The sequence below is a fragment of the Pinus tabuliformis genome, chromosome Q, assembly GCF_031772625.1.
Source record: "Pinus tabuliformis cultivar Carrire ecotype Pingquan chromosome Q, CPIR1, whole genome shotgun sequence".
Lineage (NCBI taxonomy): Eukaryota > Viridiplantae > Streptophyta > Pinopsida > Pinales > Pinaceae > Pinus > Pinus tabuliformis.
In genome coordinates, this window is record NC_142296.1 from 1,345,272,204 (window position 1) to 1,345,344,292 (window position 72,089).

Sequence of the window (72,089 nt, forward strand, 5' to 3'; positions counted from 1 at the left end):
ATTCATATCTCCATAAATACTTATTGGAATTGGATGATGTTTAGATCAATCCTACACCTCTCGACGAGAGGAATCTAATAAAAATATTATCAGCCATGAATAAGATGACCCACATGGAGTTTGTCCCTAGTTGCCAATTTTAATATAAACCCTAGCTCGTCTTCTTCACACAAGTGAGAGAATTAGCCCAAAAAATTATTCCTTCGTCCTTCGTCCTTTGTCCTTCTTCGCTAGCCTTCTTGCTCTTTTCCTTTGCTTAGATGATGAGAAGTGAATGTGTGTCTAAGGGAGGTCGAGTTCCTTCCTTTATAGAGGCTTCTAAGGTGGACAAGTCTCCTCAAAATAGGCTGACTTCTTAGTTGACAGGCCGACTTGGTCTTGGAGGGTATTCAAACATTTTTAAATAAAAAAAGTAATTATTTTTACAAGTTACAAGCCCGATGGGGTCTTCAACATATGACAATGAATCTTTTGACTTTTTGACCTAGGACAACCCCTAGAAGCACTCAATGGGTGCTTGACCTAAAAAATAAAAGACCTTGAGCATTAAACCCATGCTTCAAAATAGAAATAATAATTTTTCTTTCATTTTACAATATACAAGAATCAAAAGTACATTTAATATGTATGAAGACCGAACCTACACATTTTTCAACACACCCTCTTAACTAGCGAGGTATTCATAAATTGGTACATGGACATTCTCAATCCAAAGAGATCTCATAAGAAAAGCTGGATTGGTAACCCATTTGTTCAGCATCATATCGACTAGCATTGTCACATAGCAAGGCCTTGACTAACAACTCTATCTCTCCACAAGATCATAGCACAATCCTAGCTAGACCAGTGATTTACAGACACCATCATTGTCTCTCAAGGTACATACCCCATCCAGGTGTTCATAGGCCCTATGACCTTCCAGGACTATTCTTATCTTGGATTCCCAGTCCTCAAAGAATATCGTTCCTCTATGACTACTCTTATCTTGGGGTCCCTTCCTCATCCTCAAAGAGTATCATATGTCAGATGCCTAACCAATCCTCCATTCTTTCTTCCCAAATGAAGACAAGAATGATGCATCTACCTCTCCCTCTCAACTAGGGAGAATATATCAACTAATCCAAGCGTGTCTCTCAAATACACAAGCTTCTTATTAGGAAGAAATTTTGTCAAGATGTTAGCTACTTGCTCATCAGTGGAGATATATTGTAGATGCAACACACCATCCTGCACTAGATTTCGAATTTGGTGATACTTGTTGTTTATATGCTTTGTCTTTCCATGAAACAATGGGTCTTTAGACAACCTTATACAATTGGTGTTGTCACAATGTATCACTGTAGGGTCCATTGGTCCTTCAAACAAGTCAGACAACAACTTCCTCAACCGAACAACTTCTCTGCTTAATTCACAGGTTGTAATATATTCAGCCTTGGCACTCCTCAAAGCAATCGATCCTCTCTTTCTACTCATCCATGAGATCATGGAGGATCCCAAATGAAACATCCTCTAGTAGTGCTTCTTCCATATTGCTCATTGCCTCCCCAATTAGAATTTGTATATCCAAACAAGTGGACATCATTCCTCTTATCATACTTTAGGCAGTAGTGAATTTCTCCTTGCATATATCTCAGTATATGCTTGGTTACTATCCAATGATCATGCTTCGGCTAAACCTGGAACTGACTGAGAACATTTACTGCAAAACATATGTCTAGTCGAGTATTCACCAAGTACATTAGTGGGCCAATTAATTGTTTATACTTGGTCGGATCCACAGGGCTTGATTCAAAACTTCTTAGCCTCTTCAGGTTTGTGATCATGGGGGTTGTCATAGGTTTGCAATCCATCATGTCAAACCTCTTCAACTTCTCGATCAAATACTTTCCTTGACCTAGATAAATCTCATCAGGTCCCTGCCAAACTTCCAATCCCAAATAGTAGATGTTGAATTTTGCTGCTAGTTTCTTCTTGCACTCTTGGATTTGACCTTCCACACCTGTCAGAGAAGATCATCCACATATATAATAATCATAATCAGCTCATTATTCACAACCTTGATATAGAGATTCAGATCAACGTAACTCTTTGTGAAGCCCAATCTTTGTAGGTATGCATACCATGCCCTTGGTGCTTGCTTAAGGCCATATAATGCCTTCTTCAACTCGCAAACACAAGCCTCTCCATCTTTGACTTCAAATCCCAAGGGTTGCTCTATATAGACTTCTTCATCGATGGTGCCATTCATAAATGTAGTCTTGACATCCATTTGGTGGATTTTCCATCCCATTGATGCTTCCAAAGAGACCAATGAACGTATAGTTGTATGCCTTATTGTAGATGCAAATGTATCTTTATTGGTGATACCTCCATGAGAGAAGCCCCTAGCCACAAATATTGCCTTATATTTATCAATACCTCCATCCACTATATGTTTAATCTTGTAGATCCATTTGGAAGTTACCACAGATTTGTCTTCAGGCTTGGGCACGATCTCACAAAATCCATTTTTCATTATCGATTGATACTCTTCATTCATGGCATCCTTCCATTCTTGGTGTGTGATAGCCTCTTCAAAGGTGGATGGTTCTGCTTCTATCACTTTCCTCATATAGGTTGCATATCCAAGATATCTTTTGGGCTTCTTACTTTCCCTGAATGTGCCTTTGACTGCTCCATGACCTTATGCATCTATTAGTGTAGACTTTAACTAGTTTGGTCTCTTTCTAGTTTCGGGAATGACCATTGGTTGCACTGGTTCACTCGGACCTTCATCTTCATGATTTTATTCTTCTTCCTCCCTTATACCTTCCTCTTGAAATATAGGAAGTTTTTCATCATCAGAGTCCAACAGGAGTTCCTTTGATTTCTTGAATGCAATACTTTCATCAAATATCACATCTTGACTCACTTCTATTCAGTGTCATTCTTTTCTGTAGATGTTATATGCCTTGGAAGTATTACTGTAGCCAACAAATGTTCCTTTCAAGCCTGAAGGATCCAATTTCTTTCTCTTGTCTTTCAATATATGAATATAGACAGGACAACCAAAGATTTGGATATGGTCCACGCTTGGTTTATTCCCAATGAATGCTTCTTCATGCTATCTAGTGATATGTGGGGAATTTGATTTTGTATGTATACAATTGTCTTAGTAGCTTCACCTCACAGAAAATTTCGACAAATCTTGATCATGTAACATGGCTTTTACACTTTCTTTAGTGGATCGATTCTTTCATTCTGCAACTCCATTTTGTTCGGGATTATATGGGACTATCAGCTTCCTCTTAATCCCATATTCCTTACAAAAGGCTATAATTTCTTTTGATATGTATTCTCATCCATTACCTTAAAATCTTGATTCTCCTTGCTATAAGGTTCTCTACTTCAACTTTTTAATTCTTGAAATTTGTTGAATACTTCATCCTTGGATTTCATTAAATACACCAAATTTTCCTTGAATGGTCATCAATGAATGTTACATAGTATATATGACCTCCAAGAGATTTTGGAGTCATAGGACCACAAAAATCAATATTAATGACATCCAAAATTTCTTTTGACTTTGAAGCATTGCTTCCAAATGGTCTCTTGGTGTTTTTACCCAATGCACATCCCTTGCATACTCTTTCATGGTCTTCTTTTAATTCAGGGATGCCATTCATCATTTAATTTAGGGTTGTTAAGTTTTTGTAGTGAATATGACCAAATTTTATTTGCCAAAGTTCACATGGGCTAACTTCAATGTCAACCAAGGCTTGAGCAAGGGGAGTTAACAATCTGTTAAGTCTTCCTTCACCGATCCCAATCATCCTTGCATATTCTATGCTTGTTTTTTTATCCCATACTGCAACCTTTCCATATATGAAAGCAATTCTATCACCCTTATCTTCTGGACATGAAATGGAAAGTAAATTCTTGTGCAAAGCTAGAACAAACAGGATATTGTTGAGATAAATATTTCCTCCATTCTCAAACACTAGCGAGGTTGATCCAATTCCTTTCATAGGGTAGTTGTTATTGTCACCAAGCTCTACGGAGTAAGAGGACTTTCATTTTGAAAACATTTTTAGTTTCTTGTGTTGATCAATAATATATCTCGATGCTTCACTATCGATTACCTAAATATTATTATCTTGAAATGTGTCAATGAGTGTTGAGAATAATTCTTCGTCCTTTGTAGATGTCATGGTTACTTCCTTCTTAAAAGAAAATAAGGATCCCATACTTATTTGATGCCCTTCTTGAGATGACTTTCCAACATTGTACACTTGTTTAGGAACTCTTTTAATGTAGAAGAGATCTTCATGATGCCCTTAGCCAAACATAGCTTTGATACCATGTTGAGAAATTTATAGGGAAATAATTAGGATGATTTCCCTATTCTTGATAATTTCTTGTGATGTCTTCTTACGTTTTATTTCTTATTAGCTTCTTCTCTTATTATAATGTTTCTTCTTATCATCAAACAACTACCAAAACAGGAAGAACGATAGTACACAAGAACACAGGTTATAGGCTACAAACCAGGTCCAAAACCTCTCCACTTGAGAGGAAATCCCATAGATCTCTTTTCTTCTTATAGATTCTTCAATTGAAGAATTCCAAGACCAAGTCCGACCTTCTCGATGATGTGATTCCTTTTGCTTAATTCAAACCCAGTCAAATCTCTTCCAGCAGTACAACTTTGACCACCAGCTTCAGATTTTCGGCCTCTACTGCAGGTCTAAAATTTTTGGCCCCAATAACTGCTACTGCATCCACACGTGTAAGTGAAAATTAGCCTTCCAAGGCCTCCCAACAACTTTGATTGACTTGCTTCCTTGTCTAGGGCTAGATATTGACCTAGTAGGCTCTTCTTCTAGCAACTTCTACCTTCTTCTAGCAACTTTAGAATTTCGACCTTGAAGCAATAAACCCTAGCTCTTCTTCTTCACACAAGTGAGAGAATTAGCCCAAAAAATTCTTCCTTCATCCTTCTCCTTCTTCATTAGCCTTCTTGCTCTTCTCCTTTGCTTAGATGATGAGAAGTGAATGTGTGTCTAAGGGAGGTCGAGTTCCTTCCTTTATAGAGGCTTCTAAGGTGGACGAGTCTCCTCAAAATAGGCTGACTTGGTCTTGGAGGGTATTCAAACATTTTTAAATAAAAAAAATAATTATTTTTACAAGTTACAATGTGCCCGATGGGGTCTTCAACATATGACAATGATTATTTTGACTTCTTTACCTAGGACAAGCCCTAGAAGCACTTAATGGGTGCTTGACCTCTAAAATAAAAGGCCTTGAGCATGAAACCCGTGCTTCAAAATAACAATAATAATTTTTCTTTCATTTTAGAATATACAATAATCAAAAATACATTTCATTTTTATGAAGGTCAAACCTAGTTACACATTTTTCAACACGCCCTCTTAAGTAGGGAGGTGTGGACATTCTCAATCTGAAGAGATCTCATAAGAAGAGTCAGATTGGTAACCCATCTATTTAGAATCATATCAACCAACATTGTCACATAGCAAGGCCTTGACTAACAACTCTATGTCTCCACAATATCATAGCACAATGTTGGCAAGACCAATGATTTATAGACACCTTCATCATTGTCTCTCAAGGTACATACCCCATCCGGGTGTTCACAGGGTATGACCTTCCATGACTATTCTTCTATTAGATTCCCAATCCTCAAAGAATATCGGTCCTCTACGACTACTCTTATCTTGGATGCCTTACCTCATCCTCAAAGAGTATCAGATCCCAGATGCTTACCCAATCCTCCATTATTTCTTCCCAAGTGAAGAGAATAATGATGTGTCTATCTCTCCCTCTCAAGTATGAGGATATATCAACTAATCCAAGCTTGTCTCTCAAATACACAAGTTTCTTATTAGGAAGAATTTTTGTCAATATGTCAGCTACATGTTCATCAGTGGAGATATATCGTAGCTACAACACACCATCTTGCACTAGATTTCGAATGTAGTGATACTTGTTGTCTATATGATTTTTCTTTCCATGAAACATTGGGTCTTCAGACAACCTTATACAACTGATGTTGTCATAATGTACCATTGCAGAGTCCATTGGTCCTTAAATCAAGTTGAACAACAACTTCCTCAACCAAACAACTTCTCTACTTACTTCATAGGTTATAATATATTCAACGTCAATACTACTCAAAGCAACTGATTCTTTATTTCTGCTCATCCATGAGATCATGGAGGATCCCAAACTAAAAAATCATCCAATAATCCTTCTTCCATCATTCTCACTACCTCCCCAATCAGAATCTATATATCCAATCAAGTGGACATCATTCCTCTTATCATAATTCAAGGAGTAGCAGATTGTTCCTTGCAGATATCTCAGTATATGCTTGGCTGTTATCCAATGATCATGCTCCCGCTCAACTTGGAACTAATTGAGAACATTTACTTCAAAACATTTATGGTCGAGCATTCACCAAGTACATCATTGATCCAATTAATTGTCTATACCTGGTCAAATCCACAGGGATTAATTTAGAACTTCTTAGCCTCTTCAAGTTTGCGATCATGGAGGTTGTCATAGGTTTGCAATCCATCATGTCAAACCTCTTCAACATCTCGATCTCATACTTTCCTTGACCTAGATAAATCTCATCAGGTCCCTGCCAAACTTCCAGTCCCAAATAGTAGTGCATCAACCCTAGATCCTTCATGTCAATTTTTTTTGTTAGTTGCTTCTCACACTCTTGGATTCGACCTTCCACACCTATCAAGAGACGATCATCCACATATAGAAGAATTATAACATGCTCATTCTTCACAACCTTGATATAGAGATTTAGATGAACAAAACTCTTTGGGAAGCCCAATCTTTGTAGGTATGCATACCATGCACTTGGTGTTTGCTTAAGGACATATAATTCCTTCTTCAACCTGCAAACATAAGCCTCTCTATCTTTGACTTCAAATCCCAAGGGTTTCTCTATATAGACTTCTTCATCGATGGTGCCATTCAAAAATGCAGTCTTGACATCAATTTGGTGGATGTTCCATCCCATTGATGTTGCCAAAGAGACCAAAAAATATATAGTTGTATACCTTGTTGCAGGTGAAAATGTCTCTTCGTATTCAGTGCCTTTCTGTTGAGAGAAGCCCTTAGCCACAAATCTTGCCTTATATTTATCAATACTTCCATCCACTGCATGTTTAATCTTGTAGATCCATTTGGAAGTTACTATATATTTTTCTTCAGGCCTAGGCACGATCTCCAAAATTCCATTTTTCATTATCGATTGATACTCTTCATTCATGGCATCCTTCCATTCTTAGTGTGTGGCAACTTCTTCAAAGGTGGATGGCTTTGGTTCTATCAGTTTCATCATATAGGCTGCATATCTAGAATATCTTTTGGGCTTCTTACTTTCCCTCAATGTGCCTTTCACTGCTCCATGACCTTCTGCATCTAGTAGAGTAGATTTCACCTAGTTAGGTCTCTTTCTAGTTTTAGGGATGACCATTGGTTGCACTGACTCACTCGGACCTCTGTCTTCATGATTTGGTTCTTCTTCCTCCCTTGTACCTTCCTCTTCAAATATAGGAAGTTCTTCATCATCAGAGTCCATCGGGAGTTCCTTTGATTTATTGAATGCAATACTTTCATTAAATATCACATCTCAACTAACTTCTATTCAATGTCCTTCTTTTATGTAGATCCTATATGCCTTTGAAGTATTATTGTAGCCAACAAATGTTCCTTTCATGCTTGAAGGATTCAATTTCTTTCTCTTGTCTTTTGATATATGAATATAGACAAGACAACCAAAAATTCAAAGATGGTCCACACTTGGTTTCTTCCAATGAATGCTTCTTCATGTTATCTAGTGATCTGTGGGGACTTCGATTTTGTATGTATATAGTTTCCTTAGTAGATTCACAAAATTTTGGCAAATCTTGATCATGTAACATGTCTTTTACACTCTCTTCAATGGATCAATTCTTTCATTCTAGAACTCCATTTTGTTCGGGATTATATGGGACTATCAATTCCCTATTAATCATAAACTCCTTACAAAATGCTATTATTTCCTTTGATGTGTATTCTCCTCCATTATCGGACATTAAAATCTTGATTCTCCGTTTTGTAAGGTTCTCTACTTTAGCTTTGAATTCTTGAAATTTGACGAATACTTCATCCTTGGATTTCATTAAATAAACCCAAGTTTTCCTTGAATGGTCATAAATGAATGTTACATAGTATAATGACCTCCAAGAGATTTTAAAGTCATAGGACCACAAACATTGGAATGAATGAGATCCAAAATTTCTTTTGACCTTGAAGCACTGCTTCCAAATGGTTTGTTGGTGTTTTTACCCAATGCACATACCTTGCATAATCTTTAATGGTCTTCTTTTATTCGGGGATGCCATTCACCATCGAGTTGAGGGTTGGTAAGATTTTGTAGTGAAGATGACCAAATATTCTATGACAAATTTCACATGGGCTAACTTCAATGTGAACCAAGGCTTGAGCGAGAAGAGTTAACAATCTTTCAAGTCTTTCTTCATGGATCCCAATCATCCTTGCATCTTCTATGCTTGAGTTTTTATCCCATACTACAACCTTTCCATCTATGAAATCAATTTTATCACCATTATCTTCTAGACATTAAATGGAAAGTAAATTCTTGTGAAAAACTTGAACAAACAGGATATTTTTGAGATGAATATTTCCTCCATTCTCCAGCTCTAGCGAGGTTGATCCAATTCCTCTCATAGGGTAGCTCTTATTGCCCCCAAACTCTACGGAGTAAAATGACTTTCCTTTTGACAATTGTTTTAGTTACTTGTGTTGACCAGTGATATGTCTCAATGTTGCACTATTGATTACCCAAATATTCTCATCTTGAAATGTGCAAGTGAGTTCTGAGAATAATCCTTTGTCCTTTGTAGATGTCTTGGTCACTTCCTTCTTAAGATAAAATAATAGATCCCATACTTATTTGATGCCATTCTTGAGATGACTTACCACCATTGTAAACTTTTTTAGGAACTTCCTTAATGTAGATGAGATCTTCATTATGCCCTTACCAACCTTAGCTCTGATACTATGCTGAGAAATCTATATGGCAATAGTTAGGATGATTTCTCTATTCTTGATAACTGCTTGTGATGTATTTTTACTTTTTATTTCTTATTAGCTTATTCATTTATTATTATTATTTTTGTTCTTATCATAAAACAACTACTAAAATAAGAGGAACAATAGTACACAAGAAAACTGGATATAGGCTGCAAGTCAAGGCCAAAACCTCTCCACTTGAGAGGAAACCTTGTAAATCTCTTCTATTTTTATAAATTCTTCAATTGACAAATTCGAAGACCTCTAGACCAATACCAATACCCTTCCAAGACCAAGTTTGACCTTCTTGATGACGTGCTTCCTTTGTCTAAGTCAAATCCAGTCAAATCTCTTCCAGCAGGACAACTTCGACCCCCAGCTTCATATTTTCGGCCTCTACTGCAACTCTGAAATTTTCGGCCCCAACAACTGTTATTGCATCTACAAATGTGAGCCAAAACTTGCTTCTTTTTCTACAGCTAGAGTGTGACCTAGTAGGCTCCTCTTCTAGCAACTTCGATCTTCTTCTAGAAACTTTAGAATTTCGACTTTGAAGCAACAAACCCGAGCTCTTCTTCTTCACATGTGTAGGAGGGAATTAGCCCAAAACATTCTTCCTTCGTCCTTCTCCTTCTTCACTAGCCTTATTGCTCTTCTCCTTCGCTTAGATGATGAGAATTGAATGTGTGTCCAAGGGAGGTCGAGTTCCTTCCTTTATATACACTTCTAAGGTGGAAAAGGATCCTAAAAAATGACATACTTCTTAGCTAGCAGGATGACTTGGTCTTGGATGGTGTTCTAATACTTTTAAATGCAAAAATAATTCTTTTTACAAGTTACAATGTGCCTAATGGGGTCTTCAACATATGCCAATGACTCTTTTGACTTCTTGACCTAGGAAAAACCCTAGAAACACTCAATGGGTGCTTGACCTCTAAAATAAAGGATCTTGAGCATGAAACCCATGCTTCAAAATAGCAATAATATTTTTTCTTTCATTTTAAAATATACGAGAATCAAAAGTACATTTCATATTTATGAAGACCGAACCTAGTTACACATTTTTTAACAAAGTGGCAAGGTCATTAGATGGATGTAAAAGTTGCTTCCCCTTTTAATTAGATATTAGGAAGTTTATATGGAATAACCTCATGGCTACAAAGGCAACATAAAGGAAACCTCGTAACCTTGTGTTTGTGTGTTGAATTAGGTAGTGTATGGAACGAAACAATTTTGGTACACGAAAAATAAATTGAAGGTGGATTTAACAATCCATCATATTCCAAAATGAATGAGAAATGTGAAGACAAATTGATGTTGTCACTATACTTGTATTTGGATGACTTAGAAGGGGAGGTGAATGTTAGATAAGATAATAAGCATTTACAAGACAAAGGAATGTTGTCAGTATGCTTGTATTTGGATGACTTAGAAGAGGTGGTGAAGGTTAGATAAGATAATAAGCATTTACATAATGTTCACTATTGTAGGTATATGCCTCATGCACTATGTCTTGGGCCTAAAGGTTTGACAATGAAAGACATCCCTTGTTGCAAGGGTTACATAATGTTCACTACTATAGATATATGACTCATGCACTCACTCTATTGTGGGCCTAGAGGTTTGACAATGAAAAATCTCTTGTAGCAAGGGAGTTATTGTATAGTTTTCAAATGCGTCTTGGGGTTTGTTCAACACCCATGGAAATAGATTTCAAGTTACTAATAAAGGGTACTCTATGTGATTAATATCAAACCTCAATGTGAGGTGATAGCCTTGAAATTATTGATTGAGGATATTTTAAACTAATAAATAAAACAATGTATAAATAACTAGTTATATTTTATGCTTTACTGAATTTCTAGTAATATTGCGAGGAACACACAATCAAAAAGAAATGCAAGAAAACTTATACTTCTCATCAAAATGGAGGCTTAAAGGAAAACATAGTTGTAGTAAATATGCCATGCAGTGTGCTCAATGGAAGAGACACTTCATATTTCCTTTTCCTTTAAGCATATCATATAACGATGTACTTGTTAAGTAGTTTCCTACCAAGAGAGTGTGGAACATGAATTTTGACAATGTTGATAGTATTTGATAGTAGTAATAAACGAAGGAACAAACATCCAAGGAAACATTTAAAGGATCTTTGGAAGTATTCCATGTTTCCAATTAAGGAAATGTATTTGCATACGAAGTGATGGGAAATAAAAAGTATATGGGTTATAATTTAGAGGACAAGAATATTGTGATTAGCAAGGATGTTGTATTTGATGAATATCCCTTGGTCAATGTAACCAATTCTTATACCCAATAACAAGATTGAGGGTGATGAAGAGGAAGAGTACAATGATTCTAGTGATGACAAAGAAAGTAGTGTAAATCTACTAAAGGTGAAGCTAACAAATTTGGTTAAGGAGCACCACTTGTGAACCAAAATTAGATGAACTTCCTAATGATAATGGAGTGATAACGAGTGCCATGAAGTTTAAGGTGAACATGCCTTAGTGATAATGGAGTGATCACTAGTACCATGAAGTTTAAGGTGAACATTACCTTAATGGCATCTATTCAAACTTGCATTGAACTGAACTCATTTGATTAGGCTTTGAAATGAAAGTGATGACATGTTTACTGAATGAAGAATAAGATTAAGGTACTATTTTTTTTTTTGTTCACAAGGAAGATATTGGATAAATAAAGAACCAAATAGAATTAGCCCTAGTAACAAAGTAGGTGCATTTCCCTTTTCTATAAGATATTGGGGAGGGAGGTTACATGGAATAATATCATGGTTACAAGATATTGGGAAGGGAGGTTACATGGAATAATATCATGGTTACAAATGTGAAGGAAAAGAAACTTTGTGTTTACATGTTGAATTAGGAAATGTATGGAATGAAACAAGCTTCGTACACGAAAATAAATTGAAGGTGGATTAACAATCCATCATGTTCCAAACTAATGTGACGACACATGAATGTTGGGATTATAAATTGAAGATTTATTTAACAATCCATAGTATTCCAAATTAAATTTGACCACATGGGAATGTTGTGAATATACTTTTATATGTGGATGACTTAGAAGGGTAGGTGAAAGTTAAATAAGGCAATAATCATTTACATGATGTTCAGTATTATAGATATAAGACCCAAGCATGGTATCTAGGGCTTAAAGGGTTGACAATGAAGGATAACATCTTTGCTTGCAACGGAGTTATTGTATAGGTTTCAAATGTGCCTTGGGTTTTGTTTAACACCTATGGAAATAGTTTTGAAGTTACTAATGCAGGATACTCTAAGTTGGTGAATGAAACATAATCTACCTGACTAATATTAAATCTTAACTTAAGTAATAGCTTTGAAGTTATTAATTGAGGATATTTTAAACTAATGAATAAAATAATATACAAATAATAAGTTACAAGTGTGATCAATCTCACCAATATCAAAACTAATTTGATATATTTAATGTTTATCGGTACCACTTCAAACAACATGTTGGAATGTTGTGAAAATAAAATTATGAGATCAATCTCACCAATATCAAAACTAGGTGACATATTTATTGTCTATTGGTACCACCTCAAATGACATATTGGAATGTTGTGTAAAGAATTTTAATTTGTAAAGGGAATTATAGATTATGGGGCCACAAACGACATATTGGAATGTTGTGAAAATAATTATGATGTGTAAAGGGAATTATAGATTATGGGGTCAAGAATAAGTAAAGGTGTGGGCAATTTAAAATCATATATTAAAATAGTTTAAAATGAATTACGATGCTAGTAATAATTATGATATCAAATATATGAATTCAAATTTTAGTATTATTAATCTTTTAAATTCATATTGATATCTTTCTTAGGAGTTAGATGAAATATATTTCAAGATCTAAAAAAACTAGGGAGGTGTTTTTTTTATATTATCTTCTTTTGAAAAACAAAAATGGAGGTTTTCAAGTAACCTCCCTATCTATGAAAAAATATAGTACACAATTAACAAACATATAAATTCAAATTTTAGTATTATTAATCTCTTAAATCTAGTACATGAGACATCAGTTAGGAGAAGTATATCTCAAGACCTAAAAATAATTATGGAGAGTTTTTATATATTATTTTCCTTCATAAAAGAAAAAAAAAAGAGGTTTCCACGAAACATCCTCTCTATGAATAAAAAATGATTATACAAATATCAAATATATGAATTCAAATTTTAATATTATTGATTCCTTCAATCTAATCTAAGACATGTGATATCCTTATCAAGAATGGGAAAAGTATGTTTCAAAACCTAAAAATAACTATATAAAATTTTTGAATTCAAATTTTAACTCTTCAATCTAATCTAATATATGTGATATCTTTCTTAAAAATAGAAAAAGAATGTCTAAAGAAAAATAGGAAAATAATGTCTAAAGACCTAAAATTAAATATGTATATTATTTATTTAAAAATAAAAATAAGAAAAGTTTTCAAAAAACTTCAATTAAAAAAAAAAACATAATCTTAAGACCACATATTCCAAAATTGTAAATATCATAATATCATGAAAAAATAGAATACAACTTTCAACACTAAAATCAAACATTAGAAATTTACTCAACAAAACACCAATAATATTTTATTGGAATACATACAAAATAAATAAATAAAACACCATGATGAAACATATGGAAAACATAGTTTGAAAAAAAATCGTATACATCTAACATAGTACTATCACATGGAAGCATTGATATTAATACATCTCAAAAAGTCATAAATACAAACAATTAAAAAACATAAATTAAAATGGTAAATATCATAATATCAATAAAAAATAGAATACAACATTCAAACACTAAAATCAAAATAATATTACATACTCTTACAGCTAACATAGTACTATCACATGGAAACATTGATATTAATACATTTCAAAAAGTCATAAATATAAACAACTATTAAAAAACATAAATTAAAAATATATAGATGCTTAAAAAGAGACTATTTTTAAAAAAAATATTTAAAAGTATTTTACAAAATGTTATATTATATCAATAAATATAATTATAGAAATAAATTATTAACAATAATCCAGAATAATCAGGTTTTATTTAAATTTAAAATAAATAAATAATTATAATCAATAATTCTATATAATAGATATATAAATTATTATTATTATTATTATCTAATTTTAAGATTACTATCAAGCTAGACACCATATTGGTGTATGAGACCTCCTTACATTGGTGTGACAAAGGATAATACATCTAAAAAGTCATAAATACAAACCATTATTAAACAAAATAAATTAAAAATATATAGATGCTTAAAAAGAGACTATTTTTAAAAGTATTTTACAAAATACTATGTTACATCAATAAATATAACTATTAGAAATAAATTATTAGGAATAATCAAGAATAATCAAGTTTTATTTAAATTTAAAATAAATAAGTAATTATAATCAATAATTCTACATAATAGATATATAAATTATTATTATTTAATTTTATTAAGCTAGACACCACATTGGTGTATGAGACCTCCTTACATTGGTGTGACAAGGTACTCACCTCCGCAGTGATTTGACTGCTAAGTCTACTAAGGCATACATACTCTACCCCTCCTGGTTTTGAACCTGTGGCCTCTTAGGAGGAAAGACATGCTGATGCAGGAGCATCCAGCTAGGGCGCCATGACCGGGTGATGTCTCTGCCAGGTTGGAAAGTTGATTTAGCATTTGGATTGTCTTTCATGTTTAGTTTATCAGGGTAGGAGGTAGGATTTCATTTTCTTTCTTAATTGTTGTATTAGTCAAAAGTTAGTTGGTCGGTTAGGGTTGTTACGTATCTAACCTTAATAAGCAACAGATTAGTAATTGTTCTATCATCTTAAGAAAAAAAAAAAAAGGAAAAGACAAAAATGTCTGAATGTAAATCTTGTCATGTAAACAAAACCGAGTATTTAGTAGTTATGCAACTATACTGCTTATAACCGAAAGTAACTACAATTTCATTAACTGTAAACGAACATGTATAAATGTAACAATGGAAAACATGTAAAGGGTTCAGCATTTCCAAATACGAGAAATAAGAAAGAGACATAACACAAAATTTTCCTATTGTCCATCTATGTCATTGCCTACGTGCTGTACCATTATGTATCCATTGAACAATTGAACTTAGTGATAGCAGACAAAGTACGGGCCTACTACTATAGGTCGTGTTTTTTTTTCTTCCTCTCTTAACAGAAAGCAACATTGAACACGCATATAAATCCACGACCAGAGCGAACGGATAATCAAATTGAATTCACAACCAAAAGAGTGATGTACAGCGAATCGACCGAAAGGAGAACACAGAAATCAAAGCACCGGGGAAACGAATTGCAACAGAGGTAATTTTGGACAAACTTTCACACCTTTTCGTAAATAAACAGAGACAGATAACTTATATTTACATTTCTGATGTTCCATGCAAATTAGGTATTACATTGTCCAAAAAAATCAAGTGCACATCGTCCAATAGAACGGACAAACCCTAGTCCAGGGTTTGATGTCAATGAAACCCTCAACCTCAACCAAAGAGCCAGACCAGGACCATAACTAAACCGGAACTCAGAACCAGACTCAAGCCTAAGTCATGAGAACGACCTAACTTGTACACAGCAACCGGATAGCGAGAAGCAAATACCACAGAAACAAAAAGAAACCCTAACTGTAAGTTGAAAAACTGTGGAAGACAGATCCTACCAGCGGAGGGATGTATAGCTTGGAGACCAAATTGTGTTAAGTTTGTGTGCCCCAGGTCAAACCCTTGACCTGTACAAATCAAACGAGCCACAGTTAGCATATATTGCCCAACGTTACCTGAACCGAGACATAACAAAGCAGAGGGAAAGAGTAACATATCTGGGCACGACTGGACCAAGAATCGCACCGAATAGAACCGTAGACAACTAAAAGAGACATGAGATAAGAGGAGCAAGCATTGGTCAGCTACTACAACAGAAGAGGGTGAATATAAAGCACGGAGGGACAAGTTACCTGAGTTGTAGCCGAGAGAATCATTGTGTCGTCACCTATGCACATCGAAACCAGAATTTAAAACGACTTTCGCACCATAGCAGAAGTAAAGAGTATCATCAACAACATCAAAGGATAACTGGTGACTCGAGAGACCACATTCTGAACCCACCAACATCATAAATCCCGGACAGGTGGATAACCAAGATTACGTTGAGGTGTGGGCTGGGTCCCATCACATCCTCTTAACCATTAGGCCCACTCAAGTTGTATTAAATGGTTGGTAAACATTGATAGACATCAATCCATAATAAACATCAAAACACTTACCATGGAGATATCTGTAAATAGGGTTTGTACAATACCATGGCTTATCAATACCACATGACCAAAAACCCGTAACTCTATATGAAACTTGTTTATATGAGATATTTTTTAATTAATAAAATTAAATAAAAGAGGGAAAGGAAATAACTACTTTGAAGATAAATTTTAATCTTTGATTTGTGTATTATTATAAATATTCTAAAATATTTATTGGAAGTTAAATCTTTACCATCCACCTACCAAATATTGATAATTAAATTAGCCCAAGGTTTAGTTCAATTAGAGTCTCTATTTTAAAGCATTTATGCTCTTGAGAAATCACACTTATTGAGCCTAACCATTTTTTTAGTGAAAATAAATATTAATCCAAAAGAAAAACAATACCTCTAATTTTGTCAGCGTATATCCTATTTCTCATTAAAACCGCTCAAAGATCCCATTGTAGGTCAGCAAAAATTGTCAGAGAGAAAAAATGGCAAGATGGCAACACTGAGAGAGGTTAAGAAACCAGAGACGAGTGAGCATGCCGATTTCTAAAAAAATAGTCCCTGTCAACTGATTTAACTAGCATTTGCACCAGATGTTGCAAAAGAAACGTCATAAGGCATAAATTGAAGAACACAAATACAACAAAAGAATGCTTTGATAAAGAATAAAAATATATTGAACGCTCAAATCAATGCCCCATTAACTGGAACCACTTAGTAGACATATCTATCAATATTAGGATTATATACAATGATCAAGAAATTTCCCATATACAAACAGCACCTTCCACAACAACCTTTTGTCACATCCACATTTTAAAAAATGCCTTGGAACGTGATTGGAATCTCCCATATTGCCTTTTTCATTATGCAAATAAATCTTCCACGGACAAAAATTTACAGCTTGTTATAATCAGGATTATGTTTTATTTATTTCCTTTACAATCTATCACTTTTAAATTTTAAACATGGTTATCTAGTTTTAGGTCGCAAATTATGTGATAAAAATGTGCTCATCATTTTCATTATACCTATATTTTTTCCATTGAATTTGCAACAAAAACGATCAAGAATAGCGGTTTTGTGAAAATTATTTATTATTTTTATTAGATTATTTTACAGAAAGTATGGCCAACAATTAGGTTACAGAAAGTATTCCCAACAATTATCTTCTCTCTCATAAAGTGAAATTTAATGCAATCATCATCTCCATCAAATGAATTGTCCAAAGGTGGAATTTGGCCCTAGTTGCCAATTTCAACACTTTTGATCTTTCAATGGTCTTAAGTTCCAAATTTCACTCCACTAAAACCTAAACCCTTAGTAATGATGAGAAAGTCTTAAATGGGGGAGAAAGCATAGTATGAATTCTATAGAAACTTTGGAATGATCCCTCATTACATTTTAATTGGCATGGAAAGAACATTAAACTAAGGAGATAACTCCCTATACTTTCATACAAAGGAGATAACTCCCTGTACTTTCATGGAATTTTTTTCAAAGTTTCAATTTTAATTTGAGAGCCACTCTTATAATCAATCACGTGCATTCTAAACTTTTCATTTAAACAAGACACAACTTTTCATTTAAACAAGACAATTTATACTTTTCATTTAAACAAGACACTTTATTGTTTTCAAAGTTTTTTTTAATTTGAGAGCCACTCTTATAATCAATCACGTGCATTCTAAACTTTTCATTTAAACAAGACAATTTATACTTCTCATTTAAAAAAGACACTTTATACTTTTTTCAGTGAGTGTTGAACTTTTATCAGAGTGAATGTGTTGAACTTTTATCATAGTGAATTTAAAACATTTAATGGAGTATGAAACTTTTTAAAAGAACATATTTAATTTTTGTGCCAAAAAAAATGTGTGCAAGTTCCTCCCATAGCTAAAGTGAAGTTTTAAGTCTCATAAAAATGAAAATTTACCTCAACTAGGTGAATTAGAAGATTTTTTGAAGTTGATGTAGAATATCTTTTTTTATATTGAAAATTTTAATTAAAAAAAAAAAAACAAAAAAGAAAAACAAAACAAAACAAAACTTGTTAAACTGAATATTAATTAAAACAACCACTCAAACCAATATTTTCATCATTATTCAAAAGAAAAGATTACACAAAAAAAAATATTGAAAAAATAATTAAATAAAAAAAAAATTGCTTTTAAAGAACAAAAAGCCTATGTCTATTTTGTACATCTCTCATTGTTTCTTATATTTTTTTCCCTCTTTTGGGCATATTTGATGGTTAGATAGTAGAATTCTCAAATTCTTACTCATTGGATTATTAGGTAACTTTAAAAGTTTATAACTGCAAAATATTATGAATAAAATTGAGTTGGTTCATTGCATGAAGGAAAAAACACATTAACAATTAGCCATCACTTATTATTAAGACCTATAAATAACAAGACCTATGAACCTTGACAAGTATAACATAGCTTGTTTGGTAGAAATGAGAATAAAATGTTGATGTGAATTGGCATAGTATTACTACATATAGAGGTCAGAACTAAAATAGAAACAAAAAAATGCAGATGTGAAACTCAAAATAATAGAATCAAAGAAGGAAAAAAAAAAAAAAAAGACAAATTAATTAGAGGCACCTTACATCCAACTACACTGCCTGTACAAATCCAAAAAAAAAAAAAGACAAATTAGTAAGAGGCACCTTACATCCAACTACACTGCCTGTACAAATCCAAGTTGTCTGGAGTTCTCCAATATTACCTTGATTACCTTGTTGAAGTGATAAAAGTTACACAGGAAAAAGTGTAAACTCCATTTGTATATAACAAGTGAAAAATCATAACTGTCAAAGTCACTGATAGGAGTTATTGAACTCTTCTTAAGGACCTAAATATAGAATATTGTCATAAAATAATGAGCTTACATAGTAGCTCATAGTCTACTATATTGTATCTCTATATTGTACATTTATCCAGCTTGAGTTTTAGGGAAATGAAGATTTTTCTCCATTCTATTGTCCAAAGCTCTAGTTAAGATATCTATTGGATGGAGTACTCTGAAACAAGTTTTGCAAATGCAGAAAATTTGTTGCTGAGTAGTTTAGATGGAGTGTCATACTCAGCAATTTGTCCTGATTCAAAACAAATAGAAAGTAAGTAAAAAATGAAATGTGTCCAAATAACAAAACACTAGAAAATAAACAACTTATAAATGTTATACCATCCTTTAATAGGAGAACCATATCACTCTAAATAACAGATGGAATCCGATGTGCTATAGTAATGACTGTGCAGGTAGAAAATTGGTGGCGAATTATTTGCTGAATAAACCCATCAATTGCAGTGTCAACTGAGGCAGTTGCCTCATCAAGGCCCAGTATCCGACTTTGTTTTAGTAGTGCCCGTCCCAAACAGACAAGCTGGCATTGACCCACACTCCAGTTTCCTCCATTCTCATACAATGTACAAGAGATCATTCCATTAAATTCGATTCTCAATTTTCATTCTAAAAAAAAGGGGTCCTAGAGACCAGGCAAGTCTCAAGGACACCAAAAAATAAACAAAACATGAGCACTAAGATGGAAAGCAAATAGCAGAAATAGCTACTATAAAAGGTTTTATTTTCCTCCTTCAGGACTTCCATTGAATGTGATAAAGACACACAGACCTGAGGAATCAAGTTTTTTTTCTTTTGCTCGTACAATCTCACCAAGTTGGCACTTGTCCAAAGCCTGAAAGCACAAGCAAAATCGAAGTAGATTCATAAACAATAAACTTACAGCAAGATCCTCAGGGAAATATCTATATTCTTGAAGGCAAGAATAATTGGTGCTAAAATTGATACTAATGCTTATAGAATATGAAGCAGAACTAACCTCCCAAATCTCATCATCCAAGCAATCTTCGAGAGGATCCAAATTATTTCTTATAGTGCCTTCAAACATTGTTGGTTCTTGGGGAATAATGCTTAATTTGGATCTTAGGTCATGGAGGCCTATGGATGAGATGTCGACTCCATCAATGAAAATTCTGCCCGTTGTTGTTTCCACAATGCGAAAAATGGATTGAATAAGAGTAGATTTGCCACTTCCTGTCCGCCCCACAACTCCCACCTTCGTGCCTCTAGGGAAAGTGCATGTAAGGCCTTTCAAGACAAGCGAAAGATGTGGTCCATAACGCACCTGATTGTATGGATCAAATTTATAGATGAACTGACATGCAAATTACTAGCATTGAATGCGTGAAAAAGAGTCTATTTGTATTGAGTTCTCACCTGCAAATCAGTTAGATCTATCGTTCCTTTAGATGGCCAGTTGGAGTTTGGTCTACAATTCTCTATAATCACTGGTGACTCACTGGGAATTCGTGAATACTGCATTATTCTCTCCGCTGAGATCATGTTGGTCTCCACATAACAAAGGCACCATATTACCCAGGCTTGTACCATGTTCAGACCTAGACTATATGTTACTGCCAACCCTGCAGTGACTGTTAAGGTGCCATTTCATTTACTTTCATATTTCATTATAAAGAATATGTCTAGTTTGCTGAGATCAGTTTAGGAAAAATAATTGTAAGCCAAGATAGTGCTTCTGTAGCTACTTGGGCTAATTACATCTTGAGGCAAGCGAATGAGGAACACCAAAAAGAATGCAAACACAAGATTTGACAGAAAATCCATCCGAATGCCAAGCCATGCATTGGCTCCAACACTGTGGAGACTAGGTCTCATATATATATCAATCAACTCGAGATTTCTTTCCATGAATCAAAATTCCTGGTCAAAACTTCTAATGGTGGCTGCTCCAGAGATTGATTCTCCAAAATGTTGTACGATTGGAGCTCTACAAACTGATGCCAGCCGAGCCAGTTCCCTAGTTGATGTTATGTAGTATTGTTGCAAGGAAGGTCAGAGGAGTTACAAGAATTCTCTTATTACTATAAAAACCCAAAAGCATGGAAACAAAGAAATACAGATAAATTGTTGTCATGATAGAATCCTGATGCAACTTAATCTATTTGATAACATCCTTTTCAATCAGATTATTGGATCTACCTACAGCAAATCTTGAAGTAGAAATCAAACTCTCTTATCGCCAATTTATGTTCCTCTGAGAAAATTAAAATTTGCAAGTTCGTATTTATTATTATTGAGAAATACAGAGAATACCTGATACCATATACAACTTGCACCCACTGGTATAAACACAATGAAGACCTGCCAAGCAATATGAGACATGACTGCAATGATCCCCCAAAGTTGTATAAATGCAAAAGCCAATTCTCCTAGTTGAGAAGGAATCAATGTGTCCACTGCACTCTGATCAGTTGATGCCTGCCAAGAAATAGAGAGCTTGTTACTAACCCACTAGAATCAAATGATTTCCTTCTCTCTCAAGAAAGGTATTAGCCTATTAAAACAATAAATGTCAACTGACCCGATTCAGTATTCGCCCAGATGGAGTTGCATCAAAGAAGGACATTGGTGCACGAAATATACACCTGTGCAGAGTGCTGAAAAGTTGATTAGCAGTTTTAAGTCCAACCAATGGAGGAAGCATAGACCTCACAAGAACGCACAGGGAGTTGCTTAATGTCAAAGCAACATAAACCAGAATGAAAAGGGACTTTCTCATAGCGGGACTCTCATTTTCTTTTGTAGAGGCTTCCGATGTCATCTAGAGGTTACTACATATTTGAAGTAGTTGACTTAGTATTTGGGCCAGTAGTATTATAGGTATCAAAGTACCATTGTATGCAGCAGTAACGTAAGAACAGTATACCGACATGCTTACCCTGCCTCTCTCTCTTTCTTCTTCTTGTACAAGCTGTGAATTTTTATTCTCTTTATCCAATTTTTCTTTGTGGTTTTCTGGTTCAACTCTTCCTCTACATCTATTGAGTTCTGAACACCGGACTGCTCTAGTGTGTCACTGGCAGTAACATTTTTCACTGCAACTGTATTGCCAGGACATGAGCTTTCAACAAATCTCTCTGATGTGTACACTTCAGATTTCTCCATAGCAGAAATAGTTTTCAAAGCTTTCTGATGTGCACCAACTAATTCCACAAAATCTGTGCCTGATTGTAAGATGTCATCATATCTGCCAACCTGAGTAATTTCACCATCTCGCATTACCTGTGAAGAATATCATTTACATCAACAAAATATGGATCACTTATCTCCTCCTCTCAATAAATGATCAATAAACCCACTGTCCCTTTACCAATTACATTGAAAATTTTAATATCACTAGAACAGGATGAAAGAAATTCAAACCTACCAGAATGATGTCAGCAGAGGGTAAAAACTCCACTTGATGAGTTACATAGACTACAGTCTTTGAACCCAGAATACCAAGTATGCATTCCTATAACAAGCAACTCCAATTTCTTAGATGTTTATGGACATGAATTTGCAACGGCACAACCAGCAATGTATATTATCCAGACTGAACAATGAATTGCAGAGTGCTACTGTAGAGCTTCATCATTCCATCAAAACATTAAAACTAATTAATTCAGCAAACCTACAGTATGTAAAGGATAAGAGAAACATAATTGGAAAATATGTTTTCAGGTATGTGCATCCTCAGCACTAAAAGGGTCATCAAAAATATAAATGTCTACATCTTGATATAAAGCACGGGCAATCTGTATTCTCTGTTTTTGTCCACCACTCAAATTTAACCCTCTTTCTCCAATGTCTGTCTCGTCCCCATAAGGAAAAAGTTCAAGATCTTTCTTCAATGCACAAGCATCAAGTACACTATTGTATCTAATAGTATCCATCTGCTTTCCAAAGAGAATAGCGTCTTTAATTTTCCCACTTTGTATCCAAGGAGACTGAGGGACATATGCTTTGGTACCACTTAAGCTAACAGAGCCTGATATTTTTGGTATTTCACCTAATATGCAGGATAAAAGGCTTGATTTTCCTGAACCAACAGTTCCACATACTGCAACCCTCATGCCTCTCTCTAGTTGGACATCTAAACCTCTTATAGTTGGACTAGAGGAATCGGGATTCCAAGAAAATATCCCTCCTTGGATTTGAATCGCGAAGTCTGTTGACTCCTTTGATACCTTTTCTACCCCATCGTGTCGCAGCTATTCCTCCTGCAGAAAGGCCACAATGCAATCTATTGACACTTTAGTTTGAGCAATCTGAGGGATTAAGCCAGGAAGCATGCCCATAGCTCCCTGAAGTGTCCCATAGGTTGCGAGTGCAGAAATAATTCTCCCTACTCTCAAAGGCACTCCTATAAGCATACACGTACCAAAAGTTGCAACAATGATAAATATTGGTCCAACAGAGGAAACAGATGTTGTGATAGCTGATGCGTAAACATATTTTGTAGCCAACTATATTCTGCCTGCCTCAAAATTTCTAGTTTCCGAAGAAATCTTGTCTCCCAAGCCTGCAATTTTAAGATCCTCATAATTTTTAATGTCTCCGATGTGGCCTTCATCCTTTTGTCTTTTTCTTCCATTATTCTCTCCTGAAATTTTTCTTGCAATTTTGCAAGTGGGAAATTTGGCAACAAAACTGCAAATGAGGCTGCCAACCCTGAAAATCCTGCCAAGCCCAACGTCTGATATAGAATAATGAAGGCCAGAACAAATTGAAGAGGGAAAATCCAAATACTATGCATATAGTAACAAAAACATGAAACATTCTGAACATCTACACTCATGTAGTTGATAATCTCTCCACTTGTATGCTTATGTCTTGACTGACTGGAAAGCAACAAGCCCTTCCTGTATATAATAGTTGTCAATGCTGCTCTAACCCGTAAAGTTAACTGATGTTGTTTGAAAAACCCTTGTCGCTGTGACAAAGACTCTAATACCTTTGCCACAAAAAAAGCACAAACTAGCACATAGCCTTGACTTTCAAACTGTTTCTTTCCACCTAGAAACTGAACAAAGGCATTTATAAAACATGTACCTACATATGATGCACAAGTCTCCAGTGCTGCTAAGAATGCAATCAAAAGTACTTACTTCCGAAAAGATAGGAGTAAGGCTTTTGCTAATAAGCCTGTATCACCTTTGGCCTCTAGCTGAGCTCTGAATTTAGGGTATAATTGGCCTGTCCTGTCTGCCTCTGCAACTTGGGTTACATCATCAATATGCAAAGGGCTCTTATAACCAACAGCAAGCAAAGGACTCACCCAAGAAAATGACAGCCGACTGAGAAGGTTGGTTGTTGCATAAGTAGAGACTGCCTTAATGTTTCCACATTTTTGGGGATTGTCTTTCAAGAGAGGTTCTAGAATGGTCTGTGAGCAGGACTCTACACCACTTCTGGCACATTCGCAAGCGTCTTCAACAACACCAACACGAATCTAAAGAAAAATTTCGAAAACGGCAATGGATTTTGCAACGGCTTTTCTTCCTCTGGGGCGGATTCGCCCTCGACTCCCGCAGATTCAATCACGAAAACCATTTGGACGCAGCAGTCGTCATCAAACGATTCTGACCTTATTTGATCCGAATCTCATTTCTACATTCAGGAAAGCCATGGATGAAATTTCCGCAGAGGTTCGATGGAGTTCGTTTCAGAGGTCTGTCACGGCAGCATGGGAAGCAAGAGCGGAGAAGACGAAAAGGGTATCGAGGCAAATCAAAGCGTGAACAGTTGTAACCACTCAACTACCTTCATGGATCGAACGATTAACAATCCTCTAATCGTCTAACACATAATCTAACGGCACACAGGGATGACAAGTAGATTTTAGGAAAGTTCATTTCAGAGGGACTCTGAAACCAACTCCCTTCACTACACACCTGTCATCATTTTTTGCCATTTGATCCATCGTTAGACGATTGGATTATCGAAATCTGTTGATTTAATTGCACATGAGGGGTATTGTTTGGTTTATGGATTATCCAGCTACGTTGATTTAATTGCACCTCACAGATTTTGTTTAGTTTATGGATTAACCAGATCCGTTGATTTAATTGCACCTGACACGTATTGTTTGGTTTATTAATTACTAACTGATTTTAACAACTCACGGTGAATCCGTTGGAGCGGTTGTGTTTATAGTAACTACTTTATTAGTGGCTATAAGTGTGAGCAGAAAGAAGACTCTTGATTTTCGCGAGAGTTTTTGTTAGCGGTTTGACAGACAATGATTTCCACGAGAAGAAGCAAGATTCTTGATATTTGCGAGAGTTCTGTTGTTAGCGGTTTGATAGACAATGATTTCCACGACAGACAATGATTTTCACGAGAAGAATCAAGTTGGAGATGGAGGATATGATTCGGTTTATCTGGGTGAAAGAATCAAGACTCTTGATTTTTGCGAGAGTTTTGTTGTTAGCCGTTTGACAGACAATGATAGAAGAATCAAGTTGGAGATGGAGGATATGATTCGGTTTATCTGGGTAAACTTTGGGATGGTCGTGAAGAGACTGCATCAACAAAATATGGATCACTTATCTCCTCCTATCAATAAATGATCAATAAACCCACTGTCCCTTTACCAATCACATTGAAAATTTTAATATCACTAGAACAGGATGAAAGAAATTCAAACCTACCAGAATGATGTCAGCAGAGGGTAAAAACTCCACTTGATGAGTTACATAGACTACAGTCTTTGAACCCAGAATACCAAGTATGCATTCCTATAACAAGCAACTCCAATTTCTTAGATGTTTATGGACATGAATTTGCAGCGGCACAACCAGCAATGTATATTATCCAGACTGAACAATGAATTGCAGAGTGCTACTGTAGAGCTTCATCATTCCATCAAAACATTAAAACTAATTAATTCAGCAAACCTACAGTATGTAAAGGATAAGAGAAACATAATTGGAAAATATGTTTTCCGGTATGTGCATCCACAACACTAAAAGGGTCATCACAAATATAAATGTCTACATCTTGATATAAAGCACGGGCAATCTGTATTCTCTGTTTTTGTCCACCACTCAAATTTAACCCTCTTTCTCCAATGTCTGTCTTTTTCTTTCCATGAAACATTGGGTCTTCAGACAACCTTATACAACTGATGTTGTCACAATGTACCATTGCAAGGTCCATTGGTCCTTAAAGCAAGTTGGACAACAACTTCCTCAACCAAACAACTTCTCTACTTACTTCATAGGTTATAATATATTCAACGTCAACACTACTCAAAGCAATTGATTCTTTATTTCTTCTCATCCATGAGATCATGGAGGATCCCAAACTGAAACATCATCCAATAATCCTTCTTCCATCATTCTCACTAGCTCCCCAGTCAGAATCTATATATCCAATCAGGTGGACATCATTCCTCTTATCATAATTCAAGGAGTAGCAGATTGTTCCTTGCAGATATCTCAGTATATGCTTGGCTGTTATTCAATGATCATGCTCCCGCTCAACTTGGAACTAACTGAGAACATTTACTTCAAAACATTTATGGTCGAGCATTCACCAAGTACATCATTGATCCAATTAATTGTCTATACCTGGTCAAATCCACAGGGATTGATTTAGAACTTCTTAGCCTCTTCAAGTTTGTGATCATGGAGGTTGTCATAGGTTTGCAATCCATCATGTCAAACCTCTTCAACATCTCGATCTCATACTTTCCTTGACCTAGATAAATCTCATCAGGCCCCTGCCAAACTTCCAGTCCCAAATAGTAGTGCATCAACCCTAGATCCTTCACGTCAATTTTTTTTGCTAGTTTCTTCTCACACTCTTGGATTCGACCTTCCACACCTGTCAAGAGACGATCATCCACATATAGAAGAATTATAACATGCTCATTCTTCACAACCTTGATATAGAGATTTAGAAGAATAAAACTCTTTGTGAAGCCCAATCTTTGTAGGTATGCATACCATGCCCTTGGTGTTTGCTTAAGGACATATAATTCCTTCTTCAACCTGCAAACATAAGCCTCTCTATCTTTGACTTCAAATCCCAAGGGTTTCTCTATATAGACTTCTTCATCGATGGTGCCATTCAAAAATGCAATCTTGACATCAATTTGGTGGATGTTCCATCCCATTGATGTTGCCAAAGAGACCAAAAATGTATAGTTGTATACCTTGTTGTAGGTGAAAATGTCTCTTCGTATTCAGTGCCTTTTTGTTGAGAGAAGCCCTTAGCCACAAATTTTGCCTTATATTTATCAATACTTCCATCCGCTGCATGTTTAATCTTGTAGATCCATTTGGAAGTTACCATAGATTTTTCTTCAGGCCTAGGCACGATCTCCAAATTCCATTTTTCATTATCGATTGATACTCTTCATTCATGGCATCCTTCCATTCTTAGTGTGTGGCAACTTCTTCAAAGGTGGATGGCTTTGGTTCTATCAGTTTCATCATATAGGCTGCATATCCAGAATATCTTTTGGGCTTCTTACTTTCCCTCAATGTGCCTTTCACTGCTCCATGACCTTCTGCATCTAGTAGAGTAGATTTCACCTAGTTAGGTCTCTTTCTAGTTTTAGGGATGACCATTGGTTGCACTGACTCACTCGGACCTCTGTCTTCATGATTTGGTTCTTCTTCCTCCCTTGTACCTTCCTCTTCAAATATAAGAAGTTCTTCATCATCAGATTCCATCGGGAGTTCCTTTGATTTATTGAATGCAATACTTTCATTAAAATATCACATCTCAACTAACTTCTATTCGATGTCCTTCTTTTATGTAGATCCTATATGCCTTTGAAGTATTATTGTAGCCAACAAATGTTCCTTTCATGCTTGAAGGATTCAATTTCTTTCTCTTGTCTTTTGATATATGAATATAGACAAGACAACCAAAAATTCAAAGATGGTCCACACTTGGTTTCTTCCAGTGAATGCTTCTTCATGTTATCTAGTGATCTGTGGGGACTTCGGTTTTGTATGTATATAGTTGCCTTAGTAGATTCACCAAATTTTGGCAAATCTTGATCATGTAACATGTCTTTTACACTTTCTTCAATGGATCAATTCTTTCATTCTAGAACTCCATTTTGTTCGGGATTATATGGGACTATCAACTCCCTATTAATCATAAACTCCTTACAAAATGCTATTATTTCCTTTGATGTGTATTCTCCTCCATTATCGGACATTAAAATCTTGATTCTCCGTTTTGTAAGGTTCTCTACTTTAGCTTTGAATTCTTGAAATTTGATGAATACTTCATCCTTGGATTTCATTAAATAAACCCAAGTTTTCCTTGAATGGTCATAAATGAATGTTACATAGTATAGATGACCTCCAAGAGATTTTAAAGTCATAGGACCACAAACATTGGAATGAATGAGATCCAAAATTTCTTTTGACCTTGAAGCACTGCTTCCAAATGGTTTGTTGGTGTTTTTACCCAATGCACATACCTTGCATAATCTTTAATGGTCTTCTTTTAATTCGAGGATGCCATTCACCATCGAGCTGAGGGTTGGTAAGATTTTGTAGTGAAGATGACCAAATATTCTATGCCAAATTTCACATGGGCTAACTTCAATGTGAACCAAGGCTTGAGTGAGAAGAGTTAACAATCTTTCAAGTCTTTCTTCATGGATCCCAATCATCCTTGCATCTTTTATGCTTGAGTTTTTATCCCATACTACAACCTTTTCATCTATGAAATAAATTTTATCACCATTATCTTCTAGACATTAAATGGAAAGTAAATTCTTGTGAAAAACTTGAACAAACAGGAAATTTTTTAGATGAATATTTCCTCCATTCTCTAGCTCTAGCGAGGTTGATCCAATTCCTCTCATAGGGTAGCTCTTATTGCCCCCAAACTCTACGGAGTAAAATGACTTTCCTTTTGATAATTGTTTTAGTTACTTGTGTTGACTAGTGATATGTCTCGGTGTTGCACTATTGATTACCCAAATATTCTCATCTTGAAATGTGCAAGTGAGTGCTGAGAATAATCCTTTGTCCTTTGTAGATGTCTTGGTCACTTCCTTCTTAAGATAAAATAATAGATCCCATACTTATTTGATGCCATTCTTGAGATGACTTACCACCATTGTAAACTTTTTTAGGAACTTCCTTAATGTAGATGAGATCTTCATTATGCCCTTACCAACCTTAGCTCTGATACTATGTTGAGAAATCTATATGGCAATAGTTAGGATGATTTCTCTATTCTTGATAATTGCTTGTGATGTATTTTTACTTTTTCTTTCTTATTAGCTTATTCTTTTATTATTATTATGTTTGTTCTTATCATAAAACAACTACTAAAATAAGAGGAACAATAGTACACAAGAAAATTGGATATAGGCTGCAAGTCAGGGCCAAAACCTCTCCACTTGAGAGGAAACCTTGTAAATCTCTTATATTTTTATAGATTCTTCAATTGACGAATTCGAAGACCTCTAGAGCAATACCAATACCCTTCCAAGACCAAGTCTGACCTTCTTGATGATGTGCTTCCTTTGTCTAAGTCAAATCCAGTCAAATCTCTTCCAGCAGCACAACTTCGACCCCCAGCTTCATATTTTCGGCCTCTACTGCAACTCTGAAATTTTCAGCCCCAACAACTGTTATTGCATCTACACATGTGAGCGAAAACTTGCTTCTTTTCTACAGCTAGAGTGTGACCTAGTAGGCTCTTCTTCTAGCAACTTCGATCTTCTTCTAGAAACTTTAGAATTTCGACTTTGAAGCAACAAACTCGAGCTCTTCTTCTTCACACGTGTAGGAGAGAATTAGCCCAAAACATTCTTCCTTCGTCCTTCTCCTTCTTCACTAGCCTTATTGCTCTTCTCCTTTGCTTAGATGATGAGAATTGAATGTGTGTCCAAGGGAGGTCGAGTTCCTTCCTTTATATACGCTTCTAAGGTGGAAAAGGATCCTAAAAAACGACATACTTCTTAGCTAGCAGGACGACTTGGTCTTGGATGGTGTTCTAATACTTTTAAATGCAAAAATAATTCTTTTTACAAGTTACAATGTGCCTAATGGGGTCTTCAACATATGCCAATGACTCTTTTGACTTCTTGACCTAGGAAAAACCCTAGAAACACTCAATGGGTGCTTGACCTCTAAAATAAAGGATCTTGAGCATGAAACCCATGCTTCAAAATAGCAATAATATTTTTTCTTTCATTTTCAAATATACGAGAATCAAAAGTACATTTCATATTTATGAAGACCGAACCTAGTTACACATTTTTTAACAAAGTGGCAAGGTCATTAGATGGATGTAAAAATTGCTTCCCCTTTCAATTAGATATTAGGAAGTTTATATGGAATAACCTCATGGCTACAAAGGCAACATAAAGGAAACCTCGTAACCTTGTGTTTGTGTGTTGACCTAGGTAGTGTATGGAACGAAACAATTTTGGTACACGAAAAATAAATTGAAGGTGGATTTAACAATCCATCATATTCCTAAATGAATGAGAAATGTGAAGACAAATGGATGTTGTCACTATACTTGTATTTGGATGACTTAGAAGGGGAGGTGAATGTTAGATAAGATAATAAGCATTTACAAGACAAAGGAATGTTGTCACTATTTTTGTATTTGGATGACTTAAAAGAGGTGGTGAAGGTTAGATAAGATAATAAGCATTTATATAATGTTCACTATTGTAGGTATATGCCTCATGCACTATGTCTTGGGCCTAAAGGTTTGACAATGAAAGACATCCCTTGTTGCAAGGGTTACATAATGTTCACTACTATAGATATATGACTCATGCACTCACTCTATTGTGGGCTTAAAGGTTTGACAATGAAAAATCTCTTGTAGCAAGGGAGTTATTGTATAGTTTTCAAATGTCTTGGGGTTTGTTCAACACCCATGGAAATAGATTTGAAGTTACTAATAAAGGGTACTCTATGTGATTAATATCAAACCTCAATGTGAGGTGATAGCCTTGAAATTATTGATTGAGGATATTTTAAACTAATAAATAAAACAATGTATAAATAATTAGTTATATTTTTATGCTTTTATGAATTTCTAGTAATATTGCGAGGAACACACAATCAAAAAGAAATGCAAGAAAACTTATACTTCTCATCAAAATGGAGGCTTAAAGGAAAACATAGTTGTAGTAAATATGCCATGCAGTGTGCTCAATGGAAGAGACACTTCATATTTCCTTTTCCTTTAAGCATATCATATAACGATGTACTTGTTAAGTAGTTTCCTACCAAGAGAATGTGGAACATGAATTTTGACAATGTTGATAGTATTTGATAGTAGTAATAAACGAAGGAACAAACATCCAAGGAAACATTTAAAGGATCTTTGGAAGTATTCCATGTTTCCAATTAAGGAAATGTATTTGCATACGAAGTGATGGGAAATAAAATGTATATGGGTTATAATTTAGAGGACAAGAATATTGTGATTAGCAAGGATGTTGTATTTGATGAATATCCCTTGGTCAATGTAGCCAATTCTTATATCCAATAACAAGATTGAGGGTGATGAAGAGGAAGAGTACAATGATTCTAGTGATGACAAAGAAATTAGTGTAAATCTACTAAAGGTGAAGCTAAAAAATTTGGTTAAGGAGCACCACTTGTGACCCAAAATTAGATGAACTTCCTAATGATAATGGAGTGATAACGAGTGCCATGAAGTTTAAGGTGAACATGCCTTAGTGATAATGGAGTGATCACTAGTACTGTGAAGTTTAAGGTGAACATTACCTTAATGGCATCTATTCAAACTTACATTGAACTGAACTCATTTGATTAGGCTTTGAAATGAAAGTGATGACATGTTTACTGAATGAAGAATAAGATTAAGGTACTATTAAATTTTTTTTGTTCACAAGGAAGATATTGGATAAATAAAGAACCAAATAGAATTAGCCCTAGTAACAAAGTAGGTGCATTGCCCTTTTCTATAAGATATTGGGAAGGGAGGTTACATGGAATAATATCATGGTTACAAATGTGAAGGAAAAGAAACTTTGTGTTTGCATGTTGAATTAGGAAATGTATGGAATGAAACAAGCTTCGTACACGAAAATAAATTGAATGTGGAATTAACAATCCATCATGTTCCAAACTAATGTGACGACACATGAATGTTGGGATTATAAATTGAAGATTTATTTAACAATCCATAGTATTCCAGATTAAATTTGACCACATAGGAATGTTGTGAATATACTTTTATATGTGGATGACTTAGAAGGGTAGGTGAAAGTTAGATAAGGCAATAATCATTTACATGATGTTCGGTATTATAGATATAAGACCCAAGCATGGTATCTTAGGCTTAAAGGGTTGACAATGAAGGATAACATCTTTGCTTGCAACGGAGTTATTATATAGGTTTCAAATGTGCCTTGGGTTTTGTTTAACACCTATGGAAATAGTTTTGAAGTTACTAATGGAGGATACTCTAAGTTGGTGAATGAAACATGATACACACTATTAGTTATGAGTTTAACTTTAATCTATCTGACTAATATTAAATCTTAACTTAAGTAATAGCTTTGAAGTTATTAATTGAGGATATTTTAAACTAATGAATAAAATAATATACAAATAATAAGTTACAAGTGTGATCAATCTCACCAGTATCAAAACTAATTTGATATATTTACTGTTTATCAGTACCACTTCAAACAACATGTTGGAATGTTGTGAAAATAAAATTATGAGATCAATCTCACCAATATCAAAACTAAGTTGACATATTTATTGTCTAGTGGTACCACCTCAAACGACATATTGGAATGTTGTGTAAAGAATTATAATTTGTAAAGGGAATTATAGATTATGGGGCCACAAACGACATATTGGAATGTTGTGAAAATAATTATGATGTGTAAAGGGAATTACAGATTATGGGGTCAAGAATAAGTAAAGGTGTGGGAAATTTAAAATCATATATTAAAATAGTTTTAAATGAATTAAGATGCTATTAATAATTATGATATCAAATATATGAATTCAAATTTTAGTATTATTAATCTTTTAAATTCATATTGATATCTTTCTTAGGAGTTAGATGAAATATATTTCAAGATCTAAAAAAAACTAGGGAGGTGTCTTTTTTATATTATCTTCTTTTGAGAAACAAAAATGGAGGTTTTCAAGTAACCTCCCTATCTATGAAAAAATATAGTACACAATTAACAAACATATAAATTCAAATTTTAGTATTATTAATCTCTTAAATCTAGTACATGAGACATCAGTTAGGAGAAGTATATCTCAAGACCTAAAAATAATTATGGAGGGTTTTTATATATTATTTTCCTTCATAAAAGAAAAAAAAGAGGTTTCCAAGAAACATCCTCTCTATGAATAAAAAATAATTATACAAATATCAGATATATGAATTCAATTTTTAAAAATAATTATACAAATATCAAATATATGAATTCAAATTTTAATATTATTGATTCCTTCAATCTAATCTAAGACATGTGATATCCTTATCAAGAATGGGAAAAGTATGTTTCAAAACCTGAAAATAACTATATAGAATTTTTGAATTCAAATTTTAACTCTTCAATCTAATCTAATATATGTGATATTAAAGAAAAATAAGAAAATAATGTCTGAAAATCTAAAACTAAATATGTATATTATTTTTTTAAAAATAAAAATAAGAAAAATTTTCAAAAAACTTCAATATATAAAGAAAAACCAAATATAAAACTTAAGACCACATACTCCAAAATTGTAAATATCATAATATCAAGGAAAAATAGAATACAACGTTCAACACTAAAATCAAGATATTTAGGCCGATAGGCCTTCCTATGCATCAACAATAGTCAACACTTTTACCCTGCTCCGTTGGATTAAGTGAGACACTTTCAACGGTTGATTTTTAGGCCGATAGGCTTTCCTATGCATCAACAATAGTCAACACTTTTACCCTGCTCCGTTGGATCAGGTGAGACACTTTCAACCGTTGATTTGAAGTGTGATTGCTTTTTCCAAATATCCGTTGAGTTGCCTTCTTGACATGGCAAGATATTTTTACTGCTTTTTCCCATTCTTTCACTTCTTTTTCTCATTCTTTTATGTCACTCTTGAAGATATTTTTAATTCTTTTTCCCATTCTTTTATGTCACTCTTGAAGGCCGATAGGATTATTAAATTGGAAAGTTTCACCAGTCACCTGATAAACCCCCTCCTCTGCTCTGGGGGCATGTTTCAATGTGGGTGATTGTAACGGACCTGCTTCCGATAATGAAGAAGTAACCACAACCTTTGGTGGTATTTTATGAGACGCCAATTCTGCAACCCGGGAAACAACTACCTTGGGTGCTTGTTCCAATATAGCTTTCTCAGATGCTGGTAATATAACTCCTGTCTTCAAATTTTGTTTCACGTTGCTTGCTTCTTGTACACTGGAATAACCAACTATTGATGTTTTCTTCAAGCTTCTTGCTTCCAGTACTTGAGAGATTCCGCCTTCTGATAAGTTCTTGAGAGAACCAGATTCTGATGCCTGACAAGTGCTCACCCCACATGACTGTTTGATACCTGCCTCTGATGTCCTGGATGTTGCCATTAGTCAAAATGCAGTTTTCTCAAGGGAAGTTGTTTGTCTACTTCCATGAATCGTATACTATGCAGTAGCAATCCTCAATTTGCAATCTCTTACACCACAATCATCTAATAAGTTTAATCCTGGCACAAAGTATTGTGCTGGAATTTTTTAATAGCTCTTTCTGATGCGGTGCCCACGTAACAATCCCTCGAGCATTCTAAAACACAGAAATGTCGGTTTGAAGCTCTGTAAAGAGCTTTTCGAAATTTGACTTCCATTCTCTAATTTGCCTCGAGAGGCTGTGCTTGCAGAGGAGACAATCGAGGCAATGCTGCGGCGTTAGCGAGCGATCAATCAAATATGTGGCCTTCCCAACTTCATTTTCCATCCTTCGGAAACAATTGTGTAAAGCATGGTTTGAGTTTGACAGGCAGTCAGTTGTGCCCTCCATGCACCTTCAAAATCTCCAAGGTGGAAAGCATTTTGGAGTGATTCTGCATAAGAGAGGTCCTGCTGGTTACTGGGTTGCTCTCGCTCTGCAAGGTATGCTCAATTCAACAGACTAGGAATTAACTGAATGGTCTTAGAACATAACTAGATTCCTTTACTGTATATTAAAATTGTTTGCTATTTATCCATGAACTTGGTAGAAACTCAGCCATGGTGTTGCAGATCTGTAACAGCTCATGTCCAAGTAATTTTGTAACGGGTAAAAACAATAGCCGAAGATGGTGCTTAAAGTAATTAAATTTGAGTACAGATAGACTGCTAAATTAAGGTTACAGTTCAATCATCACTCTGTTGTTTCAGTATAATTCAGCAATAATGCAAGTAGATTTAGCAGCTTTGCTAGTTAATTTTAGTAATAGTACATAAATAAGCATTAGAGCTTCACTGGTAGAGCAGCAGCAGGTGATTCATCTGTTTATGTAAATGTAAAACTTCAATAACATTCGATCAACGATACTACGCAGTTAATGTTTCATGGCCACGTAAATTACAGCACATGAACTGCATATGACTCTTCTGAATTTTAGTTTATTGTGAAGCTACCCTAATTTCATCTGAGACATGAATGGCTTATCTTTCTGTGTTTTTCTTTGGTGGTTAAATGCCCTTTTAGGCAAGACACTCACCGGCCAAAAACCTTCGGGTTACAAGCCGCGTGATTACTCTGGATTTGCACTTGCATTTGGCTTCGTCTGCCCACCTTGGTGCCTAGGACAAACAGCCTAGGCTCAGATGACAATGAAATATCACAAGATAGTACAAATTGCTGGCATTAACACTGGAACAAGTTCTCGAGGGTACTGAATCCATGCCTATGCAACGAAAGCACATGTGATACAGCCCACTGGACATTCTTATAATTATGTGTTATTCATAATGGCGATATTTGATTTAAGATCTTAGGAAAATATCATTAATCATCCTTTGTTTGCCTGTGAATTTTACAGGGGAGAGAACTTATCCACTCAAGGCAGGAATCAGGGTTGCTTCTATCCAGCAAACGAGATTTCTTCAGAACTAAGGTCAACTCAACTATGGTAGCTGCATTAGTCGAGGGAGCAACCAGTGATATGTTAGGTGATCCAGACTGGGCACTGAATATTGAACTTTGTGACATTGTCAATGGCGACCCACAGTGAGAAACGGATCTTTGCTTCTCACTCTTATTCTCAGGATTCTGATTCAACAATGTATAGAATTTTCAAAGACAATCTATTTCCCTGAAACACAATACACTTTTATGTCAGTCACTCCTGTCAAGGGAATGTCGATCCCATGATTTTGAATAGAAATAAAGACCTGTGAGCAGTGCTTCTATGTGGCCTGACACGTCTTGATGATAAGATAATCTGGTTACATATCAGGTTTGCACAGATGTTTCAGTGTATGGAAATCTTTGTGAGTCAATATCAAAATGAGGGAATACAGGCAATCTGAGGACTGAATCAGATGCTTAACAGCAAAGTATTTTTAGGGACCTGTTTTCTATCCCTGAAACATAACTAGTCAAGATAAAGTGTTATCAAACATGTATTCGAGACTATTCATCATTAAGGGAATGCGATGATTAAGTCCAATATCGTTTCTTTAGTGGGTAGTCCCGCCTTTAGTTTTATCAATGTTTAGTTTTATATAATCATAGTTCACCACTAGAAGATAAAGCGTAGCCGAACAATTCCCACATCATTCTATCTCTTTATCACGTAGTGGGGCACATGATTATATCTAATTTATGCCTCGAAGTGCCTTATCTAAGATGGTTTGCTCAGCAATAGGATTCCTGTATACAGGGTATAGATCCTATCTCCCTTCCTTTTACCTTGACTTATGACAAGTATGGTAATGAAATTTGAAGTAACGTAGTCTAATGCCTATATGATCATAATGGAATCAGTTAAAAAATATACAACTCTGTGTACTAATTCACAGCGAGGCCCAGCATGACTCACACTGTCCCATTTATTCTTCGACAAAATGCATCACTCTTGGGAATGTTTAATTTATGATGATGAATTTAACTTGTATGCAGGAATACAACTAACATGTAATGCACAATAAATAACTTTTAGCTGATCATAATTTTGACATGAAATCTCACAAATGATAAATATTCAAAACTAAGGCAAGGAACTTTCAATCCTTGGCTGGAGAGCATTATCAAATGTCTATCTATGGATTCACGTTGACTGAAATGCATCTCACACAGTACCAATCTAGTGTAGGTTGGTCCCTTTTGTAGTTTTGTCACTAGAGTTTGTGAGGTAAAATCTCTAAGAACTCATGGTTTTGACAGCTTGTGCGTGGTTGTCTAATTTTGTTCCCCCGCAGGACAACGTTGCAGCTTTTGAAGTCGACATTCTTCTTTATGTGTGCGAGCATGAAGCCTCTCGGGCGAAAGGCGGCCGAAGAAGGCCAGAGAAAGGGTCACTATCATCTCCTTAACTGGTCATCGTCTTTATTTTCTTGATTTTTCAGATGGCAATGATTGGTTTGCGCAGTCAAGACTGGAACATTGGCGTTTATATTTGCTATTTCTTTGCTTTCGAATGGGGATAATGCTTTGGCATTGCAGGGCTGGGTTTTGTTTTTTGTGGTTCTTAACTTACTCTAAAATGAAATAAGACATTCAATGTGTTCCTTGTAATATAGATATAAACAAAACATCTAAAGAAAAGTAATTGCACAATGATCTAGTGCAAGAAAACAAAATTTTCCACAAACCAATTAACTCTTTTAGAAAAATTCAAAAATTCCAATTTAATAATCCTATCGGCCTCTCTTTGTACCTTTTGAGACAATTGCTAGTATGTAATGCTCGTAGAAAATATTGATATCGTCAAGTAATTACAAACCTTAGAAATTTACTCAACAAAACACCAATAATATTTTATTGGAATACATACAAAATAAATCAAAAAAACACCATGATGAAACATATGGAAAACATAGTTTGAAAAAAATCGTATACATCTAACATAGTACTATCACATGGAAGCATTGATATTAATACATCTCAAAAAGTCATAAATACAAACAATTATTAAAAAACATAAATTAAAATGGTAAATATCATAATATCAATAAAAAATAGAATACAACATTCAAACACTAAAATCAAAATAATATTAAATACTCGTACATCTAACATCGTACTATCACATGGAAACATTGATATTAATACATTTCAAAAAGTCATAAATATAAACAATTATTAAAAAACATAAATTAAAAATATATAGATGATTAAGAGGAGACTATTTAAAAAAATATATTTTAAAGTATTTTAAAAAATGTTATATTACAACAATAAATATAATTATAGAAATAAATTATTAAGAATAATCTAGAATAATCCGTTTTATTTAAATTTAAAATAAATAAATAATTATAATCAATAATTCTACATAATAGATATATAAATTATTATTATTATTATTATTATCTAATTTTAAGATTACTATCAAGCTAGACACCATATTGATGTATGAGACCTCCTTACATTGGCGTGACAAAGGATAATACATCTAAAAAGTCATAAATACAAACCATTATTAAAAAACATAAATTAAAAATATATAGATGCTTTAAAAAAGACTATTTTTAAAAGTATTTTACAAAATACTATATTACATCAATAAATATAACTATTAGAAATAAACTATTACAAATAATCAAGAATAATCAAGTCTTATTTAAATTTAAAATAAATAAATAATTATAGTCAGTAATTCTACATAATAGATATATAGTTTATTATTATTTAATTTTATTAAGCTAGACACCACATTGGTGTATGAGACCTCCTTACATTGGTGTGACAAGGTACTCACCTCCGCAGTGATTTGACTGCTAAGTCTACTAAGGCATACATACTCTACCCCTCCTAGTTTTGAACCTGTGGCCTCTTAGGAGGAAAGACATGCTGATGCAGGAGCATCCAGCTAGGGCGCCATGACAGGGTGATGTCTCTGCCAGGTTGGAAAGTTGATTTAGCATTTGGATTGTCTTTCATGTTTAGTTTATCAGGGTAGGAGGTAGGATTTCGTTTTCTTTCTTAATTGTTGTATTAGTCAAAAGTTAGTTGGTCGGTTAGGGTTGTTACGTATCTAACCTTAATAAACAACAGATTAGTAATTGTTCTATCATCTTAAGAAAAAAAAAAAAAAAAGAGGAAAAGACAAAAATGTCTGAATGTAAATCTTGTCATGTAAATAGAACCGAGTATTTAGTAGTTATGCAACTATACTGCTTATAACCGAAAGTAACTACAGTTTCATTAACTGTAAACGAACATGTATAAATGTAACAATGGAAAACATGTAAAGGGTTCAGCATTTCCAGATACGAGAAATAAGAAAGAGACATAACGCAAAATTTTCCTATTGTCCATCTATGTCATTGCCTACGTGATGTACCATTATGTATCCATTGAACAATTGAACTTAGTGATAGCAGACAAAGTACGGGCCTACTACTGTAGGTCGTGTTTTTTTTTCTTCCTCTCTTAACAGAAAGCAACATTGAACACGCATATAAATCCACGACTAGAGCGAACGGATAATCAAATTGAATTCACAACCAAAAGAGTGATGTACAGCGAATCGACCGAAAGGAGAACACAGAAATCAAAGCACCGGGGAAACGAATTGCAACAGAGGTAATTTTGGACAAACTTTCACACCTTTTCGTAAATAAACAGAGACAGATAACTTATATTTACATTTCTGCTGTTCCATGCAAATTAGGTATTACATTGTCCAAAACAAATCAAGTGCACATCGTCCAATAGAACGGACAAACCCTAGTCCAGGGTTTGATGTCAATGAAACCCTCAACCTCAACCAGAGAGCCAGACCAGGACCATAACTAAACCGGAACTCGGAACCAGACTCAAGCCTAAGTCATGAGAACGACCTAACTTGTACACAGCAACCGGATAGCGAGAAGCAAATACCACAAAAACAAAAAGAAACCCTAACTGTAAGTTGAAAAACTGTGGAAGACAGAGCCTACCAGCGGAGGGATGTATAGCTTGGAGACCGATTTGTGTTAAATCTGTGTGCCCCAGGTCAAACCCTTGACCTGTACAAATCAAACGAGCCACAGTTAGCATATATTGCCCAACGTTACCTGAACCGAGACATAACAAAGCAGAGGGAAAGAGTAACATATCTGGGCACGACTGGACCAAGAATCGCACCGAATAGAACCGTAGACAACTAAAAGAGACATGAGATAAGAGGAGCAAGCATTGGTCAGCTACTACAACAGAAGAGGGTGAATATAAAGCACGGAGGGACAAGTTACCTGAGTTGTAGCCGAGAGAATCATTGTGTCGTCACTTGTGCACATCGAAACCAGAATTTAAAACGACTTTCGCACCATAGCAGAAGTAAAGAGTATCATCAACAACATCAAAGGATAACCGGTGACTCGAGAGACCGCATTCTAAACCCACCAACATCATAAATCCCGGACAGGTGGATAACCAAGATTACGTTGAGGTGTGGGCTGGGTCCCATCACATCCTCTTAACCATTAGGCCCACTCAAGTTGTATTAAATGGTTGGTAAACATTGATAGGCATCAATCCATAATAAACATCAAAACACTTACCATGGAGATATCTGTAAATAGGGTTTGTACAATACCATGGCTTATCAATACCACATGACCAAAAACCTGTAACTCTATATGAAACTTGTTTATATGAGATATTTTTTAATTAATAAAATTAAATAAAAGAGGGAAAGGAAATAACTACTTTGAAGATAAATTTTAATCTTTGATTTGTGTATTATTATAAATATTCTAAAATATTTATTGGAAGTTAAATCTTTACCATCCACCTACCAAATATTGATAATTAAATTAGCCCAAGGTTTAGTTCAATTAGAGTCTCTATTGGTAAAGCATTTATGCTCTTGAGAAATCACACTTATTGAGCCTAACCATTTTTTTTAGTGAAAATAAATATTAATCCAAAAGAAAAACAATACCTCTAATTTTGTCAGCGTATATCCTATTTCTCATTAAAACCGCTCAAAGATCCCATTGTAGGTCAGCAACAGTTGTCAGAGAGAAAAAATGGCAAGATGGCAACACTAAGAGAGGTTAAGAAACCAGAGACGAGTGAGCATGCCGATTTCTAAAAAAATAGTCCCTGTCAACTGATTTAACTAGCATTTGCACCAGATGTTGCAAAAGAAACGTCGTAAGGCATAAATTGAAGAACACAAATACAACAAAAGAATGCTTTGATAAAGAATAAAAATATATTGAACGCTCAAATCAATGCCCCATTAACTGGAACCACTTAGTAGACATATCTATCAACATTAGGATTATACACAATGATCAAGAAACTTCCCATATACAAACAGCACCTTCCACAACAACCTTTTGTCACATCCACATTTTAAAAAATGCCTTGGAACGTGATTGGAATCTCCCATATTGCCTTTTTCATTATGCAAATAAATCTTCCACGGACAAAAATTTACAGCTTGTTATAATCGGGATTATGTTTTATTTATTTCCTTTACAACACTTTTAAATTTTAAACATGGTTCTCTAGTTTTAGGTCGCAAATTATGTGATAAAAATGTGCTCATCATTTTCATTATACCTATATTTTTTCCATTGAATTTGCAACAAAAACGATCAAGAATAGCGGTTTTGTGAAAATTATTTATTATTTTTATTAGATTATTTTACAGAAAGTATGGCCAACAATTAGGTTACAGAAAGTATTCCCAACAATTATCTTCTCTCTCATAAAGTGAAATTTAATGCAATCATTATCTCCATCAAATGAATTGTCCAAAGGTGGAATTTGGCCCTAGTTGCCAATTTCAACACTTTTGATCTTTCAATGGTCTTAAGTTCCAAATTTCACTCCACTAAAACCTGAACCCTTAGTAATGATGAGAAAGTCTTAAATGGGGGAGAAAGCATAGTATGAATTCTATAGAAAGTTTGGAATGATCCCTCATTACATTTTAATTGGCATGGAAAGAACATTAAACTAAGGAGATAACTCCCTATACTTTCATACAAAGGAGATAACTCCCTGTACTTTCATGGAATTTTTTTCAAAGTTTCAATTTTAATTTGAGAGCCACTCTTATAATCAATCACGTGCATTCTAAACTTTTCATTTAAACAAGACACAACTTTTCATTTAAACAAGACAATTTATACTTTTCATTTAAAGAAGACACTTTATTGTTTTCAAAGTTTTTTTTAATTTGAGAGCCACTCTTATAATCAATCACGTGCATTCTAAACTTTTCATTTAAACAAGACACAACTTTTCATTTAAACAAGACAATTTATACTTTTCATTTAGAAAAGACACTTTATACTTTTTTCAGTGAGTGTTGAACTTTTATCAGAGTGAATGTGTTGAACTTTTATCATAGTGAATTTAAAACATTTAATGGAGTATGAAACTTTTTAAAAGAACATATTTAATTTTTGTGCCAAAAAAATGTGTGCAAGTTCCTCCCATAGCTAAAGTGAAGTTTTAAGTCTCATAAAAATGAAAATTTACCTCAACTAGGTGAATTAGAAGATTTTTTGAAGTTGATGTAGAATATCTTTTTTTATATTGAAAATTTTAATTAAAAAAAAAACAAAAAACAAAAACAAAACAAAACAAAACTTGTTAAACTGAATATTAATTAAAACAACCACTCAAACCAATATTTTCATCATTATTCAAAAGAAAAGATTACACAAAAAAAAATATTGAAAAAATAATTAAATAAAAAATAAATTGCTTTTAAAGAACAAAAAGCCTATGTCTATTTTGTACATCTCTCATTTTTTCTTATATTTTTTCCCTCTTTTGGGCATATTTGATGGTTAGATAGTAGAATTCTCGAATTCTTACTCATTGGATTATTAGGTAACTTTAAAATTTTATAACTGAAAAATATTATGAATAAAATTGAGTTGGTTCATTGCATGAAGGAAAAAAACACATTAACAATTAGCCATCACTTATTATTAAGACCTATAAATAACAAGACCTATGAACCTTGACAAGTAAAACATAGCTTGTTTGGTAGAAATGAGAATAAAATGTTGATGTGAATTGGCATAGTGTTACTACATATAGAGGTCAGAACTAAAATAGAAACAAAAAAATGCAGATGTGAAACTCAAAATAATAGAATCAAAGCAGGAAAAAAAAAAGACAAATTAATTAGAGGCACCTTACATCCAACTACACTGCCTGTACAAATCCAACAAAAAAAAAAAGACAAATTAGTTAGAGGCACCTTACATCCAACTACACTGCCTATACAAATCCAAGTTGTCTGGAGTTCTCCAATATTACCTTGATTACCTTGTTGAAGTGATAAAAGTTACACAGGAAAAAGGGTAAACTCCATTTGTATATAACAAGTGAAAAATCATAACTGTCAAAGTCACTGATAGCAGTTATTGAACTCTTCTTAAGGACCTAAATATAGAATATTATCATAAAATAATGAGCTTACATAGTAGCTCATAGTCTACTATATTGTATCTCTATATTGTACATTTATCCAGCTTGAGTTTTAGGGAAATGAAGATTTTTCTCCATTCTATTTTCCAAAGCTCTAGTTAAGATATCTATTGGATGGAGTACTCTGAAACAAGTTTTGCAAATGCAGAAAATTTGTTGCTGAGTAGTTTGGATGGAGTGTCATACTCAGCAATTTGTCCTGATTCAAAACAAATACAAAGTAAGTAAAAAATGAAATGTGTCCAAAAAAATAGTAACTGTAACAAAACACTAGAAAATAAACAACTTATAAATGTTATACCATCCTTTAATAGGAGAACCATATCACTCTCAATAACAGATGGAATCCGATGTGCTATAGTAATGACTGTGCAGGTAGAAAATTGGTGGCGAATTATTTGCTGAATAAACCCATCAGTTGCAGTGTCAACTGAGGCAGTTGCCTCATCAAGGACCAGTATCCGACTTTGTTTTAGTAGTGCCCGTCCCAAACAGACAAGCTGGCATTGACCCACACTCCAGTTTCCTCCATTCTCATACAATGTACAAGAGATCATTCCATTAAATTCGATTCTCAATTTTCATTCTAAAAAAAAGGGGTCCTAGAGACCAGGCAAGTCTCAAGGACACGAAAAAATAAACAAAACATGAGCACTAAGATGGAAATCAAATAGCAGAAATAGCTACTATAAAAGGTTTTATTTTCCTCCTTCATGACTTCCATTGAATGTGATAAAGACACACAGACCTGAGGAATCAAGTTTCTTTTCTTTTGCTCGTACAATCTCACCAAGTTGGCACTTGTCCAAAGCCTGAAAGCACAAGCAAAATTGAAGTAGATTCATAAACAATAAACTTACAGCAAGATCCTCAGGGAAATATCTATATTCTTCAAGGCAAGAATAATTGGTGCCAAAATTGATACTAATGCTTATAGAATATGAAGCAGAACTAACCTCCCAAATCTCATCATCCAAGCAATCTTCGAGAGGATCCAAATTATTTCTTATAGTGCCTTCAAACATTGTTGGTTCTTGGGGAATAATGCTTAATTTGGATCTTAGGTCATGGAGGCCTATGGATGAGATGTCGACTCCATCAATGACAATTCTGCCCGTTGTTGGTTCCACAATGCGAAAAATGGATTGAATAAGAGTAGATTTTCCACTTCCTGTCCGCCCCACAACTCCCACCTTTGTGCCTCTAGGGAAAGTGCATGTAAGGCCTTTCAAGACAAGCAAAAGATGTGGTCCATAACGCACCTGATTGTATGGATCAAATTTATAGATGAACTGACATGCAAATTACTAGCATTGAATGCGTGAAAAAGAGTCTATTTGTATTGAGTTCTGACCTGAAAATCAGTTAGATCTATCGTTCCTCTAGATGGCCAGTTGGAGTTTGGTCTACAATTCTCTATAATCACTGGTGACTCACTGGGAATTCGTGAATACTGCATTATTCTCTCCGCTGAGATCATGTTGGTCTCCACATAACAAAGGCACCATATTACCCAGGCTTGTACCATGTTCAGACTTAGACTATATGTTACTGCCAACCCTGCAGTGCCTGTTAAGGTGCCATTTCATTTACTTTCATATTTCATTATAAAGAATATGTCTAGTTTGCTGAGATCAGTTTAGGAAAAATAATTGTAAGCCAAGATAGTGCTTCTGTAGCTACTTGGGCTAATTACATCTTGAGGCAAGCGAATGAGGAACACCAAAAAGAATGCAAACACAATATTTGACAGAAAATCCATCCGAATGCCAAGCCACTCATTGGCTCCAACACTGTGGAGAATAGGTCTCATATATATATCAATCAACTCGAGATTTCTTTCCATGAATCAAAATTCATGGTCAGAACTTCTAATGGTGGCTGCTCCAGAGATTGATTCTCCAAAATGTTGTACGATTGGAGCTCTACAAACTGATGCCAGCCGAGCCAGTTCCCTAGATGATGTTATGTAGTATTGTTGCATGCAAGGAAGGTCAGATGAGTTACAAGAATTCTCTTATTACTATAAAAACCCAAAATCATGGAAACAAAGAAATACAGATAAACTGTTGTCATGATAGAATCCTGATGCAACTTAATCTATTTGATAACATCCTTTTCAGTCAGATTATTGGATCTACCTACAGCAAATCTTGAAGTAGAAATCAAACTCTCTTATCGCCAATTTATGTTCCTCTAAGAAAATTAAAATTTACAAGTTCGTATTTATTATTATTGAGAAATACAGAGAATACCTGATACCATATACAACTTGCACCCACTGGTATAAACACAATGAAGACCTGCCAAGCAATATGAGACATGACTGCAATGATCCCCCAAAGTTGTATAAATGCAAAAGCCAGTTCTCCTAGTTGAGAACGAATCAATGTGTCCACTGCACTCTGATCAGTTGATGCCTGCCAAGAAACAGAGAGCTTGTTACTAACCCACTAGAATCAAATGATTTCCTTCTCTCTCAAGAAAGGTATTAGCCTATTAAAACAATAAATGTCAACTGACCCGATTCAGTATTCGCCCAGATGGAGTTGCATCAAAGAAGGACATTGGTGCACAAAATATACACCTGTGCAGAGTGCTGAAAAGCTGATTAGCAGTTTTAAGTCCAACCAATGGAGGAAGCATAGACCTCACAAGAACGCACAGGGAGTTGCTTAATGTCAAAGCAACATAAACCAGAATGAAAAGGGACTTTCTCATAGCGGAACTCTCATTTTCTTTTGTAGAGGCTTCCGATGTCATCCAGAGGTTACTACATATTTGAAGTAGCTGACTTAGTATTTGGGCCAGTAGTATTATAGGTATCAAAGTACCATTGTATGCAGCAGTAACGTAAGAACAGTATACCGACATGCTTACCCTGCCTCTCTCTCTTTCTTCTTCTTGTACAAGCTGTGAATTTTTATTCTCTTTATCCAATTTTTCTTTGTGGTTTTCTGGTTCAACTCTTCCTCTACATCTATTGAGTTCTGAACACCGGACTGCTCTAGTGTGTCACTCGCAGTAACATTTTTCACTGCAACTGTATTGCCAGGACATGAGCTTTCAACAAATCTCTCTGATGTGTACACTTCAGATTTCTCCATAGAAGAAATAGTTTTCAAAGCTTTCTGATGTGCACCAACTAATTCCACAAAATCTGTGCCTGATTATAAGATGTCATCATATCTGCCAACCTAAGTAATTTCACCATCTCGCATTACCTGTGAAGAATATCATTTACATCAACAAAATATGGATCACTTATCTCCTCCTCTCAATAAATGATCAATAAACCCACTGTCCCTTTACCAATCACATTGAAAATTTTAATATCACTAGAACAGGATGAAAGAAATGCAAACCTACCAGAATGATGTCAGCAGAGGGTAAAAGCTCCACTTGATGAGTTACATAGACTACAGTATTTGAACCCAGAATACCAAGTATGCATTCCTATAACAAGCAACTCCAATTTCTTAGATGTTTATGGACATGAATTTGCAGCGGCACAACCAGCAATGTATATTATCCAGACTGAACAATGAATTGAAGAGTGCTACTGTAGAGCTTCATCATTCCATCAAAACATTAAAACTAATTAATTCAGCAAACCTAAAGTATGTAAAGGATAAGAGAAACATAATTGGAAAATATGTTTTCCGGTATGTGCATCCTCAGCACTAAAAGGGTCATCAAAAATATAAATGTCTACATCTTGATATAAAGCACGGGCAATCTGTATTCTCTGTTTTTGTCCACCACTCAAATTTAACCCTCTTTCTCCAATGTCTGTCTCGTCCCCATAAGGAAAATGTTCAAGATCTTTCTTCAATGCACAAGCATCAAGTACACTATTGTATCTAATAGTATCCATCTGCTTTCCAAAGAGGATAGCGTCTTTAATTTTCCCACTTTGTATCCAAGGAGACTGAGGGACATATGCTTTGGTACCACTTAAGCTAACAGAGCCTGATATTTTTGGTATTTCACCTAATATGCAGGATAAAAGGCTTGATTTTCCTGAACCAACAGTTCCACATACTGCAACCCTCATGCCTCTCTCTAGTTGTACATCTAAACCTCTTATAGTTGGACTAGAGGAATCAGGATTCCAAGAAAATATCCCTCCTTGGATTTGAATCGCGAAGTCTGTTGACTCCTTTGATACCTTTTCTACCCCATCGTGTTGCAGCTATTCCTCTTGTAGAAAGGCCACAATGCAATCTATTGACACTTTAGTTTCAGCAATCTGAGGGATTAAGCCAGGAAGCATGCCCATAGCTCCCTGAAGTGTCCCATAGGTTGCGAGTGCAGAAATAATTCTCCCTGCTGTCAAAGGCACTCCTATAAGCATACACGTACCAAAAGTTGCAACAATGATAAATATTGGTCCAACAAAGGAAACAGATGTTGTGATAGCTGGTGCGTAAACATATTTTGTAGCCAACTATATTCTGCCTGCCTCAAAATTTCTAGTTTCCGAAGAAATCTTGTCTCCCAAGCCTGCAATTTTAAGATCCTCATAATTTTTAATGTCTCCGATGTGGCCTTCATCCTTTTGTCTTTTTCTTCCATTATTCTCTCCTGAAATTTTTCTTGCAATTTTGCAAGTGGGAAATTTGGCAACATAACTGCAAATGAGGCTGCCAACCCTGAAAATGCTGCCAAGCCCAACGTCTGATATAGAATAATGAAGGCCAGAACAAATTGAAGAGGGAAAATCCAAATACTATGCATATAGTAACAGAAACATGAAACATTCTGAACATCTACACTCATGTAGTTGATAATCTCTCCGCTTGTATGCTTCTGTCTTGACTGACTGGAAAGCAACAAGCCCTTCCTGTATATAATAGTTGTCAATGCTGCTCTAACCCGTAAAGTTAACTGATGTTGTTTGAAAAACCCTTGTCGCTGTGACAAAGACTCTAATACCTTTGCCACAAAAAAAGCACAAACTAGCACATAGCCTTGACTTTCAAACTGTTTCTTTCCACCTAGAAACTGAACAAAGGCATTCATAAAACATGTACCTACATATGATGCACAAGTCTCCAGTGCTGCTAAGAATGCAATCAAAAGTACTTACTTCCGAAAAGATAGGAGTAAGGCTTTTGCTAATAAGCCTGTATCACCTTTGGCCTCTAGCTGAGCTCTGAATTTAGGGTATAATTGGTCTGTCCTGTCTGCCTCTGCAACTTGGGTTACATCATCAATATGCAAAGGGCTCTTATAACCAACAACAAGCAAAGGACTCACCCAAGTAAATGACAGCCGACTGAGAAGGGTGGTTGTTGCATAAGTAGAGACTGCCTTAATGTTTCCACATTTTTGGGGATTGTCTTTCAAGAGAGGTTCTAGAATGGTCTGTGAGCAGGACTCTACACCACTTCTGGCACATTCGCAGGCGTCTTCAACAACACCCAACACGAATCTAAAGAAAAATTTCGAAAACGGCAATGGATTTCGCAACGGCTTTTCTTCCTCTGGGGCGGATTCGCCCTCGACTCCCGCAGATTCAATCACGAAAACCATTTGGACGCAGCAGTCGTCATCAAACGATTCTGACCTTATTTGATCCGAATCTCATTTCTACATTCAGGAAAGCCATGGATGAAATTTCCGCAGAGGTTCGATGGAGTCCGTTTCAGAGGTCTGTCACGGCAGCATGGGAAGCAAGAGCGAAGAAGACGAAAAGGGTATCGAGGCAAATCAAAGCGTGAACAGTTGTGACCACTCAACTACCTTCATCGATCGAACGATTAACAATCCTCTAATTGTCTAACACATAATCTAACGGCACACAGGGATGACAAGTAGATTTTAGGAAAGTTCATTTCAGAGGGACTCTGAAACCAACTCCCTTCACTACACACCTGTCATCATTTTTTGCCATTTGATCCATCATTAGACGATTGGATTATCGAAATCCGTTGATTTAATTGCACATGAGGGGTATTGTTTGGTTTATGGATTATCTAGCTGCGTTGATTTAGTTGCACCTCACGGATTTTGTTTAGTTTATGGATTAACCAGATCCGTTGATTTAATTGCACCTGACACATATTGTTTGGTCTATTAATTACTAACTGATTTTAACAACTCACAGTGAATCCGTTGGAGCGGTTGTGTTTATAGTAACTACTTTATTAGTGGCTATAAGTGTGAGCAGAAAGAAGACTCTTGATTTTCGCGAGAGTTTTTGTTAGCGGTTTGACAGACAATGATTTCCACGAGAAGAAGCAAGATTCTTGATTTTTGCGAGAGTTCTGTTGTTAGCGGTTTGACAGACAATGATTTTCACGAGAAGAATCAAGTTGGAGATGAAGGATATGATTCGGTTTATCTGGGTGAAAGAATCAAGACTCTTGATTTTTGCGAGAGTTTTGTTGTTAGCCGTTTGACAGACAATGATAGAAGAATCAAGTTGGAGATGGAGGATATGATTCGGTTTATCTGGGTAAACTTTGGGATGGTCGTGAAGAGACTGCATCAACAAAATATGGATCACTTATCTCCTCCTCTCAATAAATGATCAATAAACCCACTGTCCCTTTACCAATCACATTGAAAATTTTAATATCACTAGAACAAGATGAAAGAAATTCAAACCTACCAGAATGATGTCAGCAGAGGGTAAAAACTCCACTTGATGAGTTACATAGACTACAGTCTTTGAACCCAGAATACCAAGTATGCATTCTTATAACAAGCAAGTCCAATTTCTTAGATGTTTATGGACATGAATTTGCAGCGGCACAACCAGCAATGTATATTATCCAGACTAAACAATGAATTGCAGAGTGCTACTGTAGAGCTTCATCATTCCATCAAAACATTAAAACTAATTAATTCAGCAAACCTACAGTATGTAAAGGATAAGAGAAACATAATTGGAAAATATGTTTTCCGGTATGTGCATCCACAACACTAAAAGGGTCATCACAAATATAAATGTCTACATCCTGATATAAAGCACGGGCAATCTGTATTCTCTGTTTTTGTCCACCACTCAAATTTAACCCTCTTTCTCCAATGTCTGTCTTTTTCTTTCCATGAAACATTGGGTCTTCAGACAACCTTATACAACTGATGTTGTCACAATGTACCATTGCACGGTCCATTGGTCCTTAAAGCAAGTTGGACAACAACTTCCTCAACCAAACAACTTCTCTACTTACTTCATAGGTTATAATATATTCAACATCAACACTACTCAAAGCAATTGATTCTTTATTTATGCTCATCCATGAGATCATGGAGGATCCCAAACTGAAACATCATCCAATAATCCTTCTTCCACCATTCTCACTACCTCCCCAGTCAGAATCTATATATCCAATCAGGTGGACATCATTCCTCTTATCATAATTCAAGGAGTAGCAGATTGTTCCTTGCAGATATCTCAGTATATGCTTGGCTGTTATTCAATGATCATGCTCCCGCTCAACTTGGAACTAACTGAGAACATTTACTTCAAAACATTTATGGTCGAGCATTCACCAAGTACATCATTGATCCAATTAATTGTCTATACCTGTTCAAATCCACAGGGATTGATTTAGAACTTCTTAGCCTCTTCAAGTTTGTGATCATGGAGGTTGTCATAGGTTTGCAATCCATCATGTCAAACCTCTTCAACATCTCAATCTCATACTTTCCTTGACCTAGATAAATCTCATCAGGCCCCTACCAAACTTCCAGTCCCAAATAGTAGTGCATCAACCCTAGATCCTTCACGTCAAATTTTTTTGCTAGTTTCTTCTCACACTCTTGGATTCGACCTTCCACACCTGTCAAGAGACGATCATCCACATATAAAAGAATTATAACATGCTCATTCTTCACAACCTTGATATAGAGATTTAGATGAATAAAACTCTTTGTGAAGCCCAATCTTTGTAGGTGTGCATACCATGCGCTTGGTGTTTGCTTAAGGACATATAATTCCTTCTTCAACCTGCAAACATAAGCCTCTCTATCTTTGACTTCAAATCCCAAGGGTTTCTCTATATAGACTTCTTCATCGATGATGCCATTCAAAAATGCAGTCTTGACATCAATTTGGTGGATGTTCCATCCCATTGATGTTGCCAAAGAGACCAAAAATGTATAGTTGTATACCTTGTTGTAGGTGAAAATGTCTCTTCGTATTCAGTGCCTTTTTGTTGAGAGAAGCCCTTAGCCACAAATCTTGCCTTATATTTATCAATACTTCCATCCGCTGCATGTTTAATCTTGTAGATCCATTTGGAAGTTACCAAATATTTTTCTTCAGGCCTAGGCACGATCTCCAAATTCCATTTTTCATTATCGATTGATACTCTTCATTCATGGCATCCTTCCATTCTTAGTGTGTGGCAACTTCTTCAAAGGTGGATGGCTTTGGTTCTATCAGTTTCATCATATAGGCTGCATATCCAGAATATCTTTTGGGCTTCTTACTTTCCCTCAATGTGCCTTTCACTGCTCCATGACCTTCTGCATCTAGTAGAGTAGATTTCACCTAGTTAGGTCTCTTTCTAGTTTTAGGGATGACCATTGGTTGCACTGACTCACTCGGACCTCTGTCTTCATGATTTGGTTCTTCTTCCTCCCTTGTACCTTCCTCTTCAAATATAAGAAGTTCTTCATCATCAAAGTCCATCGGGAGTTCCTTTGATTTATTGAATGCAATACTTTCATTAAAATATCACATCTCAACTAACTTCTATTCAATGTCCTTCTTTTATGTAGATCCTATATGCCTTTGAAGTATTATTGTAGCCAACAAATGTTCCTTTCATGCTTGAAGGATTCAATTTCTTTCTCTTGTCTTTTGATATATGAATATAGACAAGACAACCAAAAATTCAAAGATGGTCCACACTTGGTTTCTTCCAGTGAATGCTTCTTCATGTTATCTAGTGATCTGTGGGGACTTCGGTTTTGTATGTATATAGTTGCCTTAGTAGATTCACCAAATTTTGGCAAATCTTGATCATGTAACATGTCTTTTACACTTTCTTCAATGGATCAATTCTTTCATTCTAGAACTCCATTTTGTTCGGGATTATATGGGACTATCAACTCCCTATTAATCATAAACTCCTTACAAAATGCTATTATTTCCTTTGATGTGTATTCTCCTCCATTATCGGACATTAAAATCTTGATTCTCCGTTTTGTAAGGTTCTCTACTTTAGCTTTGAATTCTTGAAATTTGATGAATACTTCATCCTTGGATTTCATTAAATAAACCCAAGTTTTCCTTGAATGGTCATAAATGAATGTTACATAGTATAGATGACCTCCAAGAGATTTTAAAGTCATAGGACCACAAACATTGGAATGAATGAGATCCAAAATTTCTTTTGACCTTGAAGCACTGCTTCCAAATGGTTTGTTGGTGTTTTTACCCAATACACATACCTTGCATAATCTTTAATGGTCTTCTTTTAATTCGAGGATGCCATTCACCATCGAGTTGAGGGTTGGTAAGATTTTGTAGTGAAGATGACCAAATATTCTATGCCAAATTTCACATGGGCTAACTTCAATGTGAACCAAGGCTTGAGCGAGAAGAGTTAACAATATTTCAAGTCTTTCTTCATGGATCCCAATCATCCTTGCATCTTTTATGCTTGAGTTTTTATCCCATACTACAACCTTTCCATCTATGAAATCAATTTTATCACCATTATCTTCTAGACATTAAATGGAAAGTATATTCTTGTGAAAAACTTGAACAAACAGGATATTTTTGAGATGAATATTTCCTCCATTCTCCAGCTCTAGCGAGGTTGATCCAATTCCTCTCATAAGGTAGCTCTTATTGCCCCCAAACTCTACGGAGTAAAATGACTTTCCTTTTGACAATTGTTTTAGTTACTTGTGTTGACTAGTGATATGTCTCGATGTTGCACTATTGATTACCCAAATATTCTCATCTTGAAATGTGCAAGTGAGTGCTGAGAATAATCCTTTGTCCTTTGTAGATGTCTTGGTCACTTCCTTCTTAAGATAAAATAATAGATCCCATACTTATTTGATGCCATTCTTGAGATGACTTACCACCATTGTAAACTTTTTTAGGAACTTCCTTAATGTAGATGAGATCTTCATTATGCCCTTACCAACCTTAGCTCTGATACTATGTTGAGAAATCTATATGGCAATAGTTAGGATGATTTCTCTATTCTTGATAATTGCTTGTGATGTATTTTTACTTTTTCTTTCTTATTAGCTTATTCTTTTATTATTATTATGTTTGTTCTTATCATAAAACAACTACTAAAATAAGAGGAACAATAGTACACAAGAAAATTGGATATAGGCTGCAAGTCAGGGCCAAAACCTCTCCACTTGAGAGGAAACCTTGTAAATCTCTTATATTTTTATAGATTCTTCAATTGACGAATTCGAAGACCTCTAGACCAATACCAATACCCTTCCAAGACCAAGTCTGACCTTCTTGATGACGTGCTTCCTTTGTCTAAGTCAAATCCAGTCAAATCTCTTCCAGCAGCACAACTTCGACCCCCAGCTTCATATTTTCGGCCTCTACTACAACTCTGAAATTTTCAGCCCCAACAACTGTTATTGCATCTACACATGTGAGCGAAAACTTGCTTCTTTTTCTACAGCTAGAGTGTGACCTAGTAGGCTCTTCTTCTAGCAAATTCGATCTTCTTCTAGAAACTTTAGAATTTCGACTTTGAAGCAACAAACCCGAGCTCTTCTTCTTCACACGTGTAGGAGAGAATTAGCCCAAAACATTCTTCCTTCGTCCTTCTCCTTCTTCACTAGCCTTATTGCTCTTCTCCTTTGCTTAGATGATGAGAATTGAATGTGTGTCCAAGGGAGGTCGAGTTCCTTCCTTTATATATGCTTCTAAGGTGGAAAAGGATCCTAAAAAACGACATACTTCTTAGCTAGCAGGATGACTTGGTCTTGGATGGTGTTCTAATACTTTTAAATGCAAAAATAATTCTTTTTACAAGTTACAATGTGCCTAATGGGGTCTTCAACATATGCCAATGACTCTTTTGACTTCTTGACCTAGGAAAAACCCTAGAAACACTCAATGGGTGCTTGACCTCTAAAATAAAGGATCTTGAGCATGAAACCCATGCTTCAAAATAGAAATAATATTTTTTCTTTCATTTTAAAATATACGAGAATCAAAAGTACATTTCATATTTATGAAGACCGAACCTAGTTACACATTTTTTAACAAAGTGGCAAGGTCATTAGATGGATGTAAAAATTGCTTCCCCTTTCAATTAGATATTAGGAAGTTTATATGGAATAACCTCATGGCTACAAAGGCAACATAAAGGAAACCTCGTAACCTTGTGCTTGTGTGTTGACCTAGGTAGTGTATGGAACGAAACAATTTTGGTACACGAAAAATAAATTGAAGGTGGATTTAACAATCCATCATATTCCAAAATGAATGAGAAATGTGAAGACAAATGGATGTTGTCACTATACTTGTATTTGGATGACTTAGAAGGGGAGGTGAATGTTAGATAAGATAATAAGCATTTACAAGACAAAGGAATGTTGTCACTATTTTTGTATTTGGATGACTTAGAAGAGGTGGTGAAGGTTAGATAAGATAATAAGCATTTATATAATGTTCACTATTGTAGGTATATGCCTCATGCACTATGTCTTGGGCCTAAAGGTTTCACAATGAAAGACATCCCTTGTTGCAAGGGTTACATAATGTTCACTACTATAGATATATGACTCATGCACTCACTCTATTGTGGGCCTAAAGGTTTGACAATGAAAAATCTCTTGTAGCAAGGGAGTTATTGTATAGTTTTCAAATATCTTGGGGTTTGTTCAACACCCATGCAAATAGATTTGAAGTTACTAATAAAGGGTACTCTATGTGATTGATATCAAACCTCAATGTGAGGTGATAGCCTTGAAATTATTGACTGAGGATATTTTAAACTAATAAATAAAACAATGTATAAATAATTAGTTAAATTTTTTTGCTTTAATGAATTTCTAGTAATATTGCGAGGAACACACAATCAAAAAGAAATGCAAGAAAACTTATACTTCTCATCAAAATGGAGGCTTAAAGGAAAACATAGTTGTAGTAAATATGCCATGCAGTGTGCTCAATGGAAGAGACACTTCATATTTCCTTTTCCTTTAAGCATATCATATAACGATGTACTTGTTAAGTAGTTTCCTACCAAGAGAATGTGGAACATGAATTTTGACAATGTTGATAGTATTTGATAGTAGTAATAAACGAAGGAACAAACATCCAAGGAAACATTTAAAGGATCTTTGGAAGTATTCCATGTTTCCAATTAAGGAAATGTATTTGCATACGATGTGATGGGAAATAAAAAGTATATGGGTTATAATTTAGAGGACAAGAATATTGTGATTAGCAAGGATGTTGTATTTGATGAATATCCCTTGGTCAATGTAGCCAATTCTTATACCCAATAACAAGATTGAGGGTGATGAAGAGGAAGAGTACAATGATTCTAGTGATGACAAACAAATTAGTGTAAATCTACTAAAGGTGAAGCTAACGAATTTGGTTAAGGAGCACCACTTGTGACCCAAAATTAGATGAACTTCCTAATGATAATGGAGTGATAACGAGTGCCATGAAGTTTAAGGTGAACATGCCTTAGTGATAATGGAGTGATCACTAGTACTGTGAAGTTTAAGGTGAACATTACCTTAATGGCATCTATTCAAACTTACATTGAACTGAACTCATTTGATTAGCTTTGAAATGAAAGTGATGACATGTTTACTGAATGAAGAATAAGATTAAGGTACTGTTAATTTTTTTTTGTTCACAAGGAAGATATTGGATAAATAAAGAACCAAATAGAATTAGCCCTAGTAACAAAGTAGGTGCATTGCCCTTTTCTATAAGATATTGGGAAGGGAGGTTACATGGAATAATATCATGGTTACAAGATATTGGGAAGGGAGGTTACATGGAATAATATCATGGTTACAAATGTGAAGGAAAAGAAACTTTGTGTTTGCATGTTGAATTAGGAAATGTATGGAATGAAACAAGCTTCGTACACGAAAATAAATTGAATGTGGAATTAACAATCCATCATGTTCCAAACTAATGTGACGACACATGAATGTTGGGATTATAAATTGAAGATTTATTTAACAATCCATAGTATTCCAAATTAAATTTGACCACATAGGAATGTTGTGAATATACTTTTATATGTGGATGACTTAGAAGGGTAGGTGAAAGTTAGATAAGGCAATAATCATTTACATGATGTTCGGTATTATAGATATAAGACCCAAGCATGGTATCTTAGGCTTAAAGGGTTGACAATGAAGGATAACATCTTTGCTTGCAACGGAGTTATTGTATAGGTTTCAAATGTGCCTTGGGTTTTGTTTAACACCTATGGAAATAGTTTTGAAGTTACTAATGGAGGATACTCTAAGTTGGTGAATGAAACATGATACACACTATTAGTTATGAGTTTAACTTTAATCTATCTGACTAATATTAAATCTTAACTTAAGTAATAGCTTTGAAGTTATTAATTGAGGATATTTTAAACTAATGAATAAAATAATATACAAATAATAAGTTACAAGTGTGATCAATCTCACCAATATCAAAACTAATTTGATATATTTACTGTTTTTCAGTGCCACTTCAAACAACATGTTGGAATGTTGTGAAAATAAAATTATGAGATCAATCTCACCAATATCAAAACTAAGTTGACATATTTATTGTCTATTGGTACCACCTCAAACGACATATTGGAATGTTGTGTAAAGAATTATAATTTGTAAAGAGAATTATAGATTATGGGGCCACAAACAACATATTGGAATGTTGTGAAAATAAATATGATGTGTAAAGGGAATTATAGATTATGGGGTCAAGAATAAGTAAAGGTGTGGGCAATTTAAAATCATATATTGAAATAGTTTAAAATGAATTACGATGCTAGTAATAATTATGATATCAAATATATGAATTCAAATTTTAGTATTATTAATCTTTTAAATTCATATTGATATCTTTCTTAGGAGTTAGATGAAATATATTTCAAGATCTAAAAAAACTAGGGAGGTGTCTTTTTTATATTATCTTCTTTTGAAAAGCAAAAATGGAGGTTTTCAAGTAACCTCCCTATCTATGAAAAAATATAGTACACAATTAACAAGCATATAAATTCAAATTTTAGTATTATTAATCTCTTAAATCTAGTACATGAGACATTAGTTAGGAGAAGTATATCTCAAGACCTAAAAATAATTATGGAGGGTTTTTATATATTATTTTCCTTCATAAAAAAAAAAAAAAAAAAAAGAGGTTTCCAAGAAACATCCTCTCTATGAATAAAAAATAATTATACAAATATCAAATATATGAATTCAAATTTTAATATTATTGATTCCTTCAATCTAATCTAAAACATGTGATATCCTTATCAAGAATGGGAAAAGTATGTTTCAAAACCTAAAAATAAATATATAGAATTTTTGAATTCAAATTTTAACTCTTCAATCTAATCTAACATATGTGATATCTTTCTCAGAAATAGGAAAAGAATGTCTAAAGAAAAATAAAAAAATAATGTCTGAAAACCTAAAACTAAATATGTATATTATTTATTTAAAAATAAAAATAAAAAAATTTTAAAAAAACTTCAATATATAAAGAAAAACCAAATATAAAACTTAAGAACACATACTCCAAAATTGTAAATATCATAATATCAAGAAAAAATAGAATACAATGTTCAACACTAAAATCAAGATATTATGTAATACTCGTAGAAAATATTGATATCGTCAAATAATTATAAACATTAGAAATTTACTCAACAAAACACCAATAATATTTTATTGGAATACATACAAAATAAATCAAAAAAACACCATGATGAAACATATGGAAAACATAGTTTGAAAAAAAATCGTATACATTTAACATAGTACTATCACATGGAAGCATTGATATTAATACATCTCAAAAAGTCATAAATACAAACAATTATTAGAAAACACAAATTAAAATGGTAAATATCATAATATCAATAAAAAATAGAATACAACATTCAAACACTAAAATCAAAATAATATTAAATACTCGTACATCTAACATAGTACTATCACATGGAAGCATTGATATTAATACATTTCAAAAAGTCATAAATATAAACCATTATTAAAAAATATAAATAAAAAATATATAGATGCTTAAAAAGAGATTATTTTTAAAAAAATATTTAAAAGTATTTTACAAAATATTATATTACATCAATAAATATAATTAGAGAAATAAATTATTAAGAATAATCCAGAATAATTTTATCTAAATTTAAAATAAATAAATAATTATAATCAATAATTCTACATAATAATAGATATATAAATTATTATTATTATTATTATCTAATTTTAAGATTACTATCAAGTTAGACACCATATTGGTGTATAAGACCTCCTTACATTGGTGTGACAAAGGATAATACATCTCAAAAAGTTATAAATACAAACCATTATTAAAAAATATAAATTAGAAATATATAGATGCTTAAAAAAAGACTATTTTTAAAAGAATATTGAAAAGTATTTTACAAAATACTATATTACATCAATAAATATAACTATCAGAAATAAACTATTATGAATAATCAAGAATAATCAAGTTTTATTTAAATTTAAAATAAATAAATAATTATAATTAATAATTCTACATAATAGATATACAAATTATTATTATTTAATTTTATTAAGCTAGACACCACATTGGTGTATGATACCTCCTTACATTGGTGTGACAAGGTACTCACCTTGGCAATGATTTGACTGCTAAGTCTACTAAGGCATACATACTCTACCCCTCCTAGTTTTGAACCTGTGACCTCTTAGGAGGAAAGACATGCTGATGCAGAAGCATCCAGCTAGGGCACCATGACCAGGTGATGTCTCTGCCAGGTTGGAAAGTTGATTTAGCATTTGGATTGTCTTTCATGTTTAGTTTATCAGGGTAGGAGGTAGGATTTCGTTTTTTTCTTAATTGTTGTATTAGTCAAAAGTTAGTTGGTTGGTTAGGGTTGTTACGTATCTAACCTTAATAAACAACAGATTAGTAATTGTTCTGTCATCTTAAGAAAAAAAAAGAGGAAAAGACAAAAATGTCTGAATGTAAATCTTGTCATGTAAACAGAACCGAGTATTTAGTAGTTATGCAACTATACTGCTTATAACCGAAAGTAACTACAGTTTCATTAACTGTAAACGAACATGTATAAATGTAACAATGGAAAACATGTAAAGGGTTCAGCATTTCCAGATACGAGAAATAAAAAAGAGACAGAACGCAAATTTTTCCTATTGTCCATCTGTGTCATTGCCTACGTGTTGTACCATTATGTTTTATCCATTGAACAATTGAACTCAGTGATAGCAGACAGAGTACGGGCCTACTACTGTAGGTCGTGTTTTTTTTCTTCCTCTCTTAACAGAAAGCAACATTGAACACGCATATAAATCCACGACCAGAGCGAACGGATAATCAAATTGAATTCACAACCAGAAGAGTGATGTATAGCGAATGGACCGAAAGGAGAACACAGAAATCAAAGCACCGGGGAAACGAATTGCAACAGAGGTAATTTTGGACAAACTTTCACACCTTTTCGTAAATAAACAGAGACAGATAATTTATATTTACATTGCTGCTGTTCCATGCAAATTAAGTATTACATTGTCCAAAACAAATCAAGTGCACAGCGTCCGATAGAACGGACAAACCCTAGTCCAGGGTTTGATGTCAATGAAACCCTCAACCTCAACCAGACAGCCAAACCAGGACCATAACTAAACCGGAACTCGGAACCAGACTCAAGCCTAAGTCGTGAGAACGACCTAACTTGTACACAGCAACCGGATAGCGAGAAGCAAATACCACAGAAACAAAAAGAAACCCTAACTGTAAGTTGACAAACTGTGGAAGACAGAGCCTACCAGCAGAGGGATGTATAGCTTGGAGACCGAATTGTGTTAAGTCTGCGTACCCCAGGTCGAACCCTTGACCTGTACAAATCAAACGAGCCACAGTTAGCATATATTGCCCAACGTTACCTGAACCGAGACATAACAAAGCAGAGGGAAAGCGTAACATACCTGGGCACGACCGGACCAAGAATCGCACCGAACAAAGCCGCAGACAACTAAAAGAGACCTGAGATAAGAGGAGCAGGCATTGGTCAGCTACTACACCAGAAGAGGGTGAATATAAAGCACGGAGGGACAAGTTACCTGAGTTGTAGCCGAGAGAATCATTGTGTCGTCACATGTGCACATCGAAACCAGAACTTAAAATGACTTTCGCACCATAGCAGAAGTAAAGAGTATCATCAACAACAGCAAAGGATAACCGGTGACTCGAGAGACCAGATTCCGAACCCACCAACATCATAAATCCCGGACGGGTGGATAACCAGGATTACGTTGAGGCGTGGGTTGGGTCCCATCACATGCTCTTAACCATTAGGCCCACTCAAGTTGTATTAAATGGTTGGTAAACATTGATAGGCATCAGTCCATAATAAACATCAAAACACTTACCATGGAGATATCTGTAAATAGGGTTTGTACAATACCATGGCTTATCAATACCACATGACCAAAAAACCATAACTCTATATGAAACTTGTTTATATGAGATATTTTTTAATTAATAAAATTAATTAAAGGAGAGAAAGGAAATAACTACTTTGAAGATAAATTTTAATCTTTGATTTGTGTATTATTATATATATTCTAAAATATTTATTGGAAGTCAAATCTTTACCATCCACCTACCAAATATTGATAATTAAATTAGCCCAAGGTTTAGTTCAATTAGAGTCTTTATTGTTAAAGCATTTATGCCCTTGAAAAATAAGGGTTCAATTCTCTCAACACTTATTGAGTCTAAACATTTTTTTTCAATAAAAATAAATATTAATCCAAAAGAAAAACAATACCTCTAATTTTGTCAGCTTATATCCTATTTCTCATTAAAACCGCTCAAAGATCCCATTGTAGGTCAGCAACAGTTGTCAGAGAGAAAAAATGGCAAGATGGCAACACTGAGAGAGGTTAAGAAACCAGAGACGAGTGAGCATGCCGATTTCTAAAATAATAGTCCCTGTCAACTGATTTAAATATAAATCAAACTTCCTCAGTATTGAACAATTTCCTACGGTCCCAGGAATCGAACCTGTGTCGGCATTCCTGTAAGAGGGCAGCAATCGCAGCTTCTTTAAGACACCGAACTGCTGCAAAATCGTCCATCAGATCATTTGTAGAGAGGTAGAGCTCCTTGGGTTGCGAGTGTTACAGTAACGTGGTTGATAACAGAGAAGACGTCGTTATGAATCAGCATGAGGGACCCCTGCCAAGTATCTTTTTGCCTATTTTCACGTGGAACGACTGTGGAGTCATGATTCAAAATATGAAGCAAATAAATTTGAAATTTTTATTTTTTATTTTTTTTTAATAAATTAAAATGTTTATAAGTAGAATTTCTGCGTAAATCACATAAAAAGAGATAAATTATGTGATTTACCTCGAAATTCTATTTATAACTATTATGGATCATAGAAACCTTAATTCAACAAATTAAAATGTTATTATCCAAAGGAAAGAATTAACATCGGATTTGTTCATGTAAATTATAATGTGATAAAAAAAAATTATTGAAGTATTGATGAGTTTCACTTTATGTAATGAGTGCTAAGTGAACAATTCAAAAATCATAAAAAATTAGTTAATTACAACTATTTCTCAAATCATAGATAAATGACTTATTTAAGTGAAATCCCAAAAATAATATTTAAATCTTTTATTTTCAATTTTAATATAATAAGTCATAAAACTGATACATAAGAGATATAAATATAAAAATACAAAAAAAATATTTGTTTTTATATTATTCCTTATTACTTTTAACTTTTAAATATATTAAATTTTAAATTTGGATAAAATATTTACATATATGGAAAGTTCATCCACAAAACTTGAAACTGGATCATCACTTCGTGTGCTTAGACCAAAATTAGTAACAAAGAAAGGTTTGGTTGGTACTTTGTCGTTGTGGAATATTTTTCCCTACAATGTTGATGGAATAGTATTATATTTTTTTCTATTTAGTAAAACGTATTCCCAATCATATATAAAAATGTCTATCCATTTTTTATTTCATTTTATATATATATATAAATAATTGTTTTATTGATTTTTTTGCGAAAAGAATAATAAAAGCTTTTTCAATGTACCACGCAACAAATAACTATAAAAATATTTTATAATATTTCTTTTTAGATTTATTTGTTTATAATAGAAAAGAAAAAAAAAAAAAAAAATCCGTAAAAAAAAATTAATATAGAGATGTCAATGTAATCATTTAAATTTTAAATATGATATTGTGAAATAAATTTGATTTTTGTTAGAGTGAGTTATTTTTTTAAGAATCATTTCAAAATATTTTCGTAAATATAAATTTTATAAATTCAAGAAAAATAATAATAATTAAAAAAAAAAAAAGAATTTTTAATGATTTGGTTTTTTTGTTAATTAAAAATATTGAAAAAAATAAGACTTCCATTATGTTGTAAGAACATTTCAAAAATGATAATCATTAATTCTTGTCTAAGTTTCATATCTACATACTCTTGATCAAATGAATATTGACATTTCAAAAATGACAACCATTAATTCTTGTCTAAGTTTCATACCTTCATACTCTTCATCAAAAGAATATTGATTTATAATTGATGATTTAATTGTGAACAAATTATAATTTCAAATAGTATTGTATATACTATTTAATTTATAAGAAATATCCAATTAATAAGTGATATTGTTGACATTCACTATATTTCATGTGATAATTTGAAGGACTTGCTTTTGACATCATTTTATGGTATTTAGTTGAACATGAAAATCATGGTACTAACTCTTTTTAAAAAAAATATTCAAAGAATCACTAACACATACAACTCTTATCTTATTCACTATATTTCTCATATAATTTTGAATTTGAAAGCTAATGGAAATAGTTAATTTATTTTGTTTGCTCTAATATGAATAATTGTTTTTAATATACATGTAAAGACAATACACATAGCACTAAATTTTCCTATTAAAGATACATAACCATTACATGGACAATCTCTAGTAATATTTCAAGAAGAAATGAAACATATTCGATATATTTTGATTAATGAAATGGGATTTATAGGAGTTATGTTATTTATATAGATTGATTCTTAATTATGAGAAGTATTTCCAATCAAATAAATCTAGTTTTTGGGTCATATATTCATCATTCTTGTTAGTGACCTTGGTCAATTGTCTCATATGAGAGATAAGCCTTTGTATGCAAAAAAATATATCAAGAAAAATGATGTGAAAAAAATTCAACATTGTTGTCAACTTGTATTCAACTAACAAGGGAAATATCTAAAACAATCTTCTTTTGAAAAACTTTTACTAACATAACAAGCACATAACCCCTTCTTAATGATTGGGATTTTCTTATTTCACAGGTTTATATGGCTTTTCCTCCTAAGTGCATTTGATCCAACAATTCACTTGTTCTTAACAAATAATTTAGTTTCCCTACATAATAAACAGAGGTTGAAACCTTTAGATTTTGCAAATGCATGATGTGTTGCTGAGCATACAAGATGTATATAAAGTGTTAGTGTTGATGATGATCAAATCAATGTATTCTTCTAACATGGTTAATGAGTTATATTCATATATGCCAACTTGTGAGTTGAAGTTGGCTTAGTTTTTTATGCAATTGGTTATATTCATAATATTTTTTATATGCTTGCTCAACATCCAATGTACATATTTTTTTTTCATAAGTAGATTGGTGCTTTATTTTCCACAAATAATCAAAACATTGCACCAATAATACTTACTATTAGGGGGAATCATAAATAAATTATTTTGAAAATAGCATGCACCTTAACTACACACAAATTGTAGAGTTAATTTTAAAAAGAATCATAGCTTATAGTGCAAAAAAGAGCGGCAAGAGTTGACAATGATAAACATATTATTATGTGATTTACGCCCAAAAACTTTTTCTCATAAAAATGATAAACATATCAAGAGTCAAATTGATGAATGATATACACATATCATGACTTCTATGTTTTGGAAAGTTATGTCACCACAAAAAATAATGTACACTATATTGCAATTAGAAAAAAAGAATAACAATTAATTTTTTTATCTTTATAACATTCAATATAAATGTTTTCACTCAACAAAAAAAATATCTATCCGATATTTCATTACAACATTGGTTAATAATTATATTTAATTGCAACCATCCATATAATTATATTTTCCAATTAAAAAACATTAACATTTTAAAACATATATAAAATATTTTTACCTATAATAAACATATTATAGAACATTTCATTTTCATATTGTTGAATATTGGATTGGGCTAATTCTCATTGATAATGTCTTGTATTTGTCAATAAAATACATTTACATTGACTTAAAAATTAATAAAATGAATCATTTTATTTAAAGTTTATGATAAGTATTTAAAATATTAATATTATTATAATAACAATAATAATCTGAATTTAATGTCCACAAAAAATAGTGTACACTATATTGTAATTAGAAGGAAAAAAAAAATAACAATTAAATTCTTTATCTTTATAACATCCCATATAGATATTTCCTCTCAATAGAAAAAATATCTATCGATATTTCATTACAACATTGATTAATAGTTACATTTAATTGTAACCATCCATATAATTATATTTTTCCAATTAAAAAATGTTTAACATTTTAAAACATAAATAAAATGTTTTCATATTATAATAAGCATATTATAATAACAAGCATGTTTTACTTATAATAAGCATATTATATAATATTTTGTTTTCATATTGTTGAATATTGGATTGGGTCAATCCTCATTGATAATGTCTTTTATTGGTTAATAGAATACATTTATATTGACTTAGAAATAATAAAATGAATGATTTTATTTAAAGTTTATGGTAAGTATTTAAAATAATAATAATAATAATTTAATATAGTGAACCTTATGCCACACCACAATGAAAAATAATATACACTATATTGCAATTAGAAAAAGAAAAAAATAACAACTAAATTCTTTATCTTTATAATATTTAATATAAATATTTTCACTCAACAAAATAATATCTATCTGATATTTCATTACAACATTGATTAATAATTATATTTAATTGTAACAATCCATATAATTATATTTTCCAATTAAAAAATATTAACATTTTAAAACATAAATAAAATGTTTTTATTATAGCATATTATATAACATTTCATTTTCATATTGTTGAATATTGGATTGGGCCAATTCTCATTGATAATGCCTTGAAATAGTCAATAAAATACATTTACATTGACTTAAAAAAGAATAAAATGAATGATTTTATTTAAAGTTTATGATAAGTATTTAAAATATTAATATAATAATAATAATAATAACAATAATTTAAATTTAATGTCGTGGTCAAATTTACTAAAATGGTATATAATATGTTCTGATGTGTGAGAGAGAGATAATGTGTACTAGATGTGAAAAAATATTTAATATATAAAATAAAATTTGATATATCAATTTTTTTAATAAAATAATGATTAATTAAGGAATACCATAATGCATTAATGGAATAATAATTAATTAAAAAAAAAAAATTCTTGCATTTTAAAATCATAGTAAGCATGGTTGGTGGGTCATTTTTGAAGACCACATTAACATGTTAAATCAAGTTTCAAATGTCAAGAATTTTGATGTGAAACATTTAAAGCAATAAAAAATAAGCAATTTTAAATTTTTAGGAGACAACTTTGCAACTAGGGTTTTACTAGTTAACTTGAACTTTGAATACTCATGTGGCATGGAGGGGGGTCATCCTCGTACAAAAATGTAATCACGACAGATGTCAATATTAGAAATCCATCCAACATTCATAGTCCCATTCTCTCAATCAAAAGTTCATTACAGGGATAAGCGACGAAACATTGGCTTGTCTTATGAACCATTAGTTAGTGTGGATTGGTAATTTTGCCTCTCTAGGAGGTGTCTTACCAAGGCTGCAAAGGACCCCAAATTTGAGATCAAACCCAATAATGTTTCCCAATGCATCCAATTCATTTAAGATCATGCCCTGATTGTTAAGTTTTCAGGGTTCTGGCCTACAAAACAATCCCTAATCACTTGGATCCAAAACAAACGGAAGCCTAATGGCTAGATAGATTTATAACTTAGATCTAAGGGATTATTCATAGTTATATTTACCAATTTGGAAGATAGGGACATGATCTTTGATGGTGGCCCATATTTCTTTAACTCTGTGGGGCTCTATCTCAGCTTCGATATGGAATTTTTAAGCCAAGTTAAACTTCACTACAGAGCATGTTTGGATACATGATGCCACCAATGCACAACTTAAACTGATCTCTTAACCTTATAGGTTACGGCCTCCCTTAACAGTCACTGTGGAATGCTTTCGCACAACAGTTCAGCCTTTAACCCTCACTGATTCTTTCTATCAGGACTCTTCAGTCCCTTGAGAACCCTTCGTGCCCTCAGGCCTGCATACAAGTGACTGCCCCCTCTTTCCTTTGGTTTATTGGATTTATGGTATAAATCCTTAAAATTGGGGCTTTTACGGTGGTAAAACCTTTACAAAGGATTTACGCACAAACACGCGCAAAATCCAATCACCCCGCTGAATCCACAGGCTTGGCACAGTTCTCGATGCCACACTTTATCGCAGTCGGGCGTCGGCCCTTCCGCTTGTCATAATACCCAAGCCTTCTATTACCCTGACATGTGATTATGCTATCGAAACTCCACAGGCATGCATTTTACACTACATACCCGCACTCTTTGTTATATCGGAAATATCGAAAAACTCAGAAATACAAAGAAAAGTCACCCGCGAACACGAAGGCCGGATCTCAAATTTTATAGACCGGAGCCTATAAATAACGTCGGATTCGCCTTATCGCATGCACCCATTCCCCTCTGTCGATAAGGTGGCGGTGTGATCACACAATGCAGTCATGCCGATGATCACCGATCCGACTGCGCTGATTAAACCTCTGCCATCGATCTCTTCCCCAGATCCAATAGTCCTCGTTGAATCGCTCTATCACGATCGTCGTTTGCCGTGGTCGGGATTATTGCCCCCGCCGATTAAGTTCCGCTGATTTATTCTCCACCGTTGATCTCCCTGTAGATCCAACGGCCTATGTGCAATCGCTTGATCACAATCGGCGTTTCCCATGGTCAAGACTACTCCACTCACCGATTTCGACTCTGCCGATTTAGTCTCCACCGTCGATCTGTTAGATCCGACGGCCCTTGAGTGTCACATCCTTTGCCTTGCGTTCCTCTGTCTTCAGCCCTTTTTCTCACTTCAGCTGCGTTGCGAATAGTTTCGTCTATGGATGCCTTTGCCCCTTGGTCACGCCGATTTCACCTGCAAGTATATATATATATATAATAGCTATGATTCATGTTATTCTCAATCTTCAACCATTCGAAAACACAGATGCACGATTTCTAAGTTGGACTTTGCGCATAAAAAGAAAAGGAAACAAAGAAAGTATTTTTTTATACTCTAGCTCTCTCTGTGGTCTGCTCGCCTCACAACAGTGGCCTTCCTTATAGTCTGCCCATAGGCTTACAACATTCCTCAATTTGGCTAACCCCCCACTCTACATTCTTGTGTCCTTTTTAATACATCAGTGGTAGTTCCTCTTGCAGTTCGAGGAACTGTTTTTTCAGTTTTGAGACAGTTTTCTCAACTAATTCCCATCTAATCCTATCTTGTCTAAATCAAAGCTAACAATGGCTGATTTAGCCTTTATTTACAATAACACAAAATGAAACTAAATAAAATAGAAATTTGAGATGTTTCCCTCTCTATTTGTCAAAATAGAACGAGAAGAATAAAAAAGAAACAAGAACCAACTCCCAGTTGTCGCCTCTTCATTCGGGTGCTCCTGCATCAGGGTCCCGGAGTAAATGAAATTCATGGCTCCTGTCCATGAGCTCCTCAATAGAGTACTCGGCATTCTGAATCTGGTTAGCATGTAACCAAGAACTATCTTCAATAGGATGACCCTTCCACTTGACTAGGTACTGCAAATATTCCTTCTGTCAAGTCCGTCTAGCCACCTGGGTATCTAGGATCTGTTCAATTAATAGAGGATTTTCTGGGGGCATTTGTTTAATCCACGTATCACTCTCTTCCTGGGTGTTTCGTGTTCATATTTTCGAACTGTCTTCATCCTCTTCTGTAATGTAGTGGTATAGGTCTGATATATTGAAAATGGGTGAAATTCCAATACTTGGGGGTAACTGCAATTCGTAAACATTTGCAGAAAATTTCTGAAGAATCCTACAAGGCCCAATGTTTTTCCATTTCAACTTGTTGTACTCGCCTTTAGGAAACCTCTCCTTGCGTATGTGTGCTAATACCAGGTCTTCTACGCTGAATTGCACCTCCCGCCTCTTCAAATATGTGTTTTGATTGTATCCTTGGCTGTTGTTCTGTAATTTTAATTTCACCTGCCCATGAAGAATGTTGATTGCCTTTACAAAGTCTTCACCATCAGCACTTCTACACTCCAACTATCCCAAATCCTGTAACTCATGTACTCCACGTGGGTGCATTCTTTATAGGATCTAGAAAGGACTATTGCCTGTACTCCGATTGGGCGAATCATTATAAGCAAATTTCGCTTGTGCAAGCACACAATCCCACTGCCGAGAATTTTCTCCAACCAAACTCCTTAACAACTTTCCTAGACTCTGGTTCACCACTTCGGTTTGGCCATCGGTCTGTGGATGATAAGCTGAGCTGAAGTTTAGTTTGGTGTCTAAATTCTTCCATAAGGTTCGCCAAAAATGTCATGTAAATTTAACATCTTAATCCGAAACAATAGACTTTGGCAAGCCATGTAATCTGACTATCTTGGTAAAGAACAAATGTGCTACATGTGTGGCATCATTGGTTTTCCTGCATGGAATGAAACGTGCCATTTTAGTGAAACGATCCACCACCACCATGATGGAATTGAATCCCTGTTGTGTCTTTGGCAGACCTAAGACAAAGTCTAAACTGATTGAGTCCCATGGTCTGCTCAGAATGGGTAAGGGTGCATACAACCCTGTGTTTTGGCTGTGTCCCTTTGCAAGCTGACACATTTTGCATCTAGTTACAAATCTTTGTACATCTCTTCACATCTTCGGCCAATAGTAAAAGTGGCTCAACTGATCCAAGGTCTTGTCTATGCCAAAATGCCCAGTTAAACCTCCACTATGCTTTTCCTAGATTAAGTTCTCTCTCATAGAACATTCTGGAATACATAATTGCCCTCCTTTGAACAGCAATCCCTCTTGCATGTTATAGTCCAACCATGAACTGTTATCTCTCAACAATGGATTTTGGCAAGCTTCATAAGCTTCCTTAAAATCTGCATATGCCTCACACAAGTCCTTAAGATGTTCAAATCCTAACACTTGTATGGTACTTTCCTGTAGGATCAGATCCCCCCTGCTTAACGCATATGCCGCTTTGTTGGCTTGACCACTGATATGCTTCAACACAAATGTAAAACTCTGCAAGCACTCCACCCACTTCGCATGTTTATGGTTCAACTTATGCTGGTGCATAATATACTGCAACACAGAATTGTCTGAAAATAAGATAAATTCATTGGCCAACATATAATGCCTCCAATCCTTTAGTACCTAAACCACTGCATAAAATTCCTTGTCATAGGACGTGTATTTTTGCCTACTTTCATTTAGTTTCTCGTTGAAATAGGCTACCGGCTTGTCCTCTCGGCTGAGTACTACACCAATGGCTATCCCACTGGCATCACAACGAACTTGGAAAATTTTGTTAAAGTCTGGTAATCTTAAAATTGGTCTTTCAGTAATTTTCTTTTTGAGCAGTTGAAAGCTCTTCTCTACCATTTCTGTCCAATGGAAAGGCTGATTTGTTTTCTTAATGGTGTCCAGCATAGGTGCACAAATTCCACTGAAAATTTTAATAAATTTCTGATAAAAACTCGCCAATCCATGAAAACTTCGTACCTCAAACAAACTTTTGGGGGATGGCCAGCTAACTATAGCTGCAACCTTTTCCGAATCCATTTTTAATTCATTCTCAGCAATCACAAATCCTAAATAAATTAACTCTTTCTTGAAAAAAGAACATTTCTTCAAATTTATCAGCAATTTATTCTATTGCAGTCTTTCTAATACATACCTCACGTGTTGGAAATGTTCCTCCTTCGTCTTGTTGAATATCAGTATATCATCTAGATACACAATCACAAATTTTCCAATGAATTCCTTGAGCATCTCGTTCATCAACCGCATGAACGTACTAGGAGCATTGCTCAATCCAAACGGCATAACCAGCCATTCGTACAAGCCTTAATTTGTCTTGAAAGTTGTCTTCCACTCGTCGCCTTCTCAAATTCTGATTTGGTGGTAACCGCCTTTTAGGTCTATATTTGAAAAGTACGCTGCTCCACTCAAACAATCCATCATATCATCCATTCGAGGTAACGGGAATTTGTACCTGATAGTAATCTTATTAATGGCCTGGGAATCCATGCACATTCTCCACTCACCTCCTTTCTTGGGAGATAAAACAATCAAAACCGCACAAGAGCTTAAACTCTCCCAAATCAGTCCTTTATCCAACAACTCCTGCACTTTCTTTTGGATTTCTTCATTATCCTTTAGACTCATCCGATAGGCAGCCTTGTTTGGCAAACTGGCTCCCGGAATAAAATCAATATGGTGACTAATGCTCCTCTTTGGTGGTAATTTGTCTGGTAGATCATCTACCACAATATCACTAAATTCTTACCGCATGTTAGGTATCTCTTCTGGTAAATCAGTAAGGTTGGTATGTACTAAAAATAAATATTCAAAATTCTACAATTAATATTATTAAAACAGTCGACATTCATCTCATTTTTAATCTTCTCCTTATTACTATTTAAATCCTTCAATTAAGCTCTTCTACTATCAAGCATTCAAGCAGTCATGATGATGGATCCAAGTTGGGATTTGAAACGTTGACGGAAAAATGCT

General features: G+C 34.3%; 2 pseudogenes; both read right to left on the reverse strand.

Annotated features, from left to right (window-relative positions):
• Window positions 1-19,454: 19,454 nt before the first annotated feature.
• Window positions 19,455-34,890, reverse strand: LOC149224853 (putative ABC transporter C family member 15; annotated as a pseudogene).
• Window positions 34,891-43,981: 9,091 nt separating this feature from the next.
• On the reverse strand, window positions 43,982-49,435 carry LOC149224854 (ABC transporter C family member 3-like; annotated as a pseudogene).
• Between the last annotated feature and the right edge of the window lie 22,654 nt (window positions 49,436-72,089).